This window comes from Nicotiana sylvestris, chromosome 11 (assembly GCF_000393655.2).
Source record: "Nicotiana sylvestris chromosome 11, ASM39365v2, whole genome shotgun sequence".
Lineage (NCBI taxonomy): Eukaryota > Viridiplantae > Streptophyta > Magnoliopsida > Solanales > Solanaceae > Nicotiana > Nicotiana sylvestris.
The window spans coordinates 92961362-93033450 of record NC_091067.1 but is presented as its reverse complement, the minus strand read 5'-3'; the positions used below and the strand labels follow the sequence as shown (position 1 = coordinate 93033450).

Sequence of the window (72089 nt, the reverse complement as noted above, 5' to 3'; positions counted from 1 at the left end):
GGGGCTCGAGTGAGTTTTAGAGTGGTTTCAGACCATTTCTAGGCCCTTTTTAGTTGTTGATTTTTGGCTACAGGTGTGTGGATCGCGATCACGGACTTTAGGTTGCGTTCGCAAAGGGAAAATTGTTGTTTGGGCGTTGTGAATTGCAATCACGGAAGCCATTCTCACGATCGCGTAGAGGAATTTCTGATGTCACAGGACTAACTTTAGAAGCTTATTATTATACCCCATTTTAACATGGGTTAAATTAGAGTATAACATATTGGAAATTCTAAAAGGTTTAATTAATCAAAGAGAGTCACCACCTAATTATTTTAACGGTGAATTAGGACACCAATTTTAACTAAGTAGTGCTTAAAGTTAACTCTGTTTTATGGTCTACTTAATCTTAAGATTATGGGTAAGGATTCTAATTAATCTTATAGGGAAGGTTATTAAAGCACCCTATATGATCCATTAATAACGGTTAACCGGCCAAACTTAGGTTAATTAATTAAAAACTTTGTTATAATAAAACATAAATACGAAGTTCTAAAAAATCTGATTCAACTCACGAAAATTGAGCACAAGTCCAAAACATTTATGATTGGATTAGCTTGACTAAAATAACTTCTAAAAAAATGCTAATATTTTGGATTTCAAATTTGTAAAATAACATGATCTCTTTAAATTTTCTTAAGAAATGGATTAATAACTTTAAGAAACGAGACAAGGTTTCCATCGAAAACTAGGACTAAAAGAGACTCTTAAACTCAACTGTTTTAAAAGGAGCGAATTGGAACTGATTTTACTCAGTATTACTTTGAAAGAAATATTAACTATGCCAATTAACTTAATGGACAAAAGTTCGGATGACATAAGCAAATCAGTTGCAACTTTATCCAATTAATAGATATAGAAACTTGATGAAAACTCACGTTTTTTGAACGCATACTTCTTCAAAATGTGTTTCGACTAGAAGTCTCAGTTCCCAAACTAATAAAAAAAAACAGATAGATGATTCTAAAAGCTGTAATATACTAACTTGATATTGGACAAATTCCACAGATTAATTTTAACTTAAATGGCGACTCCCAAATGTTATAAAATCCAAACCTTGAGATAAAACCAAAACACACAAATAAATTAAGGATCATAAAAGACTAGACAGGAATGAAAGGCAAAAGAAGTAAGAAAGACGCCAGAGGCGCCCCCAAGTGTTTAGCTTGTTTTCTTGATATTCGGTGGAAAATGTGTTGTATCGACTCCATGAGCAAGTATAGGGAGTCTCTCATCAAGACTCCACGTGTGGATAAGGAGAGCCGTGTCGCTCCAAGTGTTCATGCGAAGAAAAAGGAAAAATAAAAATCAGTAAGGAAGCCTTGTACTGCTATACATTGTAAGGACAATTAAAATGCACCAAATTAAAGGAACTCATCAATTCACAATTCTTAATTTCAGAACAAGAACGGATTAGCCATCAATGTAGCATTTCGTTAATTCCTCTCTTCATATTGGTACTGGCTATTTAAGCTAATGAGAATTATGAACAATGTGCATTTTAAAATAATCTCCTACAATATGCTTTCTAACAGCAACATCTCAAGCAAAACTCAAGGCGTTTGTCGAAAAGCAGAACATTATTCATAGATAGAGATCTTAATCGAGTAAGATAACTTTCTAATATCATGGCAACTAAAACTGACATAAGACAAGAAAAGCAACAGGCATGAGATCCACTAGTTAACATGTGCATATTTAACTTGACTCAACTAAGTAATCGGGTTATTCCAAAAATACTGATCACTATGATGCCGAGACTGTTGCGGAAGCCAAATGTATAGAGTGTGAATAAGTCACAACTACTATACCAAAAATTATGACAGCCACCAAATAATAAATAAGACAATAAAGCAATAATAAAGGGAACACCAGAATTTACGAGGTTCGGCTAATTCTGCCTACTCCTCGGACACAACCAAATATTTTATTCCACTCCAAAATACAAGTGAAATAATACTAAAGAGAGAAGATACAAATGCCTTAAACAGATGAGAAGGCAAATGAGAGGTGTGTCTCAATCCTAAACATTAGGCCTTCTTTTATAGGGGAAAAATCCCCTCCAAACTTAACTCCCAACCAATGTGGGACTTTGGCATTTTGCCAAACTTCAACAAATCTCCACCTTGGCAAAATTCCACATTTTCAATTCTCTCTCAATAACAAATTTTGGTTGTGTCTTCATCTTCAATCTTCAGTGTTCAACAATGTTGATCAAATCCAAACAATGTTGAAACTTGACCGCAGTCACCACCTTTGTCAGCATATCAGCAGGATTCTCTGTAGTATGAATTTTCTTCACCGTGACTCCACCTTCTTCTATGATTTCTCGTACGAAATGATACCGAACATCAATGTGTTTCGTCCTTGCATGATAAACTTGGTTCTTTCGCTAATTGAATAGCACTTTGACTATCACAAAAAATTGTGATACCTTTTTGTTCAACACCAAGCTCCTTTAGCAATCCTTGAAGCCAAATTGCCTCTTTCACAGCATCTGTAATAGCCATGTACTCTGCCTCTGTTGTAGACAAAGCAACTGTTGACTGCAAAGTAGACTTCCAACTAACTGGTGCCTTTGCAAAAGTAAACACATAACCAGTAGTTGATCTTCGTTTGTCCATATCACCCGCAAAATCTGAGTCACAATATCCAACTACAGACTGATTGTCTTCCTGCTCAAAAACTAACCCGACATCTACAGTATTATGAATATACCGTAGAATCCACTTCACAGCTTGCCAATGCTCCTTCCCTGGATTGTGCATATATCTGCTAATAACTCCAACAGCTTGTGAAATGTCAGGCCTTGTGCAAACCATTGCATACATCAAGCTACCAACAACATTTGCGTATGGTACCTTTGACATATACTCTCGTTCAGCTTCATCCATTGGCGACATAGTAGTACTTAGCTTAAAATGGGAAGCAAGTGGAGTACTAACTGGCTTAGTCTTGTCATCTATGCCAAAACGTTGAAGTACTCTCTTCAAATATTCCTTTTGAGATAAACAGAGTTTCTTTGAACGTCTATCTCTAATTATCTCCATGCCAAGAATTTTCTTTGCCTCACCCAAATCCTTCATCTCGAACTCCTTCTTCAGTTGAATCTTCAACTTATCAATTTCTTCCGAATTCTTGGAAGCTATCAACATATCATCAACATATAGGAGAAGATATACAAAGGAACCATCTTTAAGCTTGTGCAAATACACACAATGATCGTATTTGCTTCTCTTGTACCCTTGCCGCAACATAAACTCGTCAAATCGCTTGTACCATTGTCTAGAAGATTGTTTCAATCCGTACAACGATTTTTCAAGTTTGCACACCATATTTTCTTTTCCAGCAACTTTGAATCCTTCTGGCTGAGTCATGTAGATTTCCTCCTCCAAGTTTCCATGTAAAAACGCAGTTTTTACATCCATCTGAACTAGTTCCAAATCCAATTGTGCTACCAAAGCCAACATAATTCTAATGGAGGAATGTTTTACAACTGGAGAAAACACTTCATTGTAATCAATTCCCTCCTTTTGAGCATATCCTTTGGCCACCAATCTTGCTTTGTAGCGAACATCTACTTGGTTAGGAAATCCTTCCTTCTTTGCAAATACCCATTTGCACCCAATTGCTTTCTTTCCCTTCGGGAGATTGGCCAATCTCCATGTATGATTCTGATGAAGGGACTGTATCTCATCATTCATGGCAATCCTCCACTTATCTTCTTCTGAACTTTGAACAGCGTCTTTATAAGTAGTAGGAACATCATCAGCTACAATTGAGGTTGCACAAGCAACCGTCTCTATGAGACGAACAGGTTTCGTTATTGTTCTTTTTGGCCTGCTGGTTGCTATTGATTCAAGTTGTTGTTGAGATTCCTGAGTTGGAATCTCCTCTACTGGCTCTCCTTCCAGAGGGTAATCTTCATTTGTTTCCTCCTCTGCTTCTTGTGTAGGAAAAATAAATTTTCCCTCAAACTCCACCTGCTTAGAAGCACCTTCATTTTGTTTGGTATCTTCTGTTACCTTATTTACCATAGCAAATTCATCAAAGGTAACATCTCTGCTGAATATTACTTTCTTTGTCATAGGGCACCATAAGCGATATCCTTTGACTCCAGAAGTAATTCCCATAAAAATAGCCTTCTTTGCCCTTGGATCCAATTTTGACTCCGTCACATGATAATATGCAGTTGAGCCAAACACGTGCAAAGAGTTATAATCTACAGCAGGTTTTCCGTACCATTTTTCAAATGGTGTTTTGCCATCAATAGCAGCAGATGGTAGACGATTAATGAGGTGGCATGCATATGTAATTGCCTCAGCCCAAAATTCTTTGCCCAAGCCAGCATTGGACAACATACACCGTACCTTCTCCAGCAAGGTCCGGTTCATACGTTCTGCCACTCCATTCTGTTGTGGTGTATGTCTAACAGTGAAGTGTCGGACGATGCCATCATTTTCACAGACCTTATTGAAATGATCATTTTTGTATTCACCTCCATTGTCTGTGCGAATACACTTGATCCTCCTGCCTGTTTGATTCTCCACCATCGTCTTCCATTTGAGAAAAATTCCCAGCACTTCATCTTTGTTTTTCATTGTATACACCCACACTCTTCGAGAAAAATCATCAACAAAGGTTACAAAATAGTGCTTCCCACCCAATGAAGGTGTTTTGGAAGGACCCCAAACATCAGAGTGTACATAATCCAAAATGCCTTTAGTATTATGGATCGCTGTACCAAATTTAACCCTTGTCTGTTTCCCTTTGACACAATGCTCACAAAACTCCAAGTTGCAAGCCTTTACTCCTTTTAACAATCCTTGATCTGATAGAGTTTTCAAGGATTTTCCTCCAGCATGTCCCAAGCGCATGTGCCATAGCTTGGTTGCTTCTGCCTCTTTGTCGTCACTGGATGTCACTGTCGCTGTCCCAATAACTGTACTGCCACGATAGCGGTACATATTATTATTCTTCCGATTAGCCTTCATTACCACTAGTGCACCGGAGCATACTCTCATCACTCCATTTTCTGCAATGATTTTGAACCCTTTTGATTCTAGGGCTCCCACAGAGATGAGATTCTTCTTCAAATCCGGTACATATCGAACATCTATCAATGTTCTGATCATTCCATCATGGTTCCTTAATCGTATTGAACCAATGCCATATGAGGTAAGAGGGCTGTTATCCGCTGTGTGGACGACTCCATATTCTCCTTCTTGAAATTCCACGAACCAGTCCCTGTTGGGACACATATGATAGCTACAAGCCGAGTCCATCAACCATATGTCTGAAGATGTTGATGACTCTGTTGTAACTAATGAGAAGTCTGAATCATCACAATCAGCTACATTTGAATCCATAATGGCCTTTCCATTGTTATGTTTGGCCTTATTCTTCAACTTCGGACAGTCTTTCTTCCAGTGCCCTTTTTCTCGACAAAAGGCACATTCATCTTTGCTGGGTCTGGATCTTGACTTGGATCTTCCCTTCTTTGTCCTCGTTTGATTTTGAGGACGACCCCTCACAAATAGTGCTTCTCCTTCTCCGCCCTTCTGTTTTTCTCGCTTTCTTTGTTCATAGCTGTACAAAGCCGAACAAACTTCTCTGAGAGAAACTTCGTCATTTCCATGGAGTAGAGTAGTTTCAAGGTGCTCGTACTCATCAGGAAGTGACGCCAACAACATCAAGGCCAAGTCACCATCATCATAAGTTGTATCCATATTTTGCAAATCTGTAACCAACTTATTGAAACTGGTGATATGTTCATTCATCGTGGTACCAGGAACATAGGTGAAGTGAAACAGTCTCTTCTTCATGTACAATTTATTTTGACTGTTTTTCTTCAAAAATTTATCCTCCAGTGCTTTCCATAATTTACATGCAGAAGTTTCCTTTGTGTATGGATATTTCTGCTCTCTAGCAAGGTAGGATCGAATGGTACCGCAAGCAACACGGTTGATAATTCTCCAATCTTCTTCTCCAATAACATCTGGTTTCTTTTCTTCAATGGCCAGATCTAGCCCTTGTTGAAAAAGGACATCTAGAACCTCGCCTTGCCACATCCCAAAATGTCCGGACCCGTCAAATATTTCGACCGCAAATTTCGCATTTGACACAATTCTTGTCATAAGCGAAGATGCCAATGATGACGTATTGTTGACACTTGATGTAGATTCTTCTTGTTTATTGTCTCCCATCTTTGACACAAATATTATTTAATAGCTGACGACACAAATCAAGATTATTTCCTTTCTGGTGTGGAAGATCAGACTAAGCTGCAACCACAGAGCATACTCAGACAGAACCTTGACTCAGTTACCAAGATAAATCTTTTCTGATGTGGAAGATCAGACTATGCTGCAACCACAGAGCATACTTAGACAGTACCTTGGCTCTGATACCAATTGTTGCGGAAGCCAAATGTATAGAGTGTGAATAAGTCACAACTACTATACCAAAAATTATGACAGCCACCAAATAATAAATAAGACAATAAAGCAATAATAAAGGGAACACCAGAATTTACGAGGTTCGGCTAATTCTGCCTACTCCTCGGACACAACCAAATATTTTATTCCACTCCAAAATACAAGTGAAATAATACTAAAGAGAGAAGATACAAATGCCTTAAACAGATGAGAAGGCAAATGAGAGGTGTGTCTCAATCCTAAACATTAGGCCTTCTTTTATAGGGGAAAAATCCCCTCCAAACTTAACTCCCAACCAATGTGGGACTTTGGCATTTTGCCAAACTTCAACAGAGACCTAGTAAAACAAGAGCGGCAAGTATTCTCCCCTTTTATGGTCTTTAAAATTCAAACAGATTCCTAGAAACTAAGTTCTAGTTCACGAGAAAGACAAACTCATTTAATAGCAAGAAAATATAAAGAAATTAGACGGATTCCTTGTCGAATGCGAAAATTCTATCTTTCATTTAAAGGCTAATTACAATATCTCAAAAAGATATGATTTTTCAGAGAACCATGAAAGAAACAATCACACTTACATTAATACTTTCAGTTTCTTAACTCCACGTTTTTAGATATGCATGAAGAAAGTTTCAAACATTTTTAAATCGAGAGCTCAATATTCAATAGCTATAGTATCTAAACCTCCTGTGAAGGAAAATCTAAAGCCATGAGTATGTACATTCATACTCCAACAGCCTAATTCTCCCCTCTTACGCATTTTTATGGTACTAATATATCATCTCTTATTGCTTTTTTGAGCCGAGGGTCTCCTGGAAACAGCCTCTCTACCCTTCGGGGTAAGGGTAAGGTCTGCGTACATATTACCCTCCCCAGACCCCACTTGTGGGATTATACTGGGTCGTTGTTGTTGTTGTTGTTGTAAAGTACACTAAGTAAACCAATCTTCGCCCTTACAATCCATAATGAAGAGGAGATCAATTTTTTAAACATGAGTTAAAATAAACCAAGTCTGAGGTGTGAAAGACGTGAAGTAAATCAAATCTTCAAAGACATGAAGTAAACCAAATCTTCAAAGACATGAAGTAAACCAAACAGTTTACCTTTAACTAAACAAAAATTTCGAATCCTAAACATGGTGCCTAATCAAGAAAGGTCATAAATCACATGACAAATGAATCTTTTGCAACACACCTAATCCATGACAAAATCTTTCTTAAAATTATGGAATCTGACAGAGAACTATGCAAAAGGAAATGGGTATTTTCATATGAGCATTTTATCGAATATAGGCAGACATGTTTCAATACACATATCAGAACATAACCTCCTTAAAAAAAATTATTTCTAACAACTTTAGTCATAGAACCATTTCATCAAACTAAAGGTAGACAGAAATAAAAGCAAACACCCATTTTTATAGTATTACAACGTGGAAGCCTAACAAAACTAACATGTATTGAAACAAAAATGCATCAAGTATCGAACATGCTCTAATCAGAACCAAAAGATTGTCGAAAGAGAAGAAGATACGGACCTCTTGCAGGGCAGCGAATTGAGGCGGGATCTTAGGTGCACTATCGAACTCCGACCTCGAGCCCGCTAGCTTAGACTTGAAGAGGACAAAAACGCCTGATTCTTTTTGTTTAAAGAGAAAGGCAGCAGCTTCAAATAGAGTTTAGAGTTAGGCGGCGCTAGCAACCATGAGGTTTTGGGGTAAAAGGGCGGCTGAAAACCATCAATTTTGGGGGTAAAAGGGGGCGGCTCTCCCTTGAGGTTAAAGGAGGTGGTTCAGACTTGTCCCAAGTAAAATAAACATACCTTTTCACTAAAAACTCCATTTGGGCTCTACAATACATTTTTGAAAAGCTAATTCAAATGACTACAACTTTCATGTTTTACATTTTTTCACATTCCCAATAGAACAGCGTGAAAAGTGTGTGGCAAGTACAGAGTCGTACACTGACCGCGCATATGGGGCAGAAAGTGTGAAAAGTACGCGGCCAAGTGTGCGGGCACACTTCCAGGTGCACGGCCGCGCACATCTTGTCTGAGAAAAATGTCGTTTTTTGGGTAGGAGAAGATATAGTTGTTTGGGCCCGACTCTACTTGGTATATATACACTGAAAAATGGTATTTTAGGGACTTTTGACATACTTTAGACCTAGGGAGAGCACGGAGCCGCAGTGGAGACCGAGGATTGGACCTAAGGAGGCAAGAACACACTAGGAGCAAGACAGAGAATTCTTGTACGAGTTTTTCACTTTCTTCTTCCTATTTTCATTATTGGTTATGAATTCTAGTATTGTAGTTATGCATACTATTATGAATAGCTAATTTGTTATCTAGGGTTTTGATGTAATCTATTGCAGGATGATTTTCCTGTTACATTAATATAGATTTGTTGTAGCTTTTTCTCTATTTGTTCAACTACGTTTATATTGTCGTTGGTTGAAGAGCTCTCAATCGTCTGTGCCTATTTAGTGTATACTACTCGGGAGAGAGTTCATATTTAGGTAGTTGTTGAACAACATCACTCCTAATGTATATGAGGAATCAATACGGAGGGATTAAAGGTGGGATTAGGGATAAAGAAACCTTGGTGCGGTCCGAGTGAGCCGTACTTAATGCTAGATAGCGTAATTAGGGAGAATATGTCTAGTAAATTGTGGTAGTTACTCAGGAGAGAATTATGACACTCAGAGTGCTCATGATCGGTAGAGAAGACTTAGGCAAATGTATAGAAAATGTCGGAAATGATTTCGCTAATAGGGGAAATCATAACTCTAGACCTCCTTAATCTTGTCTCTAACTCATAGTATCTTTAGTTGTTAATTTACTATTTTAACTTGTTAGTTAATTAGTTAAACACAAGAATCTTAATATTTATAAGTTAGGAATTGTTCAAGCTTGTCTTCTTGGTGATAGTGAACAACTGTAGCTAAGCCTTAGTTCTCTGTGGGATTCGACAACGGACTTGTAAAATGGATTATATTTGCAGTAGCTGCTTAGTCCTTTTTATAAGGCATAGTTGGGCGTGATCAGTCTATCTTTCCCAAGTAAAGACCAAGTCAAAAAGGCATGAATCAATATTTGTAACCATTAATTCTAAAATTAAAGTATGAGCAATGCCAAATAACAAACGCCCAATCATAAATAAACATTAAATTAAATAGCCATTAGATTTATACACTAGGGTTTGGTCACAACCCTAGTAAATGTCTAGCTACTCATAGTAGAAAATGAAGAAAACAAATAAAAAACACTAATTAGAGTCATAATATAAAATTAAAATTATACATTATGATGTTTTGTCCCAAAATAGTCACAACTTTCCCAAAATGGTAAACTACAAAGGCTATATCTAAGAAAACTTCAAAACTTGACCTAACAACGTGATTCTCGACTATTTATATTGGCCCAAAATTAGCTGACAAAAAATGCCCTTAGGGAAGTTTAGCAGTCGCACAATTCCATGTGTGGTCCGCACTTTTCTTGAGCTTGCAGGTTGAGGGATTCTGTAGCTGCACAATTTATTTGCGGTCCACACTTTAACTTCTGCGGCCGCATAGTTCATGTGTGGTCAGCACATCAGGCAAGGCTTCAGTCTTGATCATTTTTCACTTTCTAAACTTTTTGAATTCTTGTCAGTGCGATCATATTCTGCGGTGAAAAATTTGTGTGAGGTCTGCACTTTTCTTCATTCCATTTCTGAGCTTCAAAAATAGATCTACAGCCACAAGGAGAATTTTGCGGTCCGCGCTTTCTTTTGCGGCCGTAGAAATACTTCTGCGGACCGCATTTTTGGTCTGCTATGCCCCTTCTTGCCTTTTGAGCCAGAACACTCCTTTTGTGTTGTATTTCTTCATTGGGGTCCAAATCTCCAACATTCCTGCAATTTTCACGCTTTCATTAGCTTTCGGAACATAAATCAATACTTTCGGACTGAAACATAAGTAAAAAGGTACTAATAAGTGGTCAAAATCCACACTTATTAATTCCTCCAAACTCGTCTTTGCTTTTCCTCAAGCAAATAGATTAGTTCTCACCTCCTCAAAGTGAAAGGTCATTATAACGAGTTAATGGTAAGCCATTCATACTCAGTTGGGACCAACAATTACCCACATTACTCATGCATTATCAACAAGGCGACAAGTCAAGTATCATGCACATATAGTTCTAATGTAACATTTGAGCTTCAAGAATTGACTTTACTCATCAAGGACTTTTGTCTCAGATGCAACCACTGTCAGCTCATCAGACTTGCCTATGGTGGTAGAAGGTTGAACTCTCTTATTTAGATTGGTTACATCCATCAAAGAGTACCAGTCAAATGGCTTCTTTGGCTTCACCTTTGTGTTATAAGTCCTCAGTTCTACCTTTGCATTAGTAAGGTACTCTGTAATGGTGTTGGGATAAGGGTAGGTCGTGTTGGTCTGCTGATCTACCAATAAAATATTGGCCGACATCAAAGCACCCACATTATTTGGGTACTCGTCCATGATAGAAGCCACAAGAATAGCACGTGGAAGAGGCAAATGAGTCTCGTTCTAACATGGATCAAGTTTGCTACATACAAAAGTCTGCCATCTCTTCGCCTCCAAACTCAATGTGCTCTAGTGGATGGAAACCCCAGCAATGATCCATGGTGGTGGTGGCCCTGGTAGTGCTAAAATCTTTGTTAGTCTTGGGAACATAAATCGATACTTTTAGACTAAAATAAAAGTAAAAAGGCACTAATAAGTGGTCAAAATCCCCAAAACGGCACTAAAAATTGATCCACTCCCAATCCACACTTAACAATGAGTGGAAGAGGTCATTGGAAGAATAGTACCCAACTATGAGTCAGGGTCGATTTTTACATGGGGCTAAGAATGGGTTCTAGAGTGTACCTTTGATACATGTAGAAGAAAAAGCATAAATACACTTCCAAACAAGTTTATGTATGAAAATTACTTCTATGAACTACACTATTAATGATTAACTAGAGAGATGAAACTAGAAAGTGACTAATTGTTTTTGGTTATTTTCAAATATGTAAAAAGCCTAGGGATTTAACCTTTACCTAGGTTTTTGCCTATGGGTTAATTACATTAACACTTATTTTATTGATTGTGGTGTATTATAGCTCTCAACTCTAAGTTACCCACTCAATACCTCTCGGTCATAGAGTAATTTTGCCCAATTTGGCTTTCTCAAGACCAAATGGGTATTATGCTAAGTAGTTGATATGAGCTCAAGTCGGATTTTTTCTATCTCTAGTTCAAACCTTTTAACTAGTCTAGTCAAATCCATAACTAGCCCAATTTCTTATTAGTCAAGCTTCCTAGACTAGGTCCCTCTTTCTCAAGTAAAGACCAAGTCAAAAAGGCATGAATCAATTTTGCAACCATTAATTCTAAAATTAAGTCATGAACAAGGCTAGATAACAAACACCCAATCATAAACAAGTATTACATTAAATACCCAATAGATTTACACACTAGGGTTAGGTCATAACCCTAGTAAATGTCTAGCTACTCATAGTAAAAAATGAAGAAAACAAATAAGAAACACTAATTAGAGCCATTATATCAAATTAAAATGATAAACTATGATGTTCTTGTCCCAAAATAGTCACAAATTTCCCAAAATGGTAAACTATAATGGCTACAGCTAAGAAAACTTCAGAACTTGACCTAAAATGTGATTCTCGACTATTTATAGTAGCCCAAAATTCGCTGACAAAAATGCCCTTCGGGAGGTTCTTCGGTCGCACAATTCCATATGCGGTCTGTACTTTTCTTGAGCTTGCAGGTTGAGGGATTCTGTAGCCACAAAATTCATTTGTGGTCCGCACTTTAGCTTCTGCGACCGCAAATCAGGCAAGGCTTCAGTTTTGATCATTATTCACACTCTTTGAACTTTTTGAATTCTTATCAGTGCGACCATGTTCCGCGGACACACAATTTGTGTGAGATCTGAAATTTTTTTCATTCCATCTCTGAGCTTTAACAACAGATCTGCAGCTACAAGAAGAATTTTGCGGTCAACACATTTGACGTTTTATACTTCAATACCACACAAGAGGGAGGGTGATTTGTGTAGTACCCAATTTTGCTTAACTAGATTATAGAAGGACCTGGTTCTTCTATGTGTTCTAACTACTACTGTTTGCGGAATAATAAGTAAAGAAAACAAAGAACACAAAGATTTTTACGTGGAAAACACCTGACTCAAAAGGTGCAAAAACCACTACCTACTACTTAGTAGGATTTTCCCAAACTTCCACTAAAATCACTGAGCCAAAAATTGTATTTACAAAAACTCTTTTGTAAGCCTAGGATTAACTCTAATCCCGTTGTGGCATACAGCCTCAACTGCTGCGACAACTTCAAGTTAACTCTAACTTGAACACTCTAGGTACCTAATACAATTGCTTCTATAAAAGCTGAAAGGTACAATGTAAAATCACTTACTACAATTGAACTAGAATAAAAGATAGACACTTGGAACTGGTTCTTCTATCTTGTTCAAGTAGCTTCAGGATTGCACGCTTGAATAAAATATAAATTGCTTGCAAAATCGCCTTGCTCTTTTTCTCTCAATTTACGTTTTAACTTTTGCTTATGTGCATTATCTGTAAAAGAGAACAACACTGATATTTAATGGGTTAGTAATTAGAGTTTGACTAGGATACAGATGCTACTCTTCTATCGTAGAAGAGTTCTAGTTGATCTCATACTCTAACATTATCCTCTTCTTAAACTGTGTTCTCTTCGTGTAAGAAGTCTTTCTCTCCTTATCCAATATGCAACCTTTTTGATCAGATCAGGAGATATTACTTTTTATAAGTTAGATTTATCTCCTTCAGGTGCATCTTACATGTTTGGGTTGATCATGACTGTGCTTCACAAGATGGACCTGGTCCATGTCTGAGTTCTTTTGTCAGTCTTCAAAACTTCACCTTTACTTGGCCAACAAATTCCCCCTTTTTTATAATGACAAACTCTATGCTTTTTACTTACTCGGATCCTCTAAGAACTTAGCTTAACCATTAATACAAAGTTTAGAAAATTCACTTATCATCAAGGACCAGGTTAATTAGGTTATAAATATCAGTTATTTAGAATATGTAAAGCACAATATCTCTTTCCCCTTTTGGCATCATCGAAAAGTTGCATACAAAGTGTGAGTCCCAGATTTTAATAAGTACTCATAGTCACTGGGGCAACTGCAAGTGCAATCATGGATTAATCATCAGTAATCGAGCAAACATATTTAAACTATCAAGGAAATATTAACATTTAACAAGAGCAAAAACAGTAGATATCATTTATAGAAGATATGTTGCTACCACAATCCACAACCAGAAAGCAAAAATATTCAAAACATGAGCAAAAAGAAAGAAAAATCCCTAATCCGGGTTACTGAAGGTACTAGACAGGTTCAGGAGATAAAGGCTAGATTTCCTAAAGCTTGGGAGAGCTAGAGGGTTGGTTTTGGGCTTGGAGAAGATTCAACATATTGTGAAGAATTCCATCATTCTTCTCCTTTTACTTGGTGAGCTTAGTTCTGAGAGCATCCCTCTTAGATTCCACCTCCGCCACACGAGCCTTTAGCCTAGCTATCTCAACATCCTTGTCTTCACTTTTCTGAACAAGAGCCCTGACTTTACTGTTGATAGGAGTCTTCTTGGATGAACCAGGTTCATTTGGGGTGGCATTGACTAAGTAGTCACAAGCAAGCAGAGTATTAATACTAAAGTAATCCTTGCTTGTAGCCATTTTCCCATTTTTTCAAAGGCACATTGCACATATCCAAAACTGTAGTCAGAATAAAGCCATAGGGGGTAGCATGAGCCTTGGAGCCATTGATAACCCTGTCCAGTAGCTTGATGATGAATGTAGGCCAATTAATTTGCCTTCCACTTTCAAGGCACTCCATCAGAACTAAGTCCATATAATTTGCAATATGCCTTCTCTCCTGCCTGGGCAGTAGGCACTTGTTGACAAACTCAAAAATGACTTTGTGCTATGGCTTCATTTCACTCTTGTGCACAAACTTGGCCTCATTCACCTCTGCAATATCACAAAATCTCCTAGTGATTGTAAGGGCACATGGAAGGAAATCCAGACTTGGCTATCTCTGTCTGGTGTAATCATCATATCCCTCAGCAGGGATGTCTAGAATCTCTCCCAGTTTCTCTGCATCAAATGTCACTTGAACTCCTTTGACTTTGCTTGTAACTCTACTATCCTTAACTTCAGTATTTGCCATGAATTCAATGATTTCATTTCTGGCCAATCTCCCATACATCTGAAGGACCATGTCCTTCCAGCCCTGAGCATCTAGTATGTTAACCAACGAACCATCCTTGGTTCCACAAAATCTTTCACCAATCTTCCCTTCAAAATTTTTCTTTTGCCAAACATGGCCAGCTTGTCTTGTTCACCATCAGACTCACTTTCTTCATCACCACTCCATTCCTCATCTTTAGAAACTCTAACTTGTTTGCTTTTTACTACAAACCTGGTCCTCTTGGCTAAAGAAGATTCAGGAGCCTCAAACACAGAGGAAGATTTTTTGGAAGAAGTCTTCGTCTTTTTGGGCTTGAGGGTCTGAACCTCAACTGTTGTAACTTTCTCCTGATGTACCTGTTCCATCTCCTCAACATCAACAGCTTCTGAGGACTCTGCAACCTTACCCTTTCCTTTATCCATCCTTTCTTCTTACTTTCATCCAGAGCCTTTTGTAGATCACTCGCACTCTGTTTTACCCTGCTTCTTGTGGCTCTTCCCTTTGGCAAGGAAGTTTCAGTAGTTGTTGGGGAGAAAGCCTTTCTTTTCTTGGAAGGTTTAGGAGCACTGAGGGCTTTTGGTATGGGAGTTCTCCTTTTCTTTGGATCGTAACTTGCACCTACCTTTTTCAAAAGGTCTGCTAGGGTATCTTTAGTTGATGAACCAGGTTCATCTCCCTGTGAACTTAGATTAACTAACCCTTCAGCGACTTCACCAGAACCACTTCCCCCTGACTTCTTGCCACTTTCTTCAATAGTTTCCTGTGCAGCCCCACAAATAGCAGGTACAGATAATACAGCAGTGGGTGAGTAATCAGCCACTCATTTCCCTTTTCCCTTCACATCAACACATTCGCCCTCTCTCTCATTTTCTTTTTCAAATTTCTTTTTACCTCAACTCCTTCGTAACTCAAGTAATTCCACATCCCTGATAGGCCCAACCAAAACAAACCTATTTTCTAAATTTTCAGCCAAAGAAGAACTTACCTTAGAAGGGGATTTTTGAGCCTTCTCAGAGTCAGAAGACCCAGGTCCTTCCCCCTCATTAGCAGATTTGTACGATTCAGAATCAGAGTCAGAATCAGAATCTTGAGCCTGACTTGCCTTTAATTTCTCATTCAATTTCTTTGAGAGAGCACCAGATGCCACCCTTTTGCGAGCAAGCATTTTTACTCTCCTTAGCCTGGGTTGGAGAGTCGTGCTAGGTGGATGAGGGGTAGATAAATCAGAGGGAGTGGGCTGTGGAGGAGTTCCAGGATTGTCTTGTGGGTTTGTCATTATAGCCGATTTCTTGAGAGAATTGGTGAGTTAAACCTTTGGAGAAGAAAGCAGTTGAGAGTGAAGAAGGTTTTTGACGATTTTGAATTATGAGGGTGGCAGGAAGTAATAATGAGTATTTAAAGGGAAAGACTCATTTAATGGATAACGGTAGCTTTAGCGGTCAATTAGAGGTCTAATCAACCTGAAATTGTAGGTTGAACGAACGGTTAGACTTCCCTAGATTTTATGCAATTTTTGTGGTTAGAATTCTAATGAGGATGGAACTGGTTAAAAAACAAACGGATAGAATTTTCTAAGGAGTTGAACAATTGTAGGACTCTGCTCATGATTTAAATGTTTATATTTCTAATTGTGCAGAGTATAGAAAACATACCCTGACATTCAGATGAAACAATACTGATGAACCAGGTTCTTCATTTTGAATTCTCTTGACTAATCCTCAATTTACCACAATAGAGAAAATTTTGTAAGAGATCAGTGAGTCATATTAACACATGTCACAGGAATATACTATTTACAGTATGAAGCTGAGTAAAAATTAATCTAGATATTTACACAAGTTCAGATTTCCTAGCCAAATTTTTTTTTTCATATTTTTTTTCATTGTGCATTTTGAGCTGGTCCTATTAGGTGATCTTAATCATCCCTAATTCCAACATGTTCTTTTCAAAGTTTTCTATACTCAGTGCTTTAGTAAAGATGTCAGTAATTTGTTTATCAGTAACACAAAATTTTATGGTAATCAATCCTTTCTCATAGTTATCTCTTAAGAACTGATGTCTAACATCTATGTGCTTAGTCCTCTTATGATGAACAGGGTTCTTTGTCATACTTATAGCACTAGTGTTATCACAGAAGATAGGAATGCAACCAACTTCAATGCCAAAATCTATCAGCTGTTGTTTGATCCATAGCAATTGAGCACAACAAGAGGCAGAAACAACATATTCAGCCTCAGCAGTGGATAAGGCCACTGAATTCTGCTTTTTAATGGCCCATGATACAAGACATGAACCAAGAAAATGAGCCATACCTGAGGTGCTCTTCCTATCCACAAGGAAACCTGCATAGTCAGCATCAACATACCTTACTATATTGAAATTACTACCTTTAGGGTACCAAAGACATAGATCAGTAGTGCCTTTCAAATATCTCAGTATCCTCTTGACAGCAGTCAAGTGAGATTCCTTAGGATTTGCCTGAAAACGAGCACAAAGCCCTACACTGAAAACTATGTCAGGCCTGCTAGCAGTAAGATAAAAAAGTGAACCAATCATACCCATATACAACTTCTGATCAACAGATGAACCAGGTTCATCTATGTCATAGTAGATGTTGCAATGGGTGTGTCTATTTCCTTTGATTCATCTATTTTAAACTTTTTAATCAACTACTTTGCATATTTCTGCTGATGGATCATCGTTCCATTTGGGTTTTGTTTGATCTGTAAGCCTAAGAAAAAGTTAAGCTCACCCATCATACTCATTTCAAACTCACTCCCCATTAATTTGGCAAAATCCTTACTTAGTTTGTCAGTGGTTACCCAAAAAATTATGTCATCAACATATATCTGTACTACAAGAATATCCTTACCTTTTTTTCCTCAGGAATAGAGTACTGTCAATTTTACCTCTTTTGTAGCCATGTTCAAGCAGGAACTTGGACAGTCGTTCATACCATGCTCTAGGAGCCTGCTTGAGTCCATAGAGAGCCTTGTCTAATTTGTACACATGTTCCGGACACTCCTTGCTCTCAAACCCTGAAGGTTCTTTGACAAACACTTCTTCTTTTAGGGATCCATCTGATAAAGAGTGAATTCCATGTGTGTTGCAAAGACTATGAGGAGTCTTATTGCCTCCAGTCTTGCAACTGGAGCAAAGGTCTCATCATAATCTATACCCTCCTCTTGGCTATAACCTTGGACCACCAGTCTTGCCTTGTTCCTTGTAAATGTTCCATCTTTATCAAGCTTGTTTCTGAAGACGCATTTAGTGCCAATTACTGATTTATCCTTGGGTCTTGGAACTAGATGCCAAACTTGACTTCTCTCAAACTGATTGACTTCATCTTGCATTGCATTTACCCAATCTGCATTCTACAAAGCCTCAACAATATTTTTAGGTTCAATAAGAGATAGGAAAGCATCAAAAGCACACAAATTCTTTAATTGTGATCTAGTTTTAACTCTAGAGGTTGGATCAGTGATTATGTTCTCAATGGGATGAGAACTTTAATACTTGTGAGGTTTCACAACCAACTGATTTCTGCTTGATGTTTCTCCCATGTTCTGTTGCTGAGGAACAAGGTCATGAACAGGTTCCTTTAGGGGATTAGTTTCAGTTCCTCTTTGTTCAGTTCCCCCTGTCAGGTTGCCCTAGATGGAATCACCTGTTCCTTCTTTTGGTGCAACTTTAGCTTGAGTCGAGACTTCACTCAAATCTTTTACCAGCCCAATAGCTTCATCTTCATATTCCTGTCTCTCAGAAAGAATGTTAGTTTCATCAAAAACTACATGTACACTTTCTTCTACACACAAAGTTCTTTTATTGAATACTTTATAAGCTTTGCTATGTGAAGAATATCCCAAGAATACTCCCTCATCATTTCTGGGATCAAACTTACCTAAGGAGTCCTTTCCATTATTACACAGAAAGCACTTTCATCCAAATGCCCTAAGATGGGATATATTTGGTTTTCTCCCTTTAAGTAACTCATAGGGAGTCTTCTCTACAAGAGGTCTAGTCATGCATCTATTAATGATGTAACATGCAGTATTTACAGCCTCTGCCCAGAAGCTATGGGGCAATTTACTAGAAAGAAACATAGTTCTAGCCATATCTTCATGAGTCCTATTCTTTATTTCAACTACTCCATTTTGTTGAGGAGTCCTAGGGGCAGAAAAATTATGATCTATACCATGCTCATCACAAAATTCAACAAACTTAGCATTTTCAAATTTAGTTCCATGATCAGACCTGATTGATGCAAGTTGATTACCTAGTTGTTTCTGAGTTTTTCTAACAAAGGCAGTAAACATGTCAAATGCTTCATCCTTAGATGTTAAAAATAGTACCCAGGTAAACCTAGAATAATCATCAACAAGTACCATCACATATTTCTTAGCACCTCTACTCAATGTTCTCATTGGACCACAGAGATCCATATGAACCAATTCCATCGTCCTGGTTGTGCTTACCATTTTCTTGCTTTTAAATGATGATCTTACCTGCTTCCCCCTTGCACAGGCCTCACAAACTTTGTCTTCCTTGAACTTGATGTTAGGTAACCCTATCACTAGGTCCTTGGAGACTAATTTGTTGAGTTGACTCAGACTTGCATGACCAAGTCTTTTGTGCCACAGGAGGGGATAATTGTCCAACACACTCAAGCAAGTGAGTTCATTTTCTAAAAGAGTGGACAAATCTACAATGTAAATATTGTTAACTCTTTTCCCTGCAAAACGATCTTATCAGTGGTAAGATTAATCACAAAGCATTTGGTAGAGGTAAATGCTACAAGGTTACCTCTGTCACACAGTTGTGATACACTGATTAGGCTATATTTCAAGCCATCTATCAAGTAGACATTCTCAATGGAATGTGAGTCTGTCTTACCTACCTTTCCAACCCCAATAATCTCTCTTTTCTTCCCATTTCCAAAGGAGACAGTACCTCCTTTAAGTCCTCAAGTGAAAGGAACTGGTTCTTGCTTCCAGTCATATGTTTTGAGCAGCCACTATCCATGTACCATATTTGGCTACTTCCCTTCACTTGGACCTGCAAAAAGAAATCAGGGGTTAGTCTTAGGAACCCAAACTAGTTTGGGTCCCTTTCTATAGGCAAAGGGGTAAATTAAATTCCTTTTGGCCCACTCAAGCAGCTTATTTTTCTCTTGAACAAAGGTTTTGTTCTTTTGACTGGCCTTTTCTTTTGCATTACATTCATTTTTGTAATGACCAGTCTTGCTACAGTGTGTGCAGATTTTGTTTTCAGGAAGAGTGATGTACTTGCTTTTGGGGTCCCACTTAGGTTCTTGGGTCCCATAGCCAAGTCCTCTCTTGTTGCTACTATGGTGTTCTTATAGCCAGGATAATGCATCAGAAGCCTTATTCCATTTGCAAGTTCTGTCTAATTCATGCTTTACCTTTCCTAGGTCTTCTTTTAAGACTCTTATCTGCTCATCTTTCTTGTACAACCCATCCTTCATATTTCCTAGATTTTCTTCTAAGGTGAGATGTGTGTGATCAGCTTTCTTCTTGCCTGTTCCTAATTTCAGTTTTAAATTTTCAAACCTAAGTTCTAAGATACTGGTGTCAAGTTCAAGAACCTGGTTCTTCAACTCAGCATTTTTACTGTCATTCTCATTAGCCCTAAATTCTAGATTTTTGCACTTGGCTTTTAAGATCACACACTCCCTAGATATTTGTTCCTTCTTATTGTTAATTACCTCAGACTCATCGATGAAGTCTAGCAATAGTTCAGATAGCCTTTCTTTAGACAGAAATTCAATCTTGTCTTTGAGATGAATCACACTTACCTCTTGTTCATCATCTGATTCTCCGATGGCCATAAGTGCTTGTTCATCTCCAGCTTCATCTTCTAAATCCTCATCTGATGTTTCTACCCAAGCAGCAACCATAGCCTTAGTTGATCCTTTGTTCCTTTTGGGTTAAACCTATTCCTTCTTTCTGTTCCTTTGTTCATCCCTTTCTTTCTTCCATTCAATTTCCTACTGAGGACAGTTCTTGATCATGTGATTAGTCTTGCCACATTTGTAGCAACCCTCGTTGGTTTGTTTCTCAGGAGCCTTTGGTTTGTTGAAGGTTGTACCTCTTAAAGAACCATTTCCTCTCATCAGTACTTTTTGAAATCCCTTGTTATCATGGCCATTTCATCATCCTCTACATCTGCACCTTCAACTATTCTAATAGCCAGACTCCTTTCCTTCTTGGGTGCATCCATTTTCATGGTTTGCCTTCTCAGTTCATAGGCTGTGAGATTTCCAATCAGTTTATCCAACTTGAGAGTAGCAATGTTCTTTGATTCCTGAATAGCAGTGATTTTGCTTTCCCAAGTTATTGGTAAAACCCTTGTCAAGATTTTCTCAACCTTGTCTTCTTCAAGGCTAATTCTCCCAAGAGATTTGAGTTCATTTGTTAGTGTTGTGAACCTTGTGTACAGCTCCTGGATAGTTTCTCCTTCCTTCATGGTGAAATTCTCATATTGAGAATATAACAGTGTTCCTCTTGATCTCTTTACTTGAGGAGTTCCTTCATGAGCCACTTGTAGAGTGTCGCATATCTCCTTAGCAGCGGTACTGCTTTGAATCCTGTTGTACTCGTCTGGACCTAGTCCACACACAAGCAATTTCTTGGCATTGACATTCTTTTCCCATTTCTTCAAATCTTCAGCAGTGTAGTCAGCTCTTGTCTTTGTCAAGTCCACTCCTTCAGCATTCTTCTTTGTAGTAGCCAGGGGACCATCTGTGACTATGTCCCAGAGTTGATAGTCTTCTCCTATGATGTGGTCTTTTATCCTGTTCTTCCACCAAGAATAGTACTGACCATTAAAGAGTGGGGGCCGAGCAGTGGATTGCCCTTCCCAGTTTCCAGGTGATGCACTCATCTTGATCTGTTTCAAAGGTGTTAGCCTCTTCAAGGATAACCTGCTCTGATACCAATTGACGTTTTATACTTCAATACCACATAAGAGGGGGGGTGATTTATGTAGTACCCAATTTTTGCTTAACTAGATTATAGAAGGACCTGGTTCTTCTATGTGTTCCAACTACTACTGTTTGCGAAATAATATGTAAAGAAAACAAAGAACACAGAGATTTTTACGTGGAAAACACCTGGCTCAAAAGGTGCAAAAACCACTACCTACTACTTAGTAGGATTTTCCCAAACTTCCACTAAAATTACTGAGCTAAAAACTGCATTTACAAAAACTCTTTTGTAATCCTAGGATTAACTCTAATCCCGTTGTGGCGCACAGCCTCAACTGCTGCGACAACTTCAAGTTAACTCTAACTTGAACACTCTAGGTACCTAATACAATTGCTTCTATAAAAGCTGAAAGGTACAATGTAAAATCACCTACTACAATTGAGCTAGAATAAAAGATAGACACTTGGAATTGGTTCTTCTATCTTGTTCAAGTAGCTTCAGGATTGCATGCTTGAATCACATATAAATTGCTTGCAAAATCGGCTTGCTCTTTTGCTCTCAATTTACGTTTTAACTTTTGCTTATGTGCATTATCTGTAAAAGATAACAACACTGATATTTAATGGGTTAGTAATTAGAGATTGACTGGGATACAGATGCTACTTTTCTATCGTAGAAGAGTTCTAGTTGATCTCATACTCTAACACTATCCTCTTCCTAAACTGTGTTCTCTTCGTGTAAGAAGTCTTTCTCTCCTTATCCAATATGCAACTTTTTCGATCAGATCAGGAGATATTACTTTTGATAAGTTAGATTTATCTCCTTCAGGCGCATCTTACATGTTTGGGTTGATCATGACTATGCTTCATATGATGGACCTGGTCCATGTCTGAGTTCTTTTGTCAGTCTTCAAAACATCACCTTTACTTGGCCAACAACTTTTTTCTGTGGTCGCAAAAATACTTTTGCGGACCGCACTTTTGGTCTGTTGGTCCCCTTCTTGCCTTTTGAGCCGGAACACTTCTTTTTGAGTTGGATTTCCTTATTTTAGTCCAAATCTCCAACATTCCTGCAATTTTCACACTTTCACTAGTTTTGGGGACCAAAATGAACACTTTCGGACTGAAACAAAAGAAAAAGGCACTAATAAGTGGTCAAAATCCACACTTATCAACTCCCCTAAACTTAATTCTTTGCTTGTCCTCAAGCAAATATATTAGTTCCCATACCTCAGAGTGAAAGGTCATTACAACGAGGCAATGGTAAGCCATTCATACTCAGTTGGGACCAACAATTGCCCACACTACTCATGCATTGTCAACAAGGTGACAAGTCAAGTATCATGCACATATTGTTGTAATGTGACATTTGAGCTTCAAGAATTGACTTTACTCATCAAGGACTCTTGTCTTAGATACTACCACTACCGTCTTATCATACTGTCCTGTGGTGGTAGAAGGTTGAACTCTCTTCTTTAGATTGGTCACATCCATCAAGGAGTACCATACAAATAGCTTCTTTGGCCTCATCTTTATGTCATAAGTCCTCAGTTCTTACTTTGCATCAGTAAGGTACTCTATAATGGTGTTGGGATAAGGGTATGCCGTGTTGGTTTGCTAAACTACCAATGAAATATTGGCCGACATCAAAGCACTCGCATTATTTGGGTACCCGTCCATGATAGAAGCCACAAGAACAACACGTGGAAGAGGAAAATGAGTCTCTTTCTGGAAAGAATCAATTTTGATGTATACAAAAGTCTGTCATCCCTTCGCCTCGAAACTCAATGTGCTCCGGTGGATGGGAACCCTAGCAGTGATCCATGGTGGTGGTGGCCTTGGTAGTGCTAAAATCTCTGTTAGCCAAGGGTGGACTTCTTCTTTCATAGCACATTTCTCCAGATACTCCTTCGGCTCCAAGTCTTCAAACCTCAAGTACGCATTTAGTGTGTTTTGATCAAACCTCACCTGAGGTTGCGTACTTTAGTCACCTTCGTCCCCTTCTTGATGTGAGAAACATTGGCATAGAAATCTTGGATGAGGTACTCTTTAGTATCTTCAACTCTCTCAGTAAACCACATCCAACTCTTTCTTGCTTTGAACTGTCTCAATACTGTCGGGTTGTATCTATCCAAATTCTTCAAGAGAAACTATCGTCCAAGTGTCAAGGATCTTACCAGTCACCACATACGAAAGTCAGTGAAGGCAGCCAAGCTAATGAACCTATCCTCTCATTTCTCCTTTTTCTTCGATCTCTCTACACCCGTAGATGTACTATCTCCCCCTCTACCATCATCGGGGATGTCCTGTGTAGTCTTACATCTGTGTCTAGAGAAGTTGTTGGCTCAGAGGTCTGGCTAGCCCTTTCCGACCCTCGAAAGTGATGTGAGAAGAAGAGGCCTCATATATGAGCTGAAATCGCCCCTGTGGCCTAGACTATGTGGTTGCCTGCTATTTCTGAATAGAGGCTAAGTTGCCCTTAGAAGCTTCCCTAGACAGGACATAGGAACTAGACTCGGAGAGGTCTGCACCTCTACGTTTACCAGTTGTGGACTTCTTCCGGATAGTTTTGGGCTAGCTAAGGGGCAATGTAACATTACCTCGACCCATAGAAGATTCACCTCTTCCTTTTGTAGTTTTGTTGCAGCCATACGATCAAACTATTGTCTATATCAAAGAAAAGAAGATTTTATGTTCCCAGTCATCATTTAACACATAGAAGACTTATATGGGTAAGGGAGAACATTGTGGACACAGTGAAGTTACAACAAAACATCAGGCTGCTGGAATTGGGTTCTGCGATCCACACATTTTTTATGTGCAGCCATAAAATGGTAGTACGGACCATACATCCGCACTTTTCTTGAGCTTGTAGGTTGAAGGATTTTGCAGCCGCACAATTCATGTGTGGTCCACACTTCAGCTTCTACAGCCGCACAACTCATGTGCGGTCCGCACTTCAGCTTCTATAGCCGCACAATTCATGTGTGTCCGCACATCAGGCAAGGCTTCAGTCTAGGTCATTTTTCACTCTATGAACTTTTTGATATCTTGTCAGTGTGGCCATATTCTGTGGATGCACAATTTGTATGGGGTGCGTATTAACAATAGATCTGCAGCCGCAAGGAGAATTCTGCGGTCCACACTTTCTTCTACGGATCGTACTTTTGGTTTGTTGTGGCCCTTCTTGCCTTTTGAACCAGAACACTCCTATTTAAGTTGGATTTCTTCATTTGAGTCCAAATCTCCAACACTCCTACAATTTTCACACTTTTATTACTTTTGGGAACATAAATCACCACTTTTGGGTTGAAACAAAAGTAAAAAGACACTAATAAGTGATCAAGATCCACACTTATGTCACTACGTGAGATATTATTCATGTTAGAAATCATGTCTAATCCACCTACTTAATTGTTTGAGACATGATAGGGCTATTTTTGTAATGTTGAGCTATTTTCCCCAGCCGTACTCATACCGTACAGTCATGATAGTTACATCTGCATGTTATATATATGTTTCTATGCACTTTTGATATGTTGTCTCATATTGGCGTATTTAAGGCATATTGTGATATTCCGTGTTATATAATTGTATTACATTTCAGTAAGATGTTTGCATATTAAGCCTTGAGCGGATTGATGACTGATGTGGGCCATAGAATCGTATTTATGTTAATATTTGGATCGGGTTGTACATTGCAACGGTTTTATTGATATTGAGGTGACGCATATGCCAGGCCCCACATTGGGCTAAGTTGTACTGATTTGAGGTTATGTATGCACCAGGCCCCACTATTTGGGATAAATGAATATGATTAGCCCTTGGGTAGGATCCGCACCTCCGGAGTGACATATCAGTAGTGGGCGCAGGCATAGTATTTCATATACGTGATTTGATGATGGACAATTATGTCAAGCACCCGTACAGTGCTATGTGTGATTATTTTAATGGATCTGTGGTAATATTGTTGTGGCATTTGAGCTAGGCACCTGGAGTGTACTAGGATTGTGTGTACTTAATGAGTTCATTGTGAAACTGAGTTCTTGACATGTAGTCATAGAGATGTACCTTCCTCATGCTAGACAGTAATATGATATTTGATTACTTGACATGTATACCTGACATGTAGGCATAGAGATGTACCTTTCTTATGCTAGACAATGACCTGACATCTGATTACTTGACATGTAGGCATAGAGAACCATTTTTCTCATGCTAACTGTTAAATGAAAAGTCTTATATGATGTTAGTAAATTGGAAAAAGACACAGTAATTTTGATAAACTCATGTTTAATTTATTTCAGTTGTAAGATTTTAGACTTGGACTATTATACTTGAAATGCATGTCTAATCTCTCATATCTGTGAACGATATGAGCATTACATCTCCTAAGTTATATACCTTTACTATCTTCACTATATTGTTATGAAGTGTTATTGGCTATTGATGTTGGACATTGACCTTTTCGAGCTCATCACAGCTTTCAACCTGAGGTTAGGTTTGTTATTTATTGAGTACATGGAGTTGGTTGTACTCATACTACATTTTGCACCTTGCGTGCAGATCTTGGAGTTGATGTTGCTGCGCACGTGTCACGACCTCAAATACCGGTCGTGTTGGCGCCTATCACATTACTAGGAAAGCCAACTAATCAATAACCACAACCCTTTTTCTAATAACATTAAGCCATTTTTCTGATGCAAGTTTTAGATACAAAATTCATTATAAGCATTACGACAACAAAGTTATGCAGAAAGTCAAAATAACAATAAACTACACAGCCCCAACAATCTAGTGTCACAAGTCTAGAGCCTCTAATACAAGTCTGAATACCTAATACATCAAAAGTCTAGAATATACGTAAAAATAATAAGATAGGAGGGAGAGAACAAGGTTGGAACGCCATGCAGCTACCTCGAAATTCCCGACAAAAACTGAATCAGCTGAAGATGCTCACTCGGCTGCTCGGGCACCTGGATCTGCACACAAGGTGCAGGGAGTAATGTGAGTATGCCAACTCAGTAAGTAACTAAAGTAAATAATGGACTGAAAGCAGTGACAAGCAATTCAAAAACATATAACTTTGAAATTAGTTCTGTCATAAAAATCATCATTTCCAGTTTAAAACATTGAAGTCAGTTACTTAGCAATATATCCAATAGAGGCTTATTTAAAAGAAGAGTGAAAACAATGGAAACATCATAACAGGGTCCCTCGGGAATGGAATCACTCAGAATATGGTCCCCCAGGCAGCCTCTCAGTCACTCGTGACTCAACTCTCATCACTCAATACTCACTCTCAGCACTCGACTCATTAGTATCTCATAATAATAGAAATTATAGTAACCGCTGCAGCATGTAGCCCGATCCATACATAATAGTCCACTACGCTCACTAGGGGTGTGCAGACTCCGGAGAGGCTCCTATATCCCACGCGTCATATCGTTGCGGCGTGCAGCCCAATCCAATATATGTATATCGCTGAGGCGTGCAGCCCGATTCATATAAGTATTGCTGTGGTGTGCAGCCCGATCCATAACTCACATATATATAATCATCCTCACAATTGGGTTCTCAACCACTCTCGGTCATTAACCTCACAGCCTCTCGGGCACAATAATAGAAATTAGGGAACTCAACCCAAACAGTCCTCACCATTGGGAGTAGAGTAATAAAAACAGTTTTTAAACATTTAAGCAGGTAAAACATGACTGAGGATTTTCTTCTAGCAAGTAAAGTGAAGAAAAATAGTCAAAATGCCTCTAAGGATTTCTACAAGTTGGTACAAGGCCCCAAACATGACATACTGCCCATAATACAGTATAAATGACTGAAATACAGCATGATGTAAGATGTTCAAATCAATTACGTGGATTAATAGTCGCTACGGGACGAACCAAGTCACAATTCCAACCGGTGCACGCCCACACGCTTGTCACCTAGCATGTGAGTCACCGCATTTATCAAAACAAGTCAAATACCGGGGTTTTGTACCCTCAGTTCTAGATTTACAATGGTTACTTACCTCGAACCGGTGAAAATACTACTCCGCGATGCCTTTGCCCCTCAAATGGCCTCCACACGCATCGAATCTATTCAAAATCATAATCACGACATCAAAATATGCTAAGGGAATGAAGCCCAAGCAAAAACTATCGAAAAATACCAAAAATCTCGAAATTGGCCAAACCCGACCCCCGGGCCCATGTCTCGAAACTTGATAAAAATTATATCAACGGAATCCTTATCTCCCCCACGAGTCTATACATATTAAGAACACAAAAATTGGAGTCCAAATGACCCCTAATTCCTCATTTAAAGTCTCTTAATCTCAAGCCCTAATTCCTCAATTTTAGGCTTAGATTCCATGATTTATTAGGTAGATTTCACAATAGAATCATGTTTTACGTCCAAAATTCTTACCTCCAAACATTTCCCCTTGAATCCCTCTTCAATCTCCTTCAAAAAGCTCCAAAAACAACCAACTATGGAGTAAAATAGAACCACATTCACGGACAAGACGACCTTTTAAACATTCTGCCCAGACCTGAAAATCCTTCTTCGCGAACGCGGTTAAAGACTCGCGTTCGCGAAGCACAAAAATATCGTTGACCAAAACTCTTCTTCGCGAACGCGAAGCCTCAGCTTCACCAACCTACGCGAATGCAACCATGACTCACGCGAACGCGATGCTTACCAATCCATCCCTTCGCGAACAGGGGACTACCCTTCGCGAATACGAAGTCCAAACCTGATGTCTCCCTTCCTGGCCCTTCGCGAACGCGAGGGTCCTCTCGCTAACGCGAAGACCAAATCACCTGTAACAGCTGAAACCATTTTTCTGCAATCTTTCTTAACTCAAAATGATTCGAATGACCACCCGAAACTCACCCGAGGCCCTCGGGACCTCAAACAATGGAACCAACATATCTTAAAACCTTATTCAAACTTGTACCAATCTTCAAAACACCTCAAACGACATTAAATCACCCAAAACACATCGGATTCAAGCCTAAGTTTCTAAAATTTTCCGAAATACACTTTTGATAAAAAAAACAACCAAACCACGTCCGAATAACTTGAAATTTGACACACACACATCCTAAATGACATGACGAAGCTACTGCAATGGTCGGAATTCCATTCCGACCCCTATATCAAAATCTCGCCTACCAACCGGAAATTGCCAAAATATCAACTTTGTCAATTCAAGCCTAAATCTACTCCAAACCTCCAAAACCCATTCTGATCACATTCCTAAGTCATAAATCACCTCCCGAAGCTAACTTAACCATCAGAACTCACATCCGTTCCCTCTATCTCATAAGTCAATATCTGGTTGACTTTTCCAACTTAAACTTCTTAAAAGAGACTAAGTGTCTCAAACCCTACCATAATCATCCCGGACTCGATCCGGCCAAACTGATACCATAAAACACGGATAACAAAGAAAAAATAGGAAAAATAGAGCGGTAACCCATGACACAACTAGTCGGGTCGTCACAGCACAACGGGAGTTGGCATTGAAGATGTACCTGTATTCTGATTATGGCTGCCATTTTTCCTTGGTAGCTTTATATTTGTAAATTTGCTTATGTATATTTCATGCGGATGATGTATTTATTTCGTACCAGCCTTGTAAATGCTAAGTCTTAGGTGTTCATGACTTGTACTACCAATCCTTGGGAGATATTATAGAAATTTAGTTATTTTACTCATTTACTTTTATCATTATCATTTGAGTTGTGTTGACTATTACTTGGCTTACCTAGTGGGTTTGAGTTAGGTACCATCACAGCTAGATGGAGTTTGGGTTGTGACAAGTTGGTATTAGAGCTCTAGGTTCAAAGATTCTATGAGTTATGAGCAAATGTCTAGTAGAGTCTTGCGTATCAGTATGATGACGCCCATACCTATCTTTGAGAGGCTACATGGTATCAAGGATAACCTTTCCATATTTCTTTCCTTACCATGCGATATTGTTTCAGCTTGAAATGTATCCTTTTGAATTCCTTCCACTCACTCGTATGTTACGTGAGCATTCGGTATTCGCTGTGCATCGATGGCTTGTGATTCCACGGATAGGGTGCGAGATGTATTTTTTGTGTTTTAGTGATAGGACAGTGTGGAGGACTTGAGGTCGGGTTTTGACCGTAGCTTAGGCTCGACAGTTTCAGTTGTGTAAGTATGTGCTTTTGGACTTATATGTCTGGTAGTGTCCCTAGGAATGGGATTTATGGCTCGGTGAGTGGTTGGATATCTGTATGATGAATATGATGTGACTGCTGGATGTAATCAAATGGCTTAGATGTGGCAAGAGAGTTTTCTTGGGATGTGGAAAGGACTATTAGGTGCTTGATTCCTCTCTTGATATGTTGTACAGTCTTGCGTTATGAGTGTGTTGAGAATTTTTCATGTTGTTCATTTGTGGGGTGAAGTAGACCCTTATGTTTTGTTGACGAGTTTAGACTCGAGGAGATTAAGCGATGAATAGTGGTCGTGGCCATAAAAGGATATATAGAGAGGCCGATTTGAGGCTAAGCATGTGGTTATCTCCTACGCGATGTACTGATGTTGTGAGATTCTTATGATGATTATGTGGAGAGTATCTTTCTACCAATTGGTTACATATGTTGCAATTTGAGTTTGGATCGCTTGAGAAAGTTGGGTTGACCATCACGAGGATGAATGAGAGTTTAACAGATGATTTAAGGAGCGTTATGATTAGTGTTACATGAGCTTATAAAGGATTTAGTTGAATTACTGACGTGATTATAGTAGTAATGGCGTAAGGGTATTGTGGGTGATCGGATGTCGTGTTCCATGGCATCGCGCCAAGTGGGGGAGTCTGCTATCGACGGTTTGATTGTACGATTATGTGTTATATTAGTTTCGTCTGAGGCGATACTTGTGGATCAGTTATGACTTGAAGAGGGTTGATTTTGAGGATTACTTGAGTAAGAAAATTTCTAGATGCATGATGTATTACACTTTGCATATATAAGGAAATTTTGAAATGATTCGGGTTTTTTATTCGTGGTGGAGATAATATGCATGGTGTAGGGATTCACTTGGTGGCTTAGAGATATGGAGTACTTTTTTAGGTGTTTGGATTCTAATGGAGCACGGGTCATTTGGCGGTGCATTCAAGATTAGAGTAGGGTGGATGACTTTCGAGGTGGTTCTAATGGGTTCAAGATTCATATGTGGTCTTTAAGGAATTTCCAAATTTATAAATGGAAAAAATCTGAGACTTGCATTGGATGGTGTCGGGACTCGCGGTATTTCTGTATCAACATGAATTTTACATTTTAGTATCAAAGAGGTTAGGAAATAACTTCATATTCACAGAAGGTCTACTTAGAGTGGGTATCTCGGTTGTGGTACTTTAGGTTGCTTAAGAGGGAATACAACGACTTATGGGCTTTCGGGCGATGTGGTTTCATGCTAGGATCTCTTATGGTGAGCATTGGGTTAAGGATCGTAGTCTATTAGCAAGGAGAAGTGTTGACTAAAAGGTAATTCAAAAGGAAATCTGAGATATAGGACAACTTGATAGTAAGTTGAATCAACATGGTAATGGATATGATCAGTTCTTTTTGTTCTTATGATGTGGTGAGGATTTATCGATATTTTGTGTCAATACTCTTAGGTTTTGGTGACCTGCGTGATTTGGTTGAGTTAGACAGATTCAGTTCTGATGGCTTGGTTATGTGCAAATGGGTTTCAAAGAGTTCTCGATAATTTCTGTCACGGCTTGAAATGGATATTTCTACATATATGGGGAGTTTGTTGCGCATTGTGATTTATCCTAGATGGGATCAAGTGGAAGGTTTCCAACTTATTGAGTGTGTATTTTGCTTGTGACTTATAGTTGATAATGGGATTCTCGTATTTTCATATGATGGTATGATAGATGTGGTGTGGTGTGTGGAATTGAGAATTTTATATATAAGGTTGCGATTTAGTTTCAAAGGGAAGGTCATGAGTTCCAGATAGTATGAACGGTTTCTAATGTTAAGAAGAATGCTGGAACTATCTGGTATCACTTGAGAAGAGTGTGCATTTCAGAATGCGCCTTCTATTTTGACTTACGGATGCTTCATTGATATTGCGGTACTCACCTGGTTGATCAGCTGTTGATGTTCAAATTTTGCTATATGGCACAGAAAAATGATAGAAGTATTTCTCGTGAGATGATTGTGTATGAGGGAGGTGTTAGTCAATCGGGTGATGGAGTTGAGATTAGATATGGTGATTTATGTATTCTCATGATTTGGAGACTAGGAGTCTAAGAGGGGGATTTTTCCTTAGTTGCAGACAACAAAGATATGACCATAGTTAGACAATTGATGGTATGTGTTATGGATAGGTTTTAGAGGAACATTAGGAAGTGTTAGAAATTGAGCGTCCACCAGGCTCTATAGAGAACCGGGTTCTCTATGAGTTTCCTCTGGAAAAAATAATGAACCAAACTGTATAGCGATTTGGTCCTATATCAGATTGGTACAGTGCTAACTACTAAACAAGTATGTAAATGATACACATGATAAGTTCTCACTGTATAGAGAATCAGATTCTCTATAAGTTCCCACTGTAAGCAACAGACTGTAAAACCAGCCAGTATAGGGAATCCGATTCTCTAATTGTTCCCACAGTAGCTCGACAGAAAGTAAAGACCACCGAGGATTTTTACGTGGAAAAATCTCAACTCAAGGGGACAAAAACCACTACCTACACTTGTAGGCTTTCAACTTCACTAACTTGTAAACCCCTATTACAAGCCATTTTGTAATGACTCTATTACAAATAATTCAACTAACTTGTGGTACTCTTACCACAAGCCACTTTGTGACTCCCTAGTTACAAAGAATTTAACTAACTTGTGATGCTCTCACCACAAACCACTTTGTCACTCTCTAGTGACAAAGACTTTAATCACTCTAACTTGTAATAACACTATTACAAGCCACTTTGTAACTCTCTAATTACAAAGACTTTACAACTCGACTAACTCTAGCCAAGACACAAACTTAGAGGGTTTGTGATTTTGGGTTTCCTAAAAACAGATTCTAAGAAAGCAATATAGGAGTTACAATGAAGAACAAATAACAAAGACTTAACAAACCTAAGGACTTAAGATATCTTCGATCTTGGATCAGGTCCTTGAGATTGCAGCAGCTTTGTTCTTAAGAGAGGGGCATATGGCTACTCTTAGAGACGAGATTCTAGCATTCAAACAAGAACCCAATGATCCTTCTCATGAGATATGGGAGATGTACCGAACTATGGTGAAAGAGTGCCCAAACAATAGCATGACGGAGGCTATGATATAATAATCTTTCTATAGGGGGATCAATACTATCAATCAATGCATGGTCAACCAACTTGCGGGTGGAAATTTCATGACAACGTCGTATGCGGAAGCTTGTGAGATTCTATATAAAATAGCGGATACTTCATCGGCATGGAAAAGTAGAGCAAATGTTCCTCAAGGTGATCCAAATGTGATTCACTTGCATAAAGAATTGGATGATCATGGGCAAGCAATTTTCGAGTTGACCACCACAATGAATTAATTATCCAAGGCTCAATTTCAACAAGTGAAAGGTCCTAATCAAGTCAATGCAATAGAGGGAGATAGTATGATGATAAACAAGAGAAGGCAAAAGGGTCCTCAAGTGCAAAATCGTGTGGAAAATTATGTGCAAGATGATAGTGGGTTTGATCAAGATGAATCTTACAATGAACAAGAGGAGTAAGTACAATATGTGAACAACTTCCAAGGGCAAAGAAACAACTTTCAAGGTCTAAATCAACAATAATGACGACCATAAGGAAATCAAGGGAATTGGAATTCTAGCAACCAAGGTAATTGAAATGGAAGTAACAACCAAGGGAATTGGAACAATCAAAACAATCAAGAAAATTGGAATGGTCAAAATAACCAAGGCAGTTGGAATGAAAATAATCAAAGATGTTGGGGAGGAAACAACCAAGGAGGGTGGAACAATAACCAAGGCATCGGGGGTCAGGTTTTCAAAGGTCCTCAATATATCAACAACTGAGTAACTCACCTCCTTATCCTTCCCATGGTCAAATTTCTTCCAACAATGAGATGGTATGAATTGAAAACATGCTCAAATAAATGATGGAGAAGAATGCAGACTCCAATGCTCAACTATCCTCTCACAACACTTTAATTCGCAATTTGGAAATTCAATTGGGGAAATTTGCAAGCTTTAAGCACTCGTCCTAAGGGGGCACTACCAAGTGACATGGTGGTGAACCCAAAGGATGAGAATAACATGGGACATTCCATGGTCATTACTTCAAGGAGCGAAAAAGGTGGGGATGCAACCACCTCAAGTCAAAGGAAAATTATGGATGATGAGCAAGAGGTACAAGAAGATGAGATCTCGAACAATGAGGTGCAAACAAATAATGAAGTGAGGATTGACATTGATGACAATGTGGAGGAGACTCATGAGGAAGTGAACCCATCTAGGGAACACATTGTTGATGTACTGGAACAGGTAGTGCCAAAGTCTAAGGTACCAATGCCTAGGCCTCCTCCTCCATACCCTCAAAGGCTTGCCAAGCAAAATGGCGAGAACCAATTCAAAAAGTTTATTAACATGATGAAAAGTCTATCTATCAACGTGCCATTAGTTGAGGCTTTGGAGCAAATGCTCGATTATGCAAAATTCATGTAGGACTTGGTGACAACGAAAAGATCGATGAATTGTGAAACTATAAAGATGTCATCAAGTGAGTGCAATTGTGCATTCAATGGCTTCTAAATCGAAGATCCCGGTGCTTTCACAATCCCTTGTACCATTGGGAGTGCCGACTTTGCTAAAGCTCTTTGTGATCTTAGGGCAAGTATCAATTTGATGCCCTATTTGGTTTTCAAGACTTTGGGAATTGGGAAACCAAGACCCACATCCATGAGATTACAAATGGCGGATCTTACTATGAAGAGACCGTTGGGTATCATTGATGATGTATTGGTTCGTGTTGATAAATTCATTCTCCCGGCGGATTTGTTATTCTTGATTGTGAGGTTGATTATGAGGTACCGATCATTCTTGGAAGACCTTTACTTGCTACGAGGAAGGCTCTAGTTGATGTTAAAGCCGGAGAGCTTACTTTCCAGGTTGGTGATGAGAAAGTGGTTTTCCATGTGTGTAAGTCTATGAGGCAACCCAATAGCAAGTGCTCTTTCATGGACTTGGTGATCGATGCGATTATTGAAAAAACAAGTGCCATGATGAATGTTGATGATATTTTGGAGGCAGTCTTGCTCAATTATGATGATGAAGAAATGGAGGGTTATGTGGAATGTGTTAACGCTTTGCAAGGAATGGGGTCGTACACTTATGAGCCCCGCATATTGTCCTTGGATCTTGAGAATAGAACAACTCATCTAACAAAGACTTCAATTGAAGAGCCTCCCATCTTGGAGTTGAAGCCATTACCTCCATATCTTCGGTATGAATTTCTTGGCCCTTCTTCTACTTTATCAGTTATTCTTTCCTCTTGTTTGACAAATGTGCAGGTAGGTTCCACATTGGCGGTGCTACAAAAGAGGAAGAAGGATATTGGATGGACATTGGTAGATATTCGGAATGAAGCCAATGAAGCCATGCAAGAGGTTGTCAAGAAGGAGGTCATCAAGTGGTTAGATGTCGGGGTTGTGTACCCCATTTTCAATAGTTCGTGGACTTCTCCGGTTCAATGTGTCTCAAAGAAAGGGGGCATGACGGTGGTTACCAATGACAAGAATGAGTTGATTCCTACAAGAACGGTGACCGGGTGAAGAGTGTATATGGACAATCACAAGCTTAACAAAGTCACAAGAAATGATCATTTCCCACTTCCCTTCCTAGATCAAATGCTTGATAGATTGGCCAATCGTTCTTTCTATTGTTTCCTTGATGGGTATTCCGGCTACAATCAAATTCTTATTGCTCCAGAGGATCAAGAGAAAACTACTTTCACATGTCCTTATGGTACTTTCGCATTCTCCCAGATGCCATTTGGGTTGTGCAATGCACCAGCGACTTTTCAAAGGTGTATGATGGCTATCTTCATGGACATGGTGGAGGATTTTCTTGAAGTCTTCATGGATGACTTTTGGTGGTCGAGGATTCTTTTTATGATTGTCTAGCAAACTTGGACAAAGTGTTGGCAAGATGTGAAGAAACAAACTTGGTGCTCAATTGGGAGAAATGTCATTTCATGGTTGAGGAAGACATTGTCCTTGGCCACAAGATCTCAAAGAATGGCATTGAAGTTGACAAGGCAAAAATTGAGGTGATTTCTAAAATTCCACCTCCAGCTTCAGTCAAAGGCATGCGGAGTTTCTTAGGCCACACGGGATTTTACCGTAGGATCAACAAGAATTTCTCTAAAGTGGTAAACCCGTTGTGCAAGCTTTTAGAGAAAGATGCAAAGTTCAAGTTCCATTTCGATGATGATTGCATGAGAGCCTTTGAGTTGCTAAAGCTCAAGATGACTACTACTCCTATCATTACCACTCTAAAATGGAGAGTTCCTTTTGAGCTTATGTGCGATGCAAGTGATGTAGCGGTAGGGGATATTTTGGGGCAACGTATCAACAAGATCTTTCATCCGGTTTATTATGCAAGCAAGACTATGAATAGTGCCCAAGTCAACTACACTGTTACGAAAAGAGCTTCTTGCCATTGTGTTTGCCATTAAGAAGTTTTGCCCGTACTTGATGGGTGCAAAAGTAATTGTTCATACGGATCATGCGGCACTTCGTTAGCTCATGAGAAAGAAAGATTCCAAAGCACATTTGATGAGATGGGTACTTTTGTTGCAAGAGTTTGATATTGATGTTCAAGATCGAAAAGGAAAAGAAAACCAAGTGGCAGACCACTAGTCTTGTTTGGAGGAGGAGTGGAGGCCGCATGATGGCCTTGAAATCAATGACTCCTTCCCCGATGAGAAACACTTGGCTATTTCAATGAAAGAGGTACCTTGGTTCACGGATCTAGCTAACTATCTTGTGAGTGGTATCATTCCGGTTGAGTTCTCTTCAAACCAAAGGAAGAAGCTAAATAGCACGGTCTAGCCAATTTTCGGACTGGTCATTCAAAAATAGCCAATGTTTGCCAAGTCAATGAAAAATAGCTACTATTTTGCTGAAAAAGAGACTGATCTAGCATAATATACTAGAGTTCGGTACACCTGTATATGAACTTCCAGTATATTATGTTGGACCGGTATACTTTGCTGGTTCCAGTATAATATACTGGAGACTGTAGCACCGGTGCTCCAAACTCCAGTATATTATATTGGACCGGTATATTATACTAAACTCCAGTATATTAGACTGGAGTTCTAGTATAATTTACTGGAACTCCAGTATATTATGCTGGAGTATTTTTTCGAATTTTGAACATTATTTTCGTTCAGATTTATCTTTACATGAAAAGTGGCTAAATTTCGATTACTTTTGAAACTGTGGCTATTTTTGAATGACCACTTGTAAATATGGCTATTTTTGAATTTCTCCCCAAACGGGATTTTCAAGACTACTATTGGGATGAACCATACTTTTTCCGAATATGTACAGATGGTATGATTAGAAGATGTATACTAGAGGAGGAACAAATGAAAATTCTTGGGGCTTGTCATTATTCGCCTTATGGTGGTCATCATGGTGGAGCAAGAACAGGGGCCAAAGTATTAAGTTGCTATTTCAATTAGCCCACTCTCTACAAGGATGCTAGTGATCTTGTCAAGTATTGTGATGAATGTCAAAGGGACGGTGGAATCACAAAGAAAAATGAAATGCCCCTCATCACCATCTTAGAGATTGACTTTTCGATGTGTGGGGTATTGACTTCATGGATCCTTTCGTGAGGTCTTGTGGAAATACTTACATCTTGGTCGTGATTGATTATGTGTCCAAATGGGTTGAGGCCGTTGCTTTGCCCAACAATGAAGCGAGAAGTGTGGTGGCATTTTTGAAGAAGAACATCTTTACAAAATTTGGTACTCCAAGGGCTATCATAAGTGATGGGGGATCACAGTTTTGCAACAAAGCTTTCGATACCTTACTCTCCAAGTAGGGTGTCACTCATAAAGTCATGACCCTATATCACCCTCAAGCAAGTGGTCAAGTGAATGTCTCTAACCGGAAATCAAGAGTATTTTGTCTAAAGCAGTGAATGCCAACCGGACGGATTGGTCAAAGAAACTTGATGATGCTTTGTGGGCTTATATGACGTCTTACAAAACATCGATTAGAATGTCTCTATAACGGTTAGTGTTCAGGAAAGTTTGTCATCTTCCGGTAGAACTTGAGCACAAAGCCATGTGGGCTTTGAAGAAGTTGAATCTTGAGTGGGATGTCGCCGCCAACTTAAGGGTGGCACAATTGAATGAGCTAGATGAGTTCTGGTACCATGCATATACAAGTTCATCCTTATACAAGGAGAAGATGAAGTACCTCCCTGACAAGTACATTTGGAACAAGGAGTTTAAAGAAGGTGATCTTTTGTTGTTGTTCAATTCTGGGTTACGGATGTTTTCGGGAAAGTTGAAGTCTAAATGGATTGGCCCATTTGAGGTTGTGGGTGTGAAACCCTTTGGTGCATTGGACTTGAAAAATAAAAATTATGAGGTGTTTAGAGTCAATGGTCACCGGTTGAAGCATTATCTGGGAAAAGTTGATGATGTCCACGTCGTGGCAGTTCTTCACTTCAACTGAGAATGGAAATCTGCGTCGTATCGCGACGTTAAATCAGGCGCTTCTTGGAAGGCAACCCGTATATCTTTTTCTTTTTTTCTTCTTTGTATGTCTTCTTTTGTGCTAACTGGTTTTGAAGTGTGCTGCAGGAATGAGTGTGCTTTGTAGGGACTATACTCAGAAAAATTGGCTAAGTATGGTAAAAGTAATGACTGCACATTTATTGCGCGAACCACATAAATTTGAGTGCCACAGTAGAAAGAGATCTGCAGCCGCACAATTTTTGTGTGGACCGAAAAACTGGATGATAAAAAGTTCACTCTCTGAAGTTTGCCTATCAAAGAAATGGCCAAAGTGCGGCCACACAAGAAAATGTGTTGGAACATGTTCTTTAGGTAAAAGAGTGCAGACCGCACATAAAATCGTGCGGCCGCACTCGTCTCTTGAACCTTGGGAAAATTGTGTTTAGTATAAATAGTACCCTTCTCTACTGTTGAAACTTTACATTCTCTAAAATTTAGAGCAAAGGCAAAAATAGTGCACTCATCTGTTTCACGCACCTGTCACTCAATTCATTATCTTGATTCTTCCTTAGTATCACTTCATTACCGGTATGTTCAATTCATCTTTGAATTTTTTCAATTTTCTTAATTTTGCTCACAATTAGTTTAGTATCTTTAGACCTAATGTCAAATTCATCATCATGTGAGCTTAAATTTGTGTAGGTAACTTCCTATTTGCTATTTGGGGGATCGGTAAACTGTTTATCATGTTTAATTGGTATTACCATGTCCAATTTATGCTTAAAGTTATAAACCCTAAGTTCTGCCCGATTTGTTTTTGAATTGTGCGGTCAGCAGATTGTTAATCTAAGGAAATTTCGCGTGAATTGATTGTGCGGTCCGCACTCCAAATTGTGTGGTCCGCAGAAATTGAACTACAGCCGCAAAAAATTATGTGCGGCCGCAGATCAAGCATTTCTCTTTCTTTAGATAGTTGTAAGTTCTGATATGTAATTGTGCAGTCTCACCGAATATTGTGCGGGCCTCACTTCAACTGTGTGGTCCGCACATTCCCATCTACGGTCGCACTGAAAATGTGTGGACCTCACTTCTTTACCCTGCATCTGGCTTTGTCTGCAACTATCTACAACTGTCTGATACTATGAGTTTGAACTATAACTGATCTTTGTTTCTATGTATTGCAGAAAATGGTTAGATCACAGGGACGATATGATACATCTAAAGGGAGGGGTGAATCCTCATGAGGCCGAGGCAAGAGTAACCTACCACTCTCCGTGCAAAGAGTGATAGCTAAGAAAGCGACAGCCAGGAGAACCCCGGAACCTGCTGAATCTAGTTCGTATGTCCCGTCTAGGGAAGCATTAGAGGGCAATTCACTGCAAGAACAACCTGATGCACAGTCTCAGCCAAGGCAACTTCCGGGGAGGTTTTAGCTCCGGGATGAGCCTTCCACCTCAGCAAGCACTTCTGAGGGTTCAGAAGATGACAGTCAGGGTTCAGAGCCCTCTTCCTCACATGCCTCCAATGCCTCAGTTACAGTTGATAATGATGATGATGTTCCGGATGACAATCAAGGGGGTGATACCCGAGTTACCAGACTTGAGAGTTCGAAGAAGAAGGAGGTTTGAGAAGACAGATTCATGAGCCTGACTGCTTTCAACAGGTTCCGAGAGTGGTGGCCTCAGAGATCGCTCACAGTTGAGTGCCAGTTTGTTTTGAAAGATTTGGACAAATACAACCTGAATGTGGCAAGACAGCTTTGGGAGAGAAAAAAATGGACATGGTTCACTCAAAGCGTGGTGGATTCCAAGGAGCACTTAGTCCAAAAATTCTACACCAATGTGGCGCATGTCAAGAAGGGGACTAAGGTGACTAAAGTGAGGAACTTGAAACTCAGATTTGATCAAACATCCCTGAATACATATTTGGGGCTCGAGGATGTGGAGCCGATGCAATATTTGGAGAAGTTTGCACTGGGTGATGCAGCTCGCCCATGGCTAGCGGAGATTTTGGCAACTCTAGGACCACCACTACCATGGATCACAGCAGGGGTTCTTATTCAGCGGAACACCCTCAACTTTGAAGCAAAAGGGTGGAAGACCTTTATGTGCAATAGAATAGACCCAAGCCAGAATGAGAACAATCTACTAGTCCCAAAGGTAGTTCTTGTGTCCTCCATCATGATCGAGTACCCAATCAATGTGGGTGCCATTATGTCGGTCAACATGTATTTGGTTGGCAGGAAGGGTGATAGCTCCTACCCATATCCCAACACCATTACATAGTATCTTACGGATACAGGAGTGGAGTCAAAGCAATTTGACACAAAAGTTTGGGCAAAGAAGCCCTTCACATGGTACTTCCTAAAGGACCCGAGGAACCCAAAGAACAAGGGTCAGCCGACTACTACCGTGGGCCAGTCTGATGAGCCTTCTGTGGTAGCTACAGATTCAACTGACATGCCTACCACTGCAGTCGGTCCTTCTAGCAGTACAAATGCCATTCCTCCACCTCCATCTTCTGGGCCATCAACATTAGTCTCATCCACTTCTACTCTAAAGATAGTGCCTACACCAGCTCATCCACTTTCTGCACTGCAAGTCTCAACAACTAGATGCAGACAACTACTGCAAAGCTGTCTGACCTATTTAGTGTGGTTGCAGCACAGTCTTCTACCCCAGCACCCTAGATTTCTCCCATAGTGGATGACACTTTGAAGAAGATTATGGAGAACCAGAAGACCATCATGGACATCCTGGTGGCACATGGAACAGCAATTGAGGAGCTTGGGAAGCAGGTGAAGAAGATAAGGAAATCCCCGGCCTCAAAGAAGTCATTTGACAGGTTGAGACGAGAGGTGACTAGGATAGCAGCAACTGGTGACCTTCCATTTGATTTGTTGATGGAGACAGCTCCAGTAGCACCAGAAGAACCAGCTAGCCAGTCTGAGGAGCCAGACCTTGCTACCCACATTGCTGAGCGGTGATGTTCACCAACCCAGCTACTCCCCGAGCAGAGGATGATGAGATCCAGTTGGAGGAGCCTGAGAAAGGTGATGCTGCTATGGACACGAAGACCACATAGGGAGTCATCTCTATTCTTTCCCTTCCTTGTTTTTATTTTGTTAAGCATTGGGGACAATGCTTATTCTTATTCGGGAAGAGAGGGTGGAGTTTATTTGATTTGATGACATTTGACATTGGCCTGTGATAACTGATAACATTTTCTTTTCCTTTTTATTTATGTGCATATTCTTCTCTCTTTATTGATGTATATATTTTCTTTCTTCCTCTCTCATTTTGTATATTCATTTATGCTTTCTATAGTTTACTTTATAGCTTCTTTATTTTGCTATCTTAGTAGTCAATATTTAGTCTAATAGCTTCTTATTTGCTTTAATAGCTTCTTTTTAATTTAGTAGTTTCTTTTCATGTTTAAGTGAGTCTTTGGTTTTCTTAATGTCACGGTTCTTTCCAAAGGTGGTTTTTGTGCCAACCGGGTGACTCTTCCCAATGATGGATGGTGTGACAACCCTCTTAAGGGATTGAGTCCGTTTTTGATATTTAGGTAAGAATAATAGTAATAATGAATAAGAGGACCTAATTGAGTCAAACTAGAAGAGTCAAGCGTACCAACACACTTAACTACGTACTTATGATTAAAAACAAGTTCTTGAAAAGAAATAGCTCTAGTTAGTGACCTTTAGACTCTTGTGTTGACTTAAGTAATCATCGAGTGATTCGGTCGAAACATTAGTGATTTTCAATCATGAATATGGTTGTTGTGGGACCTCGACTCTATCCTCTTTAACAATCCAGCTGTGTGAGAAGTGAGATTTTTTTTTTGCAAGTCCAAGTACCCTTGTGAAGGGTCTAGAACTTGCCCCAAATGTATTTCTAGGCGAAATTTTAAGTTTTACTTGGTTTGAGAAGTGATTGTAGGCTCTCCTTGACCCGCTTAAAATTTCCCATGGCCCACCAATGTTGCTATCCCTAGCAACCCATTTGAGCCTAAGACCTTTCTTATTTGATAACCACGTTACAAGCCGTTGCCCGTTTTGTAGTGATTCTCTTTTGGCACCCGAGCTTTCCTTAACTCTCTTGAGAAACAATTGGCTAAAACATAAGATTGCGGGAGAGACGAGGAGTTTGAAAGTGGTATCAAGGCAAAAAAAGAGAAAAGAAATGAAGAAAAGGAAAGGCAAGAAAAAGAAAGAAAGAACAAAAGAAAAATGCAAAAAAAAAACTGAATAAGTTGAGGAGTTGAAGAGATTCAAAGAAAAGTAATGATGCAAAATATGGAGAAAACAAAGAAGGAGAATGAATATCATGACCAAGAAAGAGTGATGTTAAGTCTCTCTAGTTCCTCTAAGGAAAAAGAAAATGCCTCAAACAGTCGGCAAAACATGAGCCAAAAAGAAAAAATAGAGTGTTTAAGGAAAGATGAACCCGTTCTATTCCAACAACCTACCTTAGTCCAAAAGCCTTTATTACATTCCGAAAAATCCCTACGTGATTTCAAGTCGAGTGAACTTACATTAATGGTGATTTACATGAGGGGCAAGCATATGGTACTTAGAGCCGTACTTGTGACATTCTTTTGAGATCGATGAGCGAACTTTTCACAAATCCTTGAATTGGATGCTACATTCTTAAGTGAGATATGCTAGCGGAGAGTAGAGGAGGAGGAGTTTGGGATCCACAATGACCTACATGAAAGAGCGAGCTTCCTTGATGAATAAAGTCAACTCTTGATGCTCAAGTGTCACATTAGAACTATTGGTGCATAAAATTCAAATCATTGCCTTGTTGATAATTCATAAGTGTTGTGGGTAATTATTGGTCCCAATTGATGTGTGTTTGATACACCTTAGATTAGTTGGAATAGCTCTTAACTTGTGGAGGTAAGAATTACCTTATTTGCTTGAGGACAAGCAAAAGCTTATGTTTGGGGGAGTTGATAAGTGGGAATTTTGACTACTTATTAGCGCTTTTTTACTTTCGTTTTAGTCCAAAAGTGTTTAATTATATTCGCCAAAACTAATGAAATATGCTTAATTGCATGAGTATTGTAAAATGAGCCACAGAGATGAAATCCAACTCAAGAAGGAGTGATCTGAACTCAAGGACAAAAATAGGCACAAAAGCTCAAGTGTAGACCATAGAATTCCATCTGCGGACGCAGATTGTGAAAGAAATCCATTAGAGACCAAGTGCAATATGCGGACCGCACAATTATTGTGCGGCCACAGAAGCTACCCTAAGAGCAGAAGTTCAGAGAGTGTGCATATGAAGTTCAAAGGAAGTGCGGACCGCACATTTATTGTGTGGCCGCAGAAGTCAGCCACGCGGCCGAACCAGGATTTTTGCAGACTACAGAACATAAGAGATACGTCCGCATTCCAGAATTGTGCGGCCGCAAATTCCACTCATGTCATGTCTGAAGAAAAGTGCGAACCACACATGGAATTGTGCGGCCGCAGAACCTCCGAAAGGGCATTTTTGTCCGAAATTTTCAGCTTTGTATAAATAGACTAGTTTCACGAAATTAGGTCAAGTTTTGAATATTAAAACTCCCGTAGTTGTTTTTCCTTACTGGTTTAGGCCACTTTAGCTTACTTTGGTGATTTAACATTGGATTTTTATCTTTTAATATGAGTTTTATCATCTGTTCTACATTGTTTTCTTCTATACCCATTATGAGTAGCTAGATTTTTAACTTGGGTTGTGACCCAACCCTAGTGTGTAAACCTAGTGTTTAATTTTATGGCTTGTTTATGGTTGGGTGTTTATTATTTAACCTTGTTCTTACTTTTATTTGTAGAATTAATGGTTGCAAACATTAGTTCATGCATATTTGACTTGGTCTCTACTTGAGAAAGAGAGACTTAGTCTAGAAAAACTTGGCTAACAACAATTTGGGATGAAATCAAGAGATTGATAGTCCCAATTAAAGGGTTGAACCTAGAGATAGTAAAACCCAACTTGAGTATTTTATCAACCGTTTTGTTCAATACCCATTTGGACTTGAGAAAGCCAAATTGGGCAAAATCACTCTCTTACCGAAAGGTATTGAGTGGCTACTTGAGTGTTGATAGCTATAATATGCCCCGACCAACAAAACAAGCTTTAAAGTTTACAACTCGTTAGGCAAACACCTAGGTAAAGGCCATAGTCCTAGGCCTTTTACATCATTTGAAAACAAAAACAAAAACACAATCTCTTAGTTTCAATTAATTGTATTGCAATCTTAGTTTAATTTAGACCTAGAAACAATCATATTTGTCGACGTGCAATCTAAGATAGTTCAAACTCATTCACCACAATATATACTCCTGAACCTCATTCATATAGCTCCTTGTGGAATTTGACCCCGACTCTTTGTTGGATATTACTATTGCATCGATCGTTTCATAACATCGAATAGAGGTGTGACTTAGACGAGATCAATCACAAAAAGACATTCTAATACACCAAAGGAAGTACACTCTAGAGCTGATTTCTGAGCTTGGACTGGGAGCTCTAAAACCTACAGCAACACCTATTGAAGCCACCAACAAACTGACCACTAAGGAGTATGATGAACATACTAGCAGCTCTAATGCAATTGATGATGGATTGTTAATAGGCATCAGCCAGTATCAAAGATTACTGGGGAAACTACTTTACTTAACTGTCACAAGGCCAGACATAGCATATAGTGTTTAGACACTAAGCCAGTTTTGTGCAGAAACCGAAAAAATCACATTTGGAAGCTACTCAAAGTGTGGTTAGATATGTGAAGAACCAACCAGGTCAAGGCATACCATTGTCTAGCAAATAGAGAAACACTATCACTGCATATTGTGATGCAGACTAGGCAACTTGCCCTATCACAAGGAAGTCAGTAACAGGCTTATTCATCAAGTATGGTGATTCCCTAATATCCTGGAAGTCAAACAAACAAAGCACCATTTCTAGGAGCTCTGCAGAATATGAGTACAGAAGCATTGCATCAACTGTAGCTGAATTGGTGTGGATACTTGGTCTGTTCAAAGACATTGGTATAGAAGTTGGCCTCCCCGTGAACATCTACACTAACAGTAAAGCAGCAATTCAAATAGTTGTCAACCCAGTATTTCACGAACGACCAAACACATTGAAATAGACCTTTTTTATAAGGGAGAAGATACAAAATGGTCTGGTACAAACAGAATATGTAGCTACAAAGGAACAGTTAGCAGTAATTCTAAACAAAGGTCTACCACGAGTGCAACACGAGTATTTGTTGTCCAAGCTAGGTGTACTTGATGTCTTTCTACCACATAGTCTGAGGGGGAGTGTTGAGACAAAAGATGTAACTTGAATGCAGGGGTAGTTTAGTTTATTTATGTGTTAGCAGATTAGTGTATTAGTTAGTTAGTTAGTTAATTATACATGTGATTGGTTAGTGAGGTGGTTAGAGTAGTTAGTAAAGCCTTATATATACATAGCTTGTACAAGTAATGAATACAGAGCATTCATTTCTCACTACTGTTACATTCATCTTCATGCTCCTCTTCTCTTCTCTCTTCTCCCTCGTTAATTAGGGTTTTCATCTCTTCTCAAACCTCCATTTCATCAGACACTAATTAAATATGCATTTGGATAATATTTAAGTTGAAATTAAAAGAGAAAATATTTGAAGATGAAATTGAAAAAAAGTTTGTGAAAGTTGAAATTGTATTTGAACTCTTCATTTGAAAGTTAAAAATAGAGAGTACAAGTCGAGGAGTTGAAAAACTTCACCAGAAATGCACCTTCAAAATTCCTCTTCCAACTCCTACCATTAAATGGTTAGTAGTTCAACCAAATGTAGCCAGGCTGTTTTGCAGATCAACCCTTTTTTTCTTTTTTTTTTTTACTGAAAAGTTCCGAATAAAATACTCCCTAACAAAGCAACTATGTACTCAGGGTTCGACCTTATGTTAGTTAAGAATGAAGGTAACCCTCATATCCCTAGAGATGCTTTAGGGTAGGCGGCCTACATCACATCATATCCCTAGAGATTCTTTAGGGTTGGCGGCCTACATCTTATCCCTTTAGGCCAGACCCTGCGTGAACGCGGAATGCTTTGTGCACCGGCCTGGCTTTATTCTTTTGGATGATGAAGCAAAGCCAAAGTAACATTAGCTTAGCCAACACATTTTGAGTACATGAATTGGCAACATACAGAGATTGTTGGAACACCTGTAACTTCTTTTTTAACATGAAATTTTCGTTCATTACCACTCTCCGTCCATAATAGCTCTCAATTTTCTCCTGTTAGTCTGCTTTTGTTTTTATCTTCTCCTGAGAATTCTATCCCGCGTGTTAAAAAAAGTTGAGATTATCTATGCACTAAACTGTGCGCGAATAAAAAACAGAGCTAACAGATCATCAATCAATCATGTTAAACGATGGAGTACAGTACACATGTAGGTCACAGGACATGACAGTGCAGCCACATCAGTGTTCTCTACTACACTAAAAAAACTAAATAGAAGCATGTTTCCTTTATAATCCCTTGGCCTTGCTATACAGAATAAATCATACAACCCGAGCCTGAATCACATTTCCAGGAAGTCAAGATGATGATATCCTTTATGACTAGCAAATACCTAAAACTACAAACCCACAAGTAGTGACGACCGAGGAAATTAAGAGAATGAGCTTTTTGTATACCATAAGGCTGTAATTTAATGTGAAACATGACACATCATACATTACATTTAAAAACAAGCATGTGCCTTGCATGGTCGTACGTACATGGTTCTCATATAATCAACCAAGCTTCTGTTAAATCTTGAATCTTAAAGCATCCATACAATCTCAGAACCGAGGAGACAAGGTGGTGAGTTTACACTGGCGACAATTATCTAAAACCAAGGAGGAGATATTTCGTCACTGGCAGAAATTTTTAAACCACAACTACATAGCTAGAAAAGATATGTGGGGAGAATGCAGTTTTTCAAAGTTAATAAACTTACAACAATCTGCAGAATAGTTAACAGAGAGATAGTTGGGAATTCTAGCTTCTCTGCAACTCAACTTGTTCTTTTTTGCAAGAACAGGCACCATAGACTGTTATTCAAGCAACAGACGTCTAGGAGAAAGTCATTCCTTCTACTGATAAGTAATTTAGGAGTAATCATATCCAAGATGCTTTCTTAAAATTTAGAGTGTGTGCTTCGGATATGTATTTTGGCAAACATAAAAATAACATGCATAACGCATATGGAACGGAAAGAATAGCAACTTCTTCTCAAATGACAAACTGACAACTGATATTTCGCGTACTGATAAAAACAGGATATTTTGGAAAAATACCTGACTTTTGGTAACCCTAAGGATGGAAATATGGAACAAATACAATATTTCATAAAACTTGTACAGTGGTTCTAAAATTCCAAAACAAATAAAGAATAGCGATGGACTTCAGTTGAAGGCTAATCCTTTCTTCTATTCACCAATGGCAACCAGACGTTCCACAAGTAGAACACACAAAGATTGTTTATAAAGTTATGCGGTGCTATATTCATTAACAGTCTATAACTCAATTGATCCTCTAAAACAAATGTGTGGTGCTACGTAATATGGAATATGAAAAGCACCCAAACCAAATACGAGAGCAACTACCTTCAGTGCAGGCTCTATCCTGTTTTCCCTCTTATTCTCCTATTCACCATCACAGAAAATAAATTCCACTGAGAAAACACATCATTCACAAAGATCAGACATGACGTTATGGCATGTTAAAAATGTTTGAATCATTTTATTCTTCTGATAACAACGGTTTCTAAACCACCTTGCGCACACATCTACTATTCTATCTAATACCTGCATCATCGCATTAACACAGGTACCAGCAACTCTGTCCATATGGGGAAAAATTGCATAATTCTTTTTACCTCTGTGATTCCAACTCTTGTTTCTCGTGGTGTTTATTGGGTCACACCCTTGGTCTAAAAGTTTGATTGATATACATTAGCATAATCAATTAGAGCAACATTCATCTATGGAGCATAACTTTTCCTACTGAACTTTCTTGCCCATACAGATAAACAGAGACCTCGACCTAGGATACACAAATAAACTTCAGCTAGCTAATCAAAACAACAGGACATGCAAAGGAAAGTAATGTAAATTGACTGTAACTTTAAGTCAAGAGTCTAAGCAGAAATCACCTGCTGATGTTCATATATGAATCCGTCTAGAATATAACTAGACTCAAGCAACTATTCTTTTATTTCATTGCCTAATTTATCTTCTTCATCTTTTCTTCATATAATTCAAAATTAAGTAATGTATACCAAAGTTAATAGCTTCCACCTTCCTCGAAAAAGTCATTTGTTGCTTAAAACTCTGTATTGGAACCGCCATAAACTCCATTTCAATTAAATTCAACTCTCTTTCTCGTCAGTACCAAAGAGCTTCATTCTCGACAAAGGCGTCTGCAGATAACCTTCCACTTCAAATTTTTTAGGAGAAAGCTCGCGATACTTTGCGAACTGCTCTCTAGCCTCTTTATTCCTATCAAGCAAACTGTAAATCATCCCTTTACAAAAGTAAGGCCTGAAATCTTTAGGATCCTCTTTTTCAAGCTCATCATAACTCCTCAATGCATCCTCAACATTCTTCTGCAAAAACTGTACTTGTGCCATTATAAACCTAACATCCCTACCTTCCTTAACTTTGTTCTCTTCCTCAGCTATCTTTAATGCTTCCTCTAACCTCTGAATCACTTTCACCCCTTCTCCACTCCTGTCCATCAGCAATGCATTCTCAAACAATGCCTCGAACGAGAGTGGATTCTTCGATAAGATCTCTTCAAAAACTTCCCTGGCTTCTTGTACCTTCCCCATTTCGTTTAACAACCTTGCCGTCAGGAACTTCCATTCGGTATTCTCCGGCTGGGCAGAGGATAATTTCTTCAGTATTTTCAGGCTCTCCTCGTCCTCCCCTGCCTCTAGTTTTTCCTGGAGGAGATTTTTCAATGTATCAATGGCTTCAGGACTGGATTCTAAAAACTGGGTCAGTGGAGAATCTTCTTCTTGTTGTTGCTCTTCCTGTTGTTGCTCTTCTAGTACAGCTGTTGGGGTTTCAGCTCTTGCCAATGGCGTGGCTACAGGGAATTTCCCCAAGGCCACTGCGGCAAAAACAGCGGCGACGCTGGCGGTTTTGAGGGTAGAGATTAATGGGTTTGAATTAGCATTGGTGGATGCCTTTAGGATAAGTCCTTTGTTGTGGGTCTTAGTAGCAGTTGTTGGGATAGGGAAAATGGAGGGACGGGATGGTAAATTGGGGTTAGCTGTGGAGGGGAAGAAGGATGAACCAAGAGACAAGGTGGAGTTCATGGTGGTGGTGGTGGTTCCGGCGGGGATGGGAAGGTCTCCGGCGGAGTTTTGGGGGTTGGGAGTAGGTTTTAGTGCTGCTGTAGGGTTTAGAGTTTCAAAATTAGGAAAAGGATAAGAGGTTAGGTGAGCAGGTGAGAGTTGTTGTATTATTCTCGTGAAGGAAATTGACGGAATGTGGAGTCTGATTTTGTCCTCTTTTGCAATTTTGAGAAAAAGAGAGCGACTTTGTAGCAATAAGGAATAAAGAGATGAAATGAATTAAGTAAACATACATAAATGTGGTTTCAATTTACCTACCTCTGGTCATTAATTATAAACTTAGAATAATTAGTCAAGTACATGTAAAAATTAAAAAATAAAATAAATAAGGTTCTTTCTCTCAAATAATCACATGCAAAAATCATCTTTCATTTTTGTAAGCGTGATTAGCACATTAGATGTAAGACGGAAAGGAAATTTCATGGATGAGGTAACAAATAAAGTGATGAAATACAAAAAAAGAAAAATACAATATTCCAAAAATCTAAGCAAAAAAGAAACTTTTTCCATGAGTATAGTTGAAATTGATTGAAAACATATATATAAATCAATATAAAAATTTGAGGAAGATTGAAGGTGATTTGGACTGGTTTTGTATCAAAATTCGTAATTAAATCGAGTTCAAAAAATTTTCTGCGACACATGTATCACGCATGTAATACATAGATATACATGTGATACATACTTGATACAAATATGATATATATGTGATACACAAATGATACACAGTGTGATACATATATCTTTTTTTCAATGTTCAATTTTTACTTCGAATTTTTAATTCAAACCACCTCAAAACTTCACCAAATCATCCCAAAACTGAGATTCAAGCTCCTTAAGATGTACCTAATCTATTCTAATAACACCCACTCAAAAGAAAGCAAAAATTTGATATTTTTTTGCTACAAATAGTTAATTGGCTAATATTAGTAATATTTTATGAATTAATCATTTTTTATAATGAGCTACTTATAAATGGATATAGCTGGTAGTTTTTCAATGAATTATAGGTGTGTCGCTATCCCCGAACCAACCTATCCGTCCATAGTGCTGTCAATTTGGACCGATCCAGTCCAGCCTTAACGGATTGGATAATTTAATAGCCCAGCCCAGCGCAACCCTTCATATTCAAGAGCCTACAAAATGCTAATCCAATCCAACCTTAAGCTACGATTTGCATCAGGTGGAGCCTGTTTAAGTAAAAAATTAACTACGGTGACCAGTTTTTGAAACGGCAATTAGAGTTTAGCCCGTATTTAAAATGTAATGAGAAAATAACTACACTTTAATGCGGAAAAAATATTTTGAATAAAAATAACCTACTAAAGCCACGAAAAACTCTAGCATGTATGATGTAGATCGAAGCTTTTACAAGTAAAACTCCAGGGGGCTATTCTAGAGTTCATAAATCCCCGTATAGGTGAAATCATAGAACACGGTTCTGGAGTTGAAAATATTAGCATATTATGCTGGAATTCTAGCTTTCAATATGAAATTTTAGTTCTAGCGAGGAAGTTGACAATGCAACAATTCAATTTTAATTTAGTTTGAGCACACTGTGACTTCTCTTTCTCCGGCATAATCCAAGGTAAAATTGATATATGAAAAAAGCACAATTTTTTTCTAGTCTTTTGCCAAGTACCAGTTTCGGTAATAATACAATTAAGCGGAGAACTAGCGGCTTTAATCTTGGAGAATAGCGTGGTGATGTTAAAGTTTTAATCTTCATTGTAGTTGGCATCTAAAATCTGCGAGTTTAAAGTGGCATATTTTCGTCCACTTCTTCGTCGCCGAATGTGGTGCTAGGGGTTACATGTTTTGAAATCCAACATACAATTTTTTGAATCATTAAATGTTTGAACCCCATGAATATTGTTGGATTTTAAATTTTTTAAAGGTTAGAACCCCATAAATCAATGTTGGATTTGGAACTCCAATACAGTAGGATAGAGTTCCACTTGTAAATTTTTCGAATTCCTGCACCGATTGCTCCACTTAATTCTGGGTCTTATTTTGGAGGTATTTTGTCCATAACTTTCTGTGTGAAAAAAGTGGCTAAATACTAATAATTCCCTATTTTCTAGTTTATCATGTTTTTAAATTTTTGGCCAGAGAAGGGAAAAATGTCTTTGCTTCTTCTTACTCCTCCACCTTCTTAGGTCATCCCGATAATAAATTATTTCCTTCGTCCCATTGATCGGTACGAAAAATTTTAATTTTTTTTTTAATAATTGTAGTTTAAAATATGTCAACAGAAAATTTGTGTGTTTTTAAACTTATTTCATTAAGGTAAAATAGGAATTATAAAAAAGATGATATTCTTTTTGAAATAAACTAAAATGAAAGTGTACCACAAAAATTCAAAAGGCGGGAATATAAAATAAGCAGTGCTAAGAGTTGTTCGTAATTAGGTTGTTAATGTTCCCGTTATTTATTAAAAATTAGTTTTGTAAACCAGGCAATTCAGTAGAATTGTTTACAAAAAGTTTCTCAAATATGAAAAAGGTCAAATATATCTTTGTACTATCGAAAAAGGTTTAAAAATACCCTCTGTTATACTCTTTTGTCATCTCAGCCCCTACCATTATACTATCATTCAAATACACCTCTCCATTGGACAGACTGACACGTGCCCTCATAGGATTAAAATGACCTACCTCCTTTTTTTCATCCTCCTTGTTTAGCCTCTACACATAACCCGACCCAAAGTTGCCTCTTTTGGAAAAAAAAAACATGAACGATAGACAATCTCATTTCACCTTGTATATCTTCCTTAGCAAATCCATTTTTGTCGATGACCTTATTCCAAAGAGGATTCATGATATAAAGAATTATGCTTTGTGCTTCGAGTTGACATGGGTTGGAGCAGGGGCGGATTTACCTTAGCCTAAGCGGTGTCACGTGACACAGCTTCGTCGAATTATTCTACTAATTATGTATATATGATTCAAATATAGAAATGAAACAATTTAAATAATATAAGTGACACAGCTTATTATTGTGGTCCTTGTAGCTCATGCGGTCAGAGACTGAGCTATTGTGCTTGAGGTCGCGTGTTCGAACCTGCAGCAGCATTTTTTAAATTTTTTTTGTGCCCATGCACAAAATAGACGTGACTGAAGGGGCATAAGTCACAATTGCAGATAGTAGCGACAGTAAATTAGTTTAAACGTGAAAGGATTCTGCTGCTTCCTTTTGTTTTTTTGGGTTGTATTTTTATATGTTGTACAAATTTACAGTAATTTTTTATTTGTTTAAATGGTGACACCGCTTATGTAAAATTCTGCGTACGCCACTGGGTTGGGGCGAATGCCTGTCAAACAAATTACAAGGTAAGTGTTGAGTCCAAAATAATATGCAAGCTTTTTAGAAGAAATGAACAAGTATTTGCTCAAATCTTCGGTGTTCCTCTAGGTTACTCTGAAATACAAATATTTGATCTCTCACAACAATAACAACAACATACCTAGTATAATTCCACATAGTGGGGTTTGGGGCGGGTTGTGTGTACGCAGACCTTACCCCTACCTGTGGAGATAGAAATACTAGTTCCAATAGACCATCGGTTCAGAAAAGTATAAGCACTGCAATAATAAAAAGAAAAACAAGACGGGACACTTCACAGTTAACACAAGAGAAAATCGTTACAAAAGTAGAAGTGTAAAATATTATACCAAAGCAATTAACCCGTAAAATATAAGTCAAAATAAACCCATTTCATTCACCTTCTCTTCTTTGTCTTCCACTCTCTAGAACTCTCTAAGCTCTCTCTTCTCTGTTAACTGTCGATCTGAACAACAAATGCTACAAAGGTAATACCTTCCTTAATTAAAGTAATTCGTTTGTTTATACTATATTATTTCTATTAGTATTTCATCTTTTTAGTCTATATTCGCTTTCTAGGATTTTTATTCTAAGGTTCCAATCTCTTCGATTTCATCTACATCCAACTTATGTTTCTGCAATTTCAGTTATATATTCTTATTTTTTGTATGTTTCTAGTGTTTGCCTGCATGGTTTAGGCCTTTGTTGTTTATTTATTGTTAGGTATGATGATGTCTAAGCTTTTCTATTTTGTGGGATTTTGTGGGATTATGTGGGGTTTGTTTTTTATCTTTTCAATAAAATAGTTGTGTTGTCTGAAGATTCTGCACTTTTTTAATGTTTATTAACAACGATGGTCCCTAATTGTGTGGCCATCTGATTAAAGTATTCGGGTATTTTGGATTCTTCTTTAACGGGGGACCTCTTGTCATTAAATTTTGTTTTTTTTGCCTTAATTATCCTTTTCCCACTTCTGACTTTTACATGGTTTATTTAATATTTTCAAAGTGGTATATTTTTGTTATGTTTTCTAGGTTATTCAAGATGGTGCTAGTCGATTTAATATTCAATTATGATGGTGATTGAGTTACTGAGCCTAAAGTTGTCTACAGAGGAAAATTGGTGAAGACTTGGACAGGTTACGACTCTGACTTACTTTCACACATAGACATAGTGAATGAATTCACAAATAAGCTAGGATTTGTAGGGGTTCAACAACTTACAATTGTTGCCCCATCTGGTAAGTTTTATGTGATTAAAGGGGATGACGATATTAGACATTTATAAAAGTCAATATGCAATGAATTCAATGTAGTGAACCTATTTAGTGTAGATGAATGTGATCCTCCTATTTACTCTACTTCCAATATTGTATAGTGTGAGAAAGAATCTAATAAAATTATGGATGATTTTGGTACTGATTGTAGCACAAGTGATCTAGGATCTGACTCTAGTCCTAATTCTAAATGATATAATTCTGAAGAATTAGAAGCACTTAAAGCACAAAAAAAGAGAAATAACTGAAAAACTTAGTGATTACAAATAGATATCCAAATGTATGTCCTTTAAGGACATTGTTGATACCCAAATTTTTTCTATATATTTTCAATATGCAAAATAACTTCAAAATAGCATATATACGCATATGTAAGCATATCTAAGTATTTTATTATTTTTCCATAATTTTTAAAGATTTTAAAATCAATTTATTTCCCTCTTTTATTCACAAAAAAACCAATAATTATTTCCAAAAATATTATTTTGGTAATTCGTTTGTTGGACTTTTATATTTATGCTAAGATATAGCTAAGGTAATTTTTGCATATTTTTACAAATTTATTTAGTATTTTTAAGCTAAATTGCATATAATTACAATATTGGCCCTTTTAAGATTCAATTGTGTTTTATATTAATAAAATTGAGCCCTATATTTTTAAATTGTTAATTATATGTTACAAATCATTTTAGTGATCTCAATTTATTTCCAGAATTTAATTTACTATTTTTTATAATTTTAAAAGAGAAAAATTGGCTATTTAAATAATAGCCCACTTACACTTCAATTTTAGCCTAAATCTGACCCCAAATTAAACTCAATTTCCCGAACCAAATCCCATTCAAACCCGACCCCTAACCTAATTAAACGACCCAACCCGAATTCCCCACCTACCCTTTTGAATCCAGGCAGTTGATTTCCATAATTAAACCCAAAAGACCCCTTACCCAACTTCATTCTTCACCAAACGCCACCTCTGAATCCCCTCTTCTCTCAATTTTCTCTGAAACCTCACATGAACTCTAGCCGCCGCCATCTCATCCCACCCTAATCCACCTTAACCCCTGCCTAATCCATGGCCTCTCGTGGCCATTGGAGATGTGTATCAGCTTCTCATGGCTCCTGGGTGTTTGTTTCTGTGGTTTTATGGACAGACCTCGAAGGGATCTGGTCCAGTCCTTGCTCGACTTCTGTTCATGGCCTTTCTCCAGCCATCCATGACCTTTCTCCGGCCATTCATGGCCTTTCAAGGCAGGTCTTTGACTTTCCTGGTTAGATCGGTAACTTTCAAGGTCCTTCTCACCTTTTCTGGGTTTTTCGAAATTCTAATCTTTAAGGTCTTTCAATTTTCTTTAGATCTACCTTAGATCTGTATTTACTATGAATTTCTTAAGTGCTTTCTCGAAGGTTCTTCAAACTTTTCTTTCAAAATGACTATTCATTTTTCGATTAGGGTTTCTCTTAACCTCTCTTTTAAAGATCTCTTCTCTGATTTTGGTGTTGTTTCATGATTTTGCTATGTTACTTGTTTATGCTTTCCTTCTAATTGTTTCAGCATGTTTAAAACCCTAGTTCCTTTTAGTCTTATCCGAGTTCTGAAATTATTTTTTTAAATGTGTGCTTATCTTAAGTTCTTCGTTTATGACTCTCTTTTCTTTGTTCAACTTGTCTGATTTGAGTTCTTTTTATCTCTTTAACTAGACTACCGCCGAAGCCCTAATTTCTTAAAGGGGGTTTTCTTTTCACTTATTACTACTGTGAGACCTTTACTTGTTTCTGATTCTCTTTACCTGTTGCTATGTTTCTTCACTGTTGATTCTATGTGATTACTTGACCTACGCGACTATTGTGCTTCGAATATTTTTCTTACTGCTAAATCCTAGCTTACCCTGTTGCTACTGTATGCCTGTGTTATATCTTTTGCTAATGTGTTTGGCCTCGCATGTCTCATGCTTCTATTCACTCTATTGATATACTGAAGTGCAGAATCATCTTTCTTCCTTGGTTGATCTTGATCTTGTGATTGATTGCAAAAGTTTTTCTTTTATGAACCCTAATTTCACTCGCTTGTTTAAATTAATTGATTCCTTTCCTTTACTCTGATGTTTTGCCTTGCTGAACCCTTTCCCAAAATAAGCTTATTTTATACTTAGACTTGATTATTTACTTCATGCTTTTACTGCTTCCTTATATGGCAATAATCAATCTGTCCCTAAACTGATTTCTTTCCTTAACTAAACCTACTACTACCTGTTAAATATTGATTCCTTAATTAAAGGGAATCATTTGTGTTAATTGATTCTGACTTGTGATCGTTTTCATGTTTGTGTTTAAGACTTTAGCTCTTCTTCACTCGTTTTCAAAATTATAAATACCCACCCCTTCTTCTTTCAAGGACACGAACAATTGAGTTCAAGAACACACACTTACACTCAAAACTTTCTTTTTTTTTCTCTACTACTACTTGTGTAACTGCTTTGTCTAGCCGGCTGAAAGCCAAAGCTAGACTGTGGAATCTTGCTTATTTCTTTCTTTTGGCACTTTGCTTCTCTACTGGTATGTCCTAGTTAATCTTCAAGCATCAACAACAACATGTTTCTTTAGCTGTTTCAATTTCCTTCACACTTGCCTGCTTCTGTTTATGTTTGTGCAATCAAGTTACATTACTAAGCATGCTGTAATCTGCTCCCTCCCCTTCTAAATTAATGTTTTCCCTTATGTATGTACTCTGTCAGTCACTTGTTATGTGATTTGCTGGCTTATGAATCCCAAATCCACATAACCCCCTATGTGTTTGTGTTCTCTGGCTGGTTTGTGGGCATGCCGGCTTTATTACTGTACATGACGAAACCTGACCCTTTCTGGGGTCATATGCTTCATGCATTGTAATCCCAAAATCCCTAATCCCTTTGTGTAACTGATGATTCTGTGTAGTTTGAGTTTTATTACTACCTTTTTCAAATCACCCTTACCACTTACTATTTTCAATGCAGTTTTAAATTATCTTTGTACTCTGCACTTTCACTATATTCTTAGAACCTAGGTTATTCCTCTCTTGTGTGGGCCTTGCCTTGGGATCCTTGAGCTCCCTCTAAACTTGGACGCATAAGGGCTGGCCCTTCCACACTACACTCATCTCTATCTGGTTATGCAAACCTAGGTGTAAGCACTGTCCGGGGTCCCTTGAGACCATTAGGGAACTTTGACACACCCAGCTCTGAGAAAGGCTTTGAAACAAGTGACATTTGAGGTGGTTTATTCCATAACTTAGAGAGGAAGTTAGAATCAGGCTTCCTATGTAATTCAGTATTTGGTCTGTAATAATTTGTAACAAATATTTGGGACTGGCTAGTGAAAAGGGATGGGATAATTATGCATGTTTTAGCTATTAGAAGGGTAGAGAACATGCCTATAGGATCTGTTTTGTTTTAATTCAAGTTCTGCATGCTTTATTTTCACGCAGATAGAGATCATGCCTATAGGAATTTCGTTTTAATTAAATAAATCCTGCCTACTTCACTACATGTTCCATGCTTATAGGATCAAAATCAGTCATTAACACTTAGATACCATGCCTATAGGAATTAAAATCAGCTATAATAGAGATCATGCCTATAAGATCTAAAACCAGTATTGTTAAAATCAGTTTAACTCGTACTGTTTTGAATCAGTTTAAGCAACCTACTTCTTTTATTAATACGGTCTAGAAAGCATGCCTATATGATCCGAATTACCTGTTTAAATTAACCACTACTCTGTTGCATTCTTAATCAGTGATAGATATCATGCTTATAGGACATCACTAATACACATTTAGGCAAGTCTTAGGTAGTTGCTTAATAAAATTGGATTCGCCTTTGTTTAATTAGTAACTGCTACAACCAGTAGGCAGACCTGATTCGGACTTCTTTTCTGAGTTATGTAATAAATATGGTCTGCTTCAACAATTAAAACATCCTCCCTTGGTACTTTAAATTCTGACCCTAACTGTGTTTAAGTCGTGCCATTTATGTGCATTATCTGCGAAGGTATATATGGGCCCCTTATTTGTTTATATGTTTCCCCTAATATGCAGTCCTACGTGTTTTGTATGTCGCCTTAGCCTTTTTTACCTTTAAAACCCAAGAGTCAGCCTAAAAACCTCCCTCTTATAGGAATAGTAGTCCTAAATTCCTCCGGGATTGATAGGAATAGGACAGGTAATAGCAGGCAATAGAGGTCGAGACCAATCCGCGCTTTAATACCTTAACGGGGTGGGAATGGTAGATATGGATATGATGACCGATGCGCTAATACCACGTGTGTCCCCTTTTCTGAGGAGTGTCATACCAGGTATCGCATTGATGTGATCCATATTGTAAATAAACCTAGGACCCTCTCCTCCCTTTTATATTCTCAAGTGTTTGTAGAGCTATAACTCCTTTTCAAAATTTTCCTTTTAATAATTATTTTTCAAACTCTTATGTGTTCAAACTTAAATCTCCTACTATTTGAGCCTATATTTTTCTATTTGCTAATTGTACAAAATTCACAAAAACTGTCTGGCCGAAAATCACACTAGTGGATCCTAAAGGGTGCCTAACACCTTCCCCTTAGGATAATTTCAAGCCCTTACCCTGTCTCTGGTTGTCAAACAAACTTAGAAATGAACCTTATAGGTGTCCTAATGCACCTTAAATCATTAGGTGACGACTCTCCAAATGCAAACGCAGTTCCCAAAAGGAATGAGTTGTCCTACCCCAAAAATGTCATAAACCCAATTTTCCAATGCAAAGAGGGAAAAAGGAGGGCGCGACAGCATGGCGACTCTACTGGGATTTTAGGCTTTTACCATTTCAAATTATTTTGTGAATTTGTACCCCCTTTATGTGCAATTAACTGTTTAATTTTCCTTAAGCCTTTAATTCCTTCTTCAGTTACGAAACTGACATGTCTTCTTTGTTTTTTCCCTTTATTGCCGCTTTAAATTATGGAACTGTTGTATTTATCACTTTCTTAACGTGCAAATACATTCCAACATGCTTTTAATTATTGTATAATCATGCTCAACATCATACTCCACTCATGCCAAACAAATACTATAGCAATGCTTATAATGAGTGGTTGCGCTTTTCCTATATTATTACCCCTAAATTTGGAAAGGTATATTTGCGGTAAAACCAGTCGATCAGCAGTGCAGTCGACGGTTCCGTGTCTTCCCCCTTGAGTTATCCGCTCAAGGGTACCAGTCTAAAACACCATAGAAACCTTAATCTGTTTAAATTGTGCATGTATCATGGTCAAACCTAGCCGAGTCAGTTATGTTGTCCACGTAATGATCCTTTAAGATAGCCTTGTCCAAAGTCCAATGGGTTTCCCTAAACCCAAACGGACATAATCATGTTCTGTGTAATTATTTGGAGAACTAAATGCTTCATGCTAATTGTTGATATTAATAGTCGAGTCTGGTGGGGGTAAGGGCCTAACCTTATTTGTCTTGCAGAAACATGAGGCACGAGGTCCCCAGTTTCGGTATGATTAGCATGCGCCCACTCTTGCTAGACTGGTGGAGGAGTCTTCCATCAAATGACCAAATCAATGAGTGAAAAGAGAGGTCCGCCAAAGCTAGCGAAAAGTTGGAATATCTGGAATACAGTCTGCTGGAATTGGAAGGAAAAGTAAGGAAGAGAGTCACCGACTGCCAGAACGCTAAGGGAAACTAAGGAGAACACTTGGCAAAGGCATTTTTACTGGCGAACCTACGCAAACTGGAGGATCTGATCAACGAGAGCATTCAACCTGAGGAAGGTCCTTCTTGGACCAAATAGATAGGAATTTACGTTTTCGCTTTATGAATGTAATAAGGCCAATGGCCATTAGTGACTTTTTGTTTATTTAGTATCATTTTGAGATTCGCCTATCTTTATCAATAAAATGAGGCATTTAGCATTTGAAGTTTTCCAAATCTATTTGTTATTAGGCCTACCTCGAGCACAAAGAGGTTCCCAAATTAGGACACGTTTTACATTCCCGCACTATGTGTTTAAATATAGCAATACTTTTTATAATCCTCACTGACTTGATTACCTTTTTGTTTTTATTTTGTTTTTTTTTATTATTCCCCTCCCCAAAGGTTAATTCGTGCATTCCGGTATCATCATCTTATTTTACAAGGCCCTTCCATACAGGCTGTAAGCAGAGGGACCCATCTCAAGAATTGGACCATCAGGACAATCAAAGCCCGAAATACCTCGGGGTAGCAAGGCTAAAACAAGCATTATCCATTGTTTTTACTAAATGATTTTCTTTTCGCATTTTCCATTCCCGCAATAAGATCTTCAATGTTCAAATCAGTTATGCAATTTATCAAAAGCATTTTGACTTTTCTTATGAATCAACACTTATTACTATCGTTTTCTCTCATTACTTTACTTATACAGCATTACTATTACTTGTCTTGATGAACCAATGACCGTGACATGCAATGAGACAACGCAACAAACGGACATTGATTTAGAGGAAGATGACATACCTGACGAGATTGTCAAAGAAGTTGAGAACTTTGAGAACAGACCTAAGTCCAACCTGGACGAGACCGAAATTGTCAACTTGGGAGATGCAGAAAACGTCAAGGAAATACGAATCAACGTTCACCTATCGCCATCAGAAAAGAAAGAATACACAGAATTTCTAAAGGAATATGAGGACATATTCGCTTGGTCATAAGATGACATAACTGTTCTGAGTACGTCAGTAGAGACTCACAAACTGCCAACCGATCCAACGTATCCACCGGTAAAGCAAAAGCTCAGAAAGTTCAAACCTGATATGAGTCTGAAAATCAAGGAAGAAGTCACCAAGCAGGTCAAAGCTAAGGTTCTCAGGGTAGTAGAATACCCGACATGGTTAGCCAACATTATGCCAGTGCCAAAGAAGGATGGGAAGGTCAGAGTCTGTGTCGACTACCGGGATCTCAACCGGGCTATTCCGAAAGACGACTTCCCCTTGCCAAATATACATATTCTGATTGACAAATACGCCAAGCAGGAGCTGTAGTCATTTGTAGATTGCTTCGCTGGTTATCATCAGATCTGGATGGATGAAAAAGATGTTGAGAAAACGGCTTTCATTATGCTGTGGGGAATGTACTGTTACAAGATGATGTCGTTCGGCCTCAAGAATGCAGGGGCCGCCTACATGAGGGTCATGACTACCATTTTCCATGATATGATACACAAAGAGATAGAGGTATATATAGATGATGTTATTATCAGATCCAAGAAGGCCACTGACCACATGGAAGATCTTCTTCAATAGACTGTGAAGGTATGTTGATACCCAATTTTTCCTATATATTTTTAATATACAAAATACTTTCAAAATAGCATATATGTATGTGTAAGTATATTCAAATGTTTTATCATTTTTCCTTAATTTTTAAAGATTTTTAAACCAATTTATTCCCCTATTTTATTTATAAAAAATCAATAATAATTCCCAAAGTTATCATTTTGGTAATTCGTTTATTGGATTCTCATATTTATACTAAAATATAGCTAAGATATTTTTTCATATTTTTATAAATTGATTTAGTATTTTTAAAGCTAAATTGCATATAATGGCAATATTAGCCTCTTTTAGATTTAATTGCGTTTATATCTATAAAAATTAAGTCCAGTATTTTTAATTTGATAATTATGTACTATAAATCATTTTAGAACCTTTAATTTATTTACAGAAATTATTTTATTACTTTTTATAAATCAAATAGGGAAAATTGGCTATTTAAATGTTAGCCCCATTTTATTTCAATTATAGCCTGATTTGAACCCAATTACCCCGACCGAATTGCAATCTGAACCAACCCAAACCCTATCCCATTAAACCGCACCACTTACCCATTTTAATCCAGGCCGTTGATCCTTCAAGATCAACGGCCAATAATCACCATTTCCTTTTTTAACCCAAACGACCCTTTCACCCTAACTCATTCCTCACAACACGCCGCCTCTGAAACCCCTCCTCTCCCAAATCCTCTCTACAACACCCTCAAACCCTAGCTGCCGCCACCCTAATCTGCCCTAATCCATGGCCTTCCAAGGTCATCGGAGAACTGTATCAGCCTCTCATGGCTTATACGTGTTCGTTTCTGTGGTCTCATGACCAGATCATGATGGGGTTTGGTCCAGACTTTTCTCGATGACTGTTCTCCGGTCGTCTCTGATCTTTCTTCGGCCAGCCATGGCCATTCGAGTCAGACCTTTGACTCTCCTGCTTAGATCAATGGCTTTCAAGGCCTTTCTCGTCACTTGGGGTTCTTCTGAAACCCTAATCTCTAAGGTTCTTTCGATTTCTTTCATATCTGCTTCATATATATGTTTTTTTTGAATTTTTAAGCATTTTTCTCGAAGTTTCTTTTAAAACTTTGCTTTCAAAACTCTTTACCTTTTCCGATTAGGGTTTTCTTATTAAGTTATTTCAAAACTTTTCTCTGATTTTTGACATGTTTTGCTATGTTTGCTCGTATTGTCCTTCTATCTGAGTTTGCATATTAAAGTCCTGATTTCTTTTGGGGTTTCTGAGTCTATTTACTAGTATTTGTTTGATTTACTTGTTTATCATCTCTAGACTCGATTGGTGTTGAAAACCCTAATTTCTTTTGGGTTCATTCGAGTCTTTAAATCAGTCTGCTAAGTATTTTTGTAATCTATTTGTTCATCATCTTTAAACTCGATTGGTTTCGAAAACCCTAATTTCTGCGGGGTCTATTCGAGTTTCTGAAACTGCTTGTGCAATTCATTTGTGTGAAATTGCTAAACTTGATTTGAAATTCCTTTGTTTTAGCATCTCTTTTCTTTATGTGATTCCTTTGGTTCTGGGTTCTTACTATCTTTGAAACTCGACTATGCTTTTCAGAAGGGTTTTTCACTTGACCGTTTGCATGCTTCTGATACTCTATCTTTTCTCTACTACTAAGTCAATGAAACTTGACCTACATGACTATCATGTTTCGAATGTTTGATGTCTACTAACTTTGTGCTATTATTGCATGTTGTTTCCTTTTGCCAATAGTTTGGCCTTGCATGTCCAGTGTTTGTGCACTATATTTATATGATGAGTTCCCTTCTTTGATTGACCTTCAATTGTGTGACTGATTTCAAACTTTTCTTTTGTGAAAATCTAATTTCACTCGCCTGTTAAGGTTAATTGATTTCTTTCCTTGTTTTGCCTTCCTGAATCTTTTCCAAAACAAGTATATTCCTGTACTTAGACTTAATCACTTACTCAATTATTTTACTACTTCTTTTATGGCAATAATCAGTCTGCCTATAAATTGATTTCTTTCCTTATTTTGAACCTGTCACTGCTCGTTAAGTAAGTGATCCCTTAATTAAAGGCAATCACTTGTGTAATTGATTCTGAATAGTGATTGTTTTCATGTTTGTGGCTTATTACTTCTCTTTCACTCATTTTCAAAAAGCTATAAATATCTTGTACTTCTTTTCTTTCAAAGACACGAATACAAGGCAAAAGATACTTGAGTTCAGACACACACTCCACTAAAATCTCTCTCTTTTCTCTGTTGCTACTTGTATTGTTGCCTTATCTAGCCAGCTGAAAGCCAAGGCTAGGCTGTGGGAAACCTGCTTATTTTTCTCTGCATTTGCATTTTACTGGTATGTTCTAATTAAGCTTTTGCACCAACAACAATATGTTTCTTTACTGTCTCTTTCATCCTTGTTTGTCCCATGCTTGTATTTAACCTAGTACCATTATTAAACATGCTTTACTCTGCCCTTTCCTGTTCTGAATTAATGTTTTGTCCACTACTTACTATAACTTGTGAATCCTAAATCCCCACCCCCAATGTGTTTAATACTTGTGTTTGGTTTGGGGCATGACAGCATTGGACATTGCGATGCATGATCCAAACCTAATTCCCCTAGGATCATAACCTCCATGTTTCTTCCAGATGTTGTGTGTTCTGATTGGTTTATAAGCATGTCAGCACCTACTATTGTTGTGCATGCCCAAAACTGATCCATGCCTAAATGCATGGGCTCCTTGCAGTGGATTCCCAACCCTTGACCCCCTCTTTGTATGAAGTTATTAACTCTGTGTGTTATTGATTGTTGTCTCCCTATCATCCTTTACCCCCTCCTCTTTTATCCCCTCAGTTTTTAAACTCTGTTCCTGCACTTTTACTATCCTCTTAAAACTTAAGTTCTACCCTCCTTGTGTGAGCCTTGCCTTGGGACCCATGAGCTCCCTCTAAACTTGGACACATAAGGGCTGGCACTTCCACACTGCACTCATCTCTATTCTGATTATGTAACTTGGGTGTGAGCACTGCCCGGGGTCCTATTGAGACCTTAAGGGAACTTTGGCACACTCAAGTCTGAGAAAGACTTTGAATCAATGGCATTTGAGGTGGTTTATTCCATAACTCAAAGAGGAAGTTAAGAATCAGGCTTCCTCTGGTTGTAACTTTTCTTTGAACTTTTCTGGTGTAATTCATTATTTCTGGTCTGTAATAATTTGTATTAAACACTTCAGGCTGGCTAGTGAAAAGGATTAGGTAATCATGTATGCTCAAGGATAGAAAGCATGCCTATAAGACCTTTTCTTTTTATTCTGCGTGTTTAATTCTACATTTTAGACACAATGTCTATAGGGTTTATCTTAATTTCTTCACGGTCAATTTCACATCTAGATAACCTGCCTATAGGACTTATTTATAATTCTGCCTATTTGTTATCACTTAGATATCATATTTTAGGTTATAAACGGCTATAAGTAAGTATCATGTTCATAAGGTTGAAATCAGTATAATATATAGAAATCATGCCTATAGGGATTCCCAAGAAAATCCTGTTCGTTTCCGTTAACGTTCAATGTTAGATATCATGCCTATAGGGATTCCCAAGAAAATTCTGTTCATTTCTGTTAACATTCAAGGTTAGATATCATGCCTATATGGATTAAAATCAGCAAATATTAGATACCATCACCTACACAATCTGAAACAAGTTCAATTTCAAATCAGTTCGATTCCAAAACAGTTTTAAACAACTTTCCTTCTTTATTTAATGAGGTTTAGCAAGCATGCATATAGGATCCCAAACTATTCATTTTAAGTTGTTACTGCTTTGACACACTTTGAATCAGTAAATAGATACCATGTTCCTAAGAGCTCACCCAAACACTTAGGCAAGAATTAGGTAATAACAACAATAGAATTTGAATCCGCTTTTGTTAGTTGCTACAACCAGCAGGCGGTCCTGATTCAGACTTCTTATCTGAGTTATGTAACAAATTGATCTGCCTCAAAAATTAAACTCCCCTCATCTTTAGTATTTTAATCAGACCTAAAAAGTATGTGCAAGTCATGCTATTTATGTGTTTTTTTGTTTGAGTAGGAATACATGGACCTTTATCTGTTTATATGCTTCCCCCCAACATGCAGTATTATGTGTTTTGTATGTCGCCTTAGATTTTTACCTTTTGAAATCAAAATCAGCCTGATATCCCTCCCTTTTAGGAATAGTAGTCCTAAGCTCCTCCGGGACTGATAGAAATGGGACGGGTGATAGCATGCAATAGTGATCGAGACCAATCCGCTCTTTAAATACCTTAACGGGGTGGGAAGGGTAGATATGGATATGATGACCGGTGCGCTAATACCATGTGTATTCCCTCTTTTGAAGAGTGTCATACCAGGTATCGCAGTGATGTGATCCATATTAAATACAAACCTAGGACCCCTTTACATTCATCAACATGCTTAGTTATAACTCTTTCAAAACTTTGCTTTATTTTATCATTTCTAAACACCTGTGTGTTTAAAATCCCCTCTTATGTGAGTCTTGTTTTTTTACTTGTTAATTGCACAAATTCACAATTAACTGTCTGGCCGGGAACCACACTAGTGGATCCTGAGGGGTGCCTAACACCTTCCCCTTAGAATAATTTCAGGCTCTTACCCTATCTCTGGTCATTCAGACGAACTTAGAATTAAACCTTATTGGTGTCCTAATGCACCCTAAATCATTAGGTGGCGACTCTTCAAATTGCAAAACCCAGTTCTCAAAAGGAATGAGTTGTCCCATACCAAATGTCATAAACCTAATTTCGTGAGAAAAAGGGGGCGCGACAAGGTACAACCTGAAACTAAACCTCGCAAAGTGCGCATTTAGGGTTCCTGCTGGGAAATTGCTTGGGTTTATTGTGAGTCGTCGAGGAATAGAACTGGATCCATCAAAAGTCAAAGCCATTCAAGAACTACCACCTCCAAGAACAACAAGGATGTGATGAGTTTCTTGGGAAGGCTTAACTACATCAGCTGATTCATAGCGCAGTCTACGGTTATTTGTGAGACAATCTTTAAGATGTTGAAGAAGGACGCCACTACCAAATGGACTGATGACTGCCAAAAAGACTTCGACAGTATCAAGGAATACTTGTCAACATCACTAGTCTTGATCCCGGCCGAGCCGGGTAGACCCCTATTACTCTACCTTGCAGTATTTGATGGAGCTTTCGATTGCGTTCTGGGGCAGCATGATGAAACGGGGAGGAAAGAGCAGACCATCTATTACCTCAGTAACAAGTTTACCCCGTATGAGGCCCGGTATTCTCTATTGGAGTGCACCTGTTGTGCTTTGACCTGGGTAGCTCAGAAGCTAAGGCATTACTTCTGTGCCTATACTACATATCTCATATAGAGAATGGATCCCTTGAAGTACATCTTTTAGAAGCTCATGCCCACTGGCAAGCTATCCAAATGGAAAATCCTATTAAGTGAGTTCGACATTATTTACGTAACTCAGAAAGCAGCCAAGGGACAAGTACTGGCAGACCACCTTGCTGAGAATCCCATGGATGGAGAATATGAACCCCTGAAAATGTATTTTCCTTATGAAAAGGTATCATTCATAGGAGAAGACATTGCAGAACCCTATGACGGTTGGAGAATGTTTTTGGATGGAGCAACAAATTTCAAAGGAATTGGCATAGGAGCATTCCTAGTATCAGAAATTGGTCAGCATTATCTGGTGTCCGCCAAACTCATGTTCCTATGCACCAACAACATGATCGAGTATGAAGCCTGCATCTTAGGGCTTAAAATGGCCATTGACATAAACATTCAAGAGTTTCTAGTGATTGGGGATTCATACCTACTTATACATCAGGTGCGAGAAGAATAGGCAACAAATAACTCCAAGATACTCTTGTATCTGCATCATGTACAGGAACTAAGGAAAAGGTTCACGAAGACGGAGTTCCAACATGTTCCCAAAATCCATAATGAGTTTGTCGATACGTTGGCTACCTTGTCATTATTGGGGTATCGTACTACAGTCCGCACATCAACCGGAGCAACCCCCTATATGCTGGTTTACGGTACAGAGGCTGTTATTCCCGCTGAGGTAGAAATTTCTTCCCTAAGGATCATACAAGAAGCTGGGCTCGACGATGCAGAGTTGGTAAAAAGTTGTTATGAACAACTAGCCCTTATAGACGGAAAGAGAATGAATGCAGTTTGCCATGGTCAACTCTATCAGAATAGAATGTCCAGAGCCTTCAACAAAAGAGTCAAGCCAAGACAGTTCACACCGCGACAGCTGGTGTTAAAGAAAATTTTTTCCCATCAAGATGAAGCCAAGGGGAAATTCTCTCCCAACTGGAAGGGTCCATACATGGTTCACCGGGTTCTAACAGGAGGAGCCCTCATACTTGCAGAGATGGACGGAGAAGCCTGGCCAAAGGCAATTAACTCAGATGCAGTCAAGCATTACTATGTGTAATTTTTATGCTTCTCTTATATGATGCAAATTGAACTACGTATAACCTAATTCCCGTTTAAGAGGGGATACGTAGGCAGCCTTGTGGGTTCGATCACAATGCAATAAAAATTTTCATTTCCCCCACAATTGGAAACTGGGGCAGAATTTTGAGGAGGACCCTCAAAATTCCGAAGTAATTTCAGCCAATCGCCGCGAACAGCAGTCAAAAATGTCAATTCATCAAACTGGGGCAGAATTTTGAGGGGGACCTTCAAAATTCCATAGCTAGAGAGGTTGCAATGTCCCGAGCCATGTCACAGTCGTCGGTTAATCTAAAAGCTATTTCTTAATTATAAACTCATGTCATATCTTTACAAAACCATGCATGTTTATTACTGAAATTGCTTTGTTCAGCAACACTACCCCAATGATACGTACATTATCACCAGATAAAAGCCGAGTAGGACAAGCAAAGCCAGCCGGAATACAAGCTAATCTCCCCCTCTACAAAACTCACAATTTTTCTTTGGATGCAGACACCAGGATTGCAAAATCATTAAACATACTATACACTCATGGACAAACATTATTCAGGAACACGACTCTCCGACCTGTTACACTTGCAAACATCTGCTATCAACACACACCAATAACGTTCCGTCTGTCATAATGATCTCAGTAATCATAATATCGCAATCTGCTATCAACTAAGAAAACTCTACTATAATTCGTTATTTCATTCTTGCACAAGGCTACTATTCTGTCTTCCCATCTGCATAAGGCTACTATTCTACCTTCCGAGACTAAACGCTGTCTCCATCTGCATTCTTGCCTAAGGCTACCATTCTGCCTTCCGAGGTTAAGCTCTACCTCCATCTACATTTTCATTGCATAAGGCTACTATTCTACCTTCCAACTTGCATAAGGCTACTATTCTGCCTTTCGAGACTAAACGTTGTTTCCATCTGCATTCTTGCATAAGGCTACCATTCTGCCTTTCGAGGTTAAGCTCTACCTCCATCTGCATTTGAATTGCATAAGGCTACTATTCTGCCTTCCAACTTGCATAAGGCTACCATTCTACCTTCCGGGACTAAAGACTGTCTCCATCTGCACTCCTGCATAAGGCTACCATCCTGCCTTCCGAGGCTAAGCTCTGCCTCTCTCCGCATTTGCATATTTGCATAAGGCTATCATTCTGCCTTCCGAGGCTAAGCTATGCCTCCAATTTTCTTCGAAACTAAGCACTATCTCAAGCATCGTTTATTTTGTTTCTCTTACGGGCTAAGCTCTGCCCCTTAATTCACAAGACTAAGCTCTGTCTTATCCGCATCATGCTAATGCATCTCAGGGGCTGAAAAGATCGCCTCATACTGCATCTCATGGGCTGAAAGATTGCCTCATACTACATCTCATGGGCTGAAAGATTGCCTCATACTGCATCTCATGGGTTGAAAGATCTCCTCATACTGCATCTCATGGGCTGAAAGATCGCCTCATACTGCATCTCATGGGCTGAAAGATCGCCAAATTATCCAAAGGCGTCATCGTTCGGAAGCATCATCTTTATAGCCCGAGAACACCATGTCATGGCCTGAGGATCCCTTTTAATCTTTTGCATATCATTAATCAAAGGCATCATGGTTCGGAGGCACCATCCTCATAGCTTGAGAGCATCATTTCATGGCCTGCGAATCCTTTATTATATGCTTCATGGCCCAGGACGTCATGGTCTCAGGATGTCATCCTAACTGTCCGAAGACAACATTCATGGTTCGACAAGAATTTGCATCATGTTTAAATTTATGCGCGATATACGCTTGTATTATTTCTAATTGCGGGTAAACCGGCAAGCAACAGCCATCCCGGCAGGAGCGGCCCTGCTCCAGTTCCCGCAGCCACATCAAACCTAACCATTCCCATAAACCTTTCATTCACCCGACCCAAGATATTGCGTCCGTTCTTGAAAAGCCTCCATCGGCATACTCCGCCGATAGATTTTAAACTACATATGGCCTGATTCCTATAAAACCAGGGATATGTAGGCAGCTCAGAAGCCAGAGCATGGCCTAAACCTCTTCGAACTGTTTTGCTCGGTCAAAATTGGCCATCATATCTTTACCCGACAACTCTTTCATCCTTGCCGGGTAAAGAGGGGCAGTTGTTGATACCCAATTTTTTCCTATATATTTTCAATATGCAAAATAACTTCAAAATAGCATATATATACATATGTAAGCATAACCAAGTGTTTTATTACTTTTCCATAATTTTTAAAGGTTTTAAAATTAATTTATTTCCCTCTTTTATTCACAAAAAATCAATAATTATTTCAAAAATTATTATTTTGGTAATTCATTTGTTGGACTTTTATATTTATGCTAAGATATAGCTAAGGTAAATTTTTTGCATATTTTTACAAATTTATTTAGTATGTTTAAGCTAAATTGCATATAATTGCAATATTGGCCATTTTAAGATTTAATTGTATTTTTATTCATAAAATTGAGCCTTGTATTTTTAAATTGTTAATTATATGTTACAAATCATTTTAGTTCTCTCAATTTATTTTTAGAAATTAATTTACTATTTGTTATCATTTTAAAAGGGAAAATTGGCTATTTAAATAACAGCCCAGTTACATTTCAATTTTAGCCTAAATCTGACCCCAAATTAAACCCAATTTCCCCGGCCCAATCCCATTCAAACCCAACCCCTAACCCAATTAAACGACCCAACCCGGATTCCCCACCTACCGTTTTGAATCTAGGTCGTTGATCACTCATATCAACGACCATCATTCGCCCTTCCATAATTAAACTCAAAAGACCCCTTATCCTACTTTATTCTTCACTAAACACCGCCTCTGAATCCCCTATTCTCTCAATTCTCTCTGAAACCTCACATGAACCCTACTGCCTCCATCTCATCCCACCCTAATCCGCCTTAACACCTACCTAATCCATGGCCTCCCGTGGCCATTGGAGATGTGTATCAGCCTCTTATGGCTCTTGGGTGTTTGTTTCTGTGGTTTCATGGCCAGACCTCGAAGGGATCTAGTATAACCTTTCTCCGACCATTCATGGCCTTTCAAGGCAGGTCCTTGACTTTCCTGGTTAGATCGGTAACTTTCAAGGTCTTTCTCACCTTTTCTAGGTTTTTCGAAACCCTAATCTTTAAGGTCTTTCAATTTTCTTTCAGATCTACCTTAGATTTGTACTTACTATGAATTTCTTAAGTTCTTTCTCGAAGGTTCTTCAAACTTTTCTTTCAAAATGACTCTTCATTTTCTGATTAGGGTTTCTCTTAACCTCTCTTTTAAAGATCTCTTCATTGATTTTGGTGTTGTTTCATGACTTTGCTATGTTACATGTTTATGTTTTCCTTTTACTTGAGTCAACATGTATAAAACCCTAGTTCTTTTTAGTCTTATCCGAGTTCTGAAATTATTTGTTTAAATGTGTGCTTATCTTAAGTTCTTCGTTTATGACTCTCTTTTCTTTTTTTGACTTGTCTGATTTGAGTTCTTTTCATCTCTTAAACTCGACTACCGTCGAAACCCTAATTTCTTCAAAGGGGTTTTCTTTTCACTTATTACTACTGTGAGACCTTTACTTGTTTCTAATTCTCTTTACCTGTTGCTATGTTTCTTCACTGTTGATTCTATGTGACTACTTGACCTACATGACTACTGTACTGTGAATATTTTTCTTACTGCTGAATCCTAGCTTACCATGTTGCTACTATATGCCTGTGTTATATCTTTTGCTAATGTATTTGGCCTCGCATGTCTGATGCTTCTGTTCACTCTATTTATTTACTGAAGTGCAGAATCATGTTTCTTTCTTGATTGATCTTGATCTTGCGACTGATTGCA

At 38.4% G+C, this 72089-nt stretch overlaps 3 protein-coding genes across 3 annotated transcripts; 1 reads left to right on the top strand and 2 right to left on the bottom strand.

Moving 5' to 3' along the window:
- Positions 1-14597: 14597 nt before the first annotated feature.
- Positions 14598-16032, bottom strand: LOC138881333 (uncharacterized). Its single transcript, XM_070161549.1, has 4 exons — positions 15742-16032; positions 15163-15516; positions 14828-15112; positions 14598-14774 (listed from the first exon to the last, which is right to left on the bottom strand). Exons 1-4 carry the CDS (start codon positions 16030-16032, stop codon positions 14598-14600), a joined length of 1107 nt encoding a protein of 368 aa, XP_070017650.1.
- A 22024-nt stretch (positions 16033-38056) lies between these two features.
- On the top strand, positions 38057-38452 carry LOC138881332 (uncharacterized). The gene has a single exon (XM_070161548.1). The coding sequence runs from the start codon at positions 38057-38059 to the stop codon at positions 38450-38452; it is 396 nt and encodes a 131-aa protein (XP_070017649.1).
- Positions 38453-48576: 10124 nt separating this feature from the next.
- On the bottom strand, positions 48577-50021 carry LOC104239016 (protein SLOW GREEN 1, chloroplastic). The gene has a single exon (XM_009793551.2). The coding sequence runs from the start codon at positions 49805-49807 to the stop codon at positions 48854-48856; it is 954 nt and encodes a 317-aa protein (XP_009791853.1). The 5' UTR covers positions 49808-50021; the 3' UTR covers positions 48577-48853.
- Positions 50022-72089: the final 22068 nt, after the last annotated feature.

Excerpts from the sequence above, each read along its gene's own strand:
- LOC138881333 (XM_070161549.1), bottom strand. The coding sequence starts at position 16,032 with ATGACAAACCCACAAGACAATCCTGGAACTCCTCCACAGCCCACTCCC. Across the intron at positions 15,517-15,741 it reads CTCAAAAATCCCCTTCTAAG|GAAACTATTGAAGAAAGTGG; the intron begins GTAAGTTCTTCT and ends GGGGCTGCACAG. Across the intron at positions 14,775-14,827 it reads ATTTTGTGGAACCAAGGATG|ATGTATGGGAGATTGGCCAG; the intron begins GTTCGTTGGTTA and ends ATGGTCCTTCAG.
- LOC138881332 (XM_070161548.1), top strand. The coding sequence starts at position 38,057 with ATGTGGGCTTTGAAGAAGTTGAATCTTGAGTGGGATGTCGCCGCCAAC.
- LOC104239016 (XM_009793551.2), bottom strand. The coding sequence starts at position 49,807 with ATGAACTCCACCTTGTCTCTTGGTTCATCCTTCTTCCCCTCCACAGCT.